General features: G+C 44.6%; 1 protein-coding gene across 1 annotated transcript; it reads left to right on the top strand.

Moving 5' to 3' along the window:
- Positions 1-12,012: 12,012 nt before the first annotated feature.
- LOC147902209 (Lipase/lipooxygenase, PLAT/LH2 family protein) lies at positions 12,013-57,087 on the top strand. Its single transcript, XM_087375291.1, has 4 exons — positions 12,013-12,168; positions 29,471-29,645; positions 41,256-41,681; positions 55,991-57,087. The coding sequence occupies exons 2-4, from the start codon at positions 29,480-29,482 to the stop codon at positions 56,791-56,793; spliced, it is 1,395 nt and encodes a 464-aa protein (XP_087231417.1). The 5' UTR covers positions 12,013-12,168; positions 29,471-29,479; the 3' UTR covers positions 56,794-57,087.
- Positions 57,088-66,215: the final 9,128 nt, after the last annotated feature.

Below are 66,215 nucleotides of genomic sequence, written 5' to 3'. Positions count from 1 at the left end.
ACAAGAAATTATGTCGGAATTCTCAGACTAACATAGAGGGGGTTTTAAAAGCTCTCGATCCAACAGCCCAGATGAAATATGGGCCAACCCATGACCTTGACGGACTCAAAGAGGCGTGTTTGGCTTTCAAAGGTTGGCTATCCTCGCGCCCAAGCTAGCTCTTGGATACGTTTTGAATTGCTTCTGAGTTCTAGGTTGCTATCGAGGCAGCCAAGCTAGCTTTTTTGGGAGGATGGATGTCCTGTTCAGACAAGACAGCCAGCAATGTTGCGAGAGATAGTCATTTGTTAATTTGCATCAACCACATCCGATACGTAATAGCTTCACGCCCACGAAAGTTTTGGCTGGTAAATATCCGATACCTAATACCCTCACAAGGATTAGTGATTTCAAGTCCCAAGCTCATTTCAAAAATACACACATGCACACACATAGATACTCTCTCTCACCTCTCTCCCCTATGTCGTGCCTATGTGTCTGTGTGTCTCTATGCAAATCAATGAAAAATGGCTCCCTTTGTGGAAAAAATATCATTTATGAGCTCAAGTGGAATAGGATGCTTATGTGGCCTTGAAATAAGCTCAATACCTTCATGGAGCAGTGCCGCCAGCTCAGGTATAGTAGGGCATTCGCCCATGTGAGCTCGCTGTTCACGTTTGAATCCTTTACGATGCCTCCTTATTGCCTGGCAACGTAGGCCATGGGAAAATGTGCCCCTACTAATTGGAGCATGGAGGTGCGAGTGGGTGGGTAAGTGAGAGGGGGGGTGCACGGGAAGCGGGAGAGTGGGGAGTAACCATTACCCATTCCATACAAATCAGAGAAGAATGGGTGCAGAAAGTGCAAAAAAACATCCTTTATTTTGAAGAAGAGGGAATTCATCGCCTTTAATGAAGCCATGCAAATTTCCATGTTGTTTCCTTGTTATTTGGAGGATTGAAACTCTTTTGTAAATTTTCGTGTGTATTTTTTAAAAGAATTTAAGTTGTGTTGCAAATTGCCAATAAATTTATGGAAATCATCCTACAAAATTTGCCTTTTAATAGATCAACTCTCTTTACAGAGCTTTCCCTTTTGCATCAAAAAGTAGGAGGCAGAGCTCACGTGCACTTATGCACTCTTGTTTTTGTTAGTAAGAACCCACTTGCACTTATGCACTCTTGTTTTTGTTAGTTCCTCTCCCCGTGACTAGGGAGCTCTTATGCACTCTTGTTTTTTTAGTTCCTCTCCCCCTTACTAGGGGACATATTCTTATGCACTCTTGTTAGTTCCTCTCCCCTTACTAGCGGTCATACTCGCCCAAGTACACTTATGCACTCTTCTTTTTGTTAGTTCCTCACCCCCTTACTAGTAGGGAAACATACTCGATGAACTTAAACTTTATCCCTATTTGTTTTGGCCCAAGGAGGCTAATTAACCTATGTTTATCCACGGGTTAATTTATTTTATACATAGGTTAATCTTTTAAGCCTATGTCTAAGAGGGATGTGAAATTCAAGAATGGATTCGAACCCGTAATCTTGTGTTTCACACACGTGAGCTCTACCACTAACTTATATAGTAGTATAACATCTCTAAAGATATATTTACTTATTTCTAAGGTGCCACATGGCATTCAAAGGGGTATGCCACATGACACCTCTTCCTTGCACTCTCCCTCCCACATCACATGCCTCTTCACTCTTGAAAAGCCGCCTCCCCCCGCATCAATCTACACACCATGATTTGCCCACCATAAAGTTACCTGCAAAGAAAATCCATGTGGCCCCCTTGCACAGCCAATTCACGAAGAGGCCACATAACCATGCACGAAAATCCCTCCTTGGAGAGTCAAGACTCCATTGCCGGCCTACCTCCTTCCTGCCCAACGGTCTAAAATAAACAAATACTTGCATTGCCATTTCAAAGTGTAGATTTTCCTGCCTTGGTTTCCACTCATTGCACTGCACACCATCCAGAGCTTTGTGCATTCTTCACGTCAATGGCAGAGATTCTGATGACCTCAACCACTCTCCCAAAAGATAGGCTATTATATAGCTTGAATAGTAGGAGAGGTACTTTTCTTGGCATTGATAGTTCCTTTTCTTCCTCGGCCCCTAGGTTTCTCAAGGTTGTTTGGTGGCCTGTTTGCTGCGAGGATTGCATTGATTTGGAAATAGAAGCTCCCTGCTAATTTTTGGTTGGAGCTTCTCAAGTACATCTTTTTATTGGTGAGTGGGAGCGGATCTAGTTTTCTTTGCATATGGTGCAGCACAATAAGCAGCACTGATGGTTCCTTTTCTTTGCTGGCTCCTCTGCTGCTTTCCCCTGTGTGTTGCTTGGGGGTTTTTTGGTGGCCTATTTGCTGCTGGGAGTGTAGCAATTTGGAAATCGAAGCTCCCGTGTAGATGTCCAGTTGGATTCATTTTCCATTGTTACAATGCAAATGACTTGCCAAGCTTGAGAAACCTTTAAATGTTCTTTTTTTAAATTTTATACAATTATGTTCTTTTAAATTTATTTTTATTTAGAAATATAGACACATACACATATGCAAACATGCATGCAATGCTATGAAAAATGTTTTCCTCAACTGCAATCTTGAGACCCTATGGAGGTGGGTCCCTAACCCGTCGTAGATGGGTCATGCTACTTGTAATATTAAAAATGGCCCCTATTCCACCTCCCCCTTGGTATGTCCCTTTCTCTTTAATGACCCCTTCATGAGTGGTCCCTCTCCCCCCTCCCCAACCTCACGTAGCTCCCTCTTTATGCTCCCTAGCCTCCATTACTCTTAAATTGAAACTCCTCCCCTCCCCTTTATCCCTTAGTTTAATCATGGCCTTTCCCTCTTTCTTTTCATCCCTCTTCTTTTCTCCTCATACAAGGTCATTGCCAAGGTGATGGCCCTAAGGATCAGAGATTTGCGGGATTGTGGTCGAGCATAATAGCTTCGTCAAAGGGAGGAATATCTACGAGAATATTCTGAACATTGCTCTCTCCCTGGATCACGTAGCGGCCACCGATCAAAAAATGTTGGTTTTTGGCCTAGATATGGACAAAGCCTACAATAGAGTCCGTTGGGAGTTCATCCTCGCAATGATGGATAGGCTGGGGGCTTTGGGCCTGGATTCTTGCAGAAGGTTCGTTGCATGTTTGGCAACGCCTCAACAGTCCTTTGCCTCAATGGAGGAGCAGTCGAAAACTTCAGGCTAAGGAGATCCATTCGCCAAGGCTGCCCATTAGCGCCCCTTTTGTATGCGATCGCCACAATTCCTCTTATGTCCTTGCTTGAAACCAAGGTGGCCCGTGGTGAGATCAAGAGCCTTCTTCTCCCCTCTAGGGATCAATTCTCTCACCAGCTCTTTACGGACGACACTGTGGCGATGATCCAAGAGGATAGAGAAAGCACGGCCGGCCTCATGGATGTTATAAAGGTCGTTTGCAGAGCCTCAGGCTCAAAGTGTAGCTGGACCAAGTCCTTCTTTCTCCGGTCAAGCCCAAACCCCGCGCCAAATTGGGTTGATGAGATTGGGGCAAAGGTGGTCCCTAAGTGTCAAATCATAAGGTACTTGGGGGGTTCGCTTGGTGTCGACCTCTCCCTCAACAAGCAATGCTTCCTCTCGTTCAAAGCAAAGATCAAAGCGAAACTTAGGAGCTGGAATGGGGTGTGTTTAAGCTAGAATGCCCAATGCTTGGTGATCTAGCATGCCCTGGCAGCGTCGGTCACCTATCTAGCCTCATGGTGGCATTTCCAAAAGACCCACTAGCTAGAAATTGAGGCCCTTTTCCAAGCGTTCCTCTGGACGGAGAACCAGGGTAGGAGGAAGATGCACTATATCCCATGGGAGCAGATGAAAGCGCCTAAGTTGAAGGGGGGGGGTAGGTCTGCCAGATGTAAGAACCAGGAACCTCGCACTGGTAGGCAAACTCCTCGCTCGAATGCTCCTTAGGCCAACTCCCTGGGTCTATTGTGGTATGACAAGCTCCTATCTGCCTTCCCAGTGGCTATCTCTAGCTCTAACATTCTGGCTGGTCTTGTCTCGGCGTGGAAGGCTTGTGTGGACCAATTGTGCTTGAAAGGGAGAGATGGCTTGAGAGGGGGGGTAGTCTGGGAGAGTCAATCTGGTGGAGCAAGGCTCCGAATAGGGAAGGAGATGCATTCGCATGGCATGATATCAGGCAGGTGTGCAACCTCTTCAAGAAAGGTATGACCATGTGGGATGATGTGTGGGACCCCACCTAGGTCGACTGGAAATCAGTTGATGCTCTACGCAAAGAGTTTCACATGACCAACATTGAAGCTGATCTGGTCAGGGGGCAGTCCTTGAAAGATGCCATCTACGCTAGCCACGAGCTGACCTTACGCAAGGGCGACAGTCCTACTGGCAATCTGGGAAGTACAAAATGGCAATGTCTTTGGGCACAAAGTGAAGTTGGGGTTTAGAACCACAGCCATAGTTGCGGTTACTAAGCGTTCCTCAAGGACTTTGGTCATATCCTTGACAATACCGACCCAGTGGTGAGCCACACACTTTTCTCCATTGAAGCCAAGGTCTAGGTTTGTCTAGCTACTATCAACGTAGGCCGTGGCGTCAGTCTCTTGAGACCAAGTTTTGTACCGGTCCTTTTTTTTTAGGGCTGACCGCCCTCCATAATATATTCGGCATATTTTTATTTTTATTTTAAAAATAAGAATTTCCTATTTTTGAATGTTAGGGGGGACATACGTTATGTTTATTCCTCATTCTTGCTATAGGCCAAGTAAAGCTAACACTTCCATGAGCCTTCGTAAAAAAAATAAAGCTTATTAGTGCTTTGCTACTCACATGATAGGCAAGGATCCTCATCCACTATGATACGAGGCCAAAATGTTGTCATTTTTTAAGTGTTGAGGTTTTGGTCACATATAAATATGTTCACTTGCACGTTCTAATAAAGTGGGGGATGAATTTTTTGAGCAAAATCTTCCAAGCATCTGAGTGAAGGGGAGGGAAAAATCTTCCAACTATGTAAAAATATGGCAAAAATGGATCAAATGAAATATAGTTTCACTTAGAAATATGCAAAGTATTATAGGAATGCCTATTTTTAACACAAATCTTTACATGAATCTTTGGGGATGGTGAATAACATAATGGGATGGCTTTTTAAGAAACCCACATGTAGAGTAGATTTCTCAACTTATGAAAGAAACTGAGAAGAGAGAAGGCTACGAGACTATGAAAATTCCCTTATGATCCTTCTTATAACTTTTACTTAATAGGGTCTCTCAATCTATCTTCACGAAAGGGTTTATCCAAAGAAACCTCATTGAAACAAGCCATCCAAGGCAATTTTCGCCAATGAAACCCCTTTGAAGTAGGTCTTCCAAGGTAGTTTTGCTGGGACAACACGTTTAAAAGTGTACATAACTTTTGCATCCAATGTCCAGATTATAGTCATTCAACCACTCAAATTGATAAATGCCATTTGATCACATGTATTGTATTGCATTTTGCAAAATCTGGCATGTACAGTCTTAAATCTTACATGCATTTTATGAGAGTAGATATATAACCCCAAGTTCATACTTATTTATAATAATTTTAACTTCTTTAGAAACATATCCATGAATGTCTTGTTATTTATGCTATAAAAACACTAGAAAACTGTTGTTATATTGATATAAATGTGTTTAATAAGTAATTATATATGTCCAATGTTACTACATTGAGAGTGATTGTGAGGGGTGTTTCTTAAAGAAATAATTTTTCAATACTCTTTTTAGGTAATAACAAGGGTGAACAAGAAAAGTTACATTATGTGAAAGGGAATGAGTGACTATTCTGTACATTTTTATGATAAAGGGACCTAGTTCTAGTTAAAATAAAAGTGTTAAAACCATGTTTCCTATGAAATACCATTTTTTAAATCTCTTGAAAAACACGCTCGGATAAACCTGCTCATTGAATTTTGCTCATACAAATGATGCATTCTCGTGAAGTGATCCACTATAGCAAAAGGACTCAAGTCGTATTCCACTTAGAGATGTAATCTCAACCGTGCAAAGCAATTTTCACATTAGCTTAGGTCAAGAATAATTGTTCCTATTCATGGAGGTTTTCACCTTCAAGAGTTTCTAGGGTGGAATACGTTATGGGATTCAAGAAAATGTTACAAGGTCCAAAAAGGGGGAAAGCGTTGAGAAAGACGTTACAGGGTGGAAGACATTATAGGATTCATGAAAAGGTTATAAGGTTCAGAAAGGGGATAGGGTTGAGAAAGGGGAGAGCTAGTCTCATGGATCAAGGATGGATAAGGGATAAGAACATTGCAAGTCTAGATCAAGAGTGGGAGAGAGGAATGTGAAAGTAGAATGAGATTTGGAGTCAATGAAAAGAATACATAGAAAGGGAGATAACGGAGTACGGGGAAGAGTGAAAGGATCGAAGGGAAGAGGGGGGTTGAAGATTGCAAGGTTTGGTGTTAAGGAAAAGAGTAGATCTTAGAAAGGGAGATAGGGGGAGAGGGGGAGAGTGAAAGGATGGAAGGGATGAGGAGGATGTGAGATTGCAAGGTGAGGGCATGCTATCACAAGTTGATAGTGTTGATAAGAAAGGTTGGTGGGAGCTTCAAGTTCCTTGAATGCATGCGTGAGTCTCTTGGGAAGGGAGGTAATGATGGCTTCGTTCCTCCGGCTAGTGGAGTGAGGGTCAAGGGACCTCAACGCATGAGGAAAGTGTTAGTTTGGCCTTTGAACCATGCTTGTTGGCAAATCGAATGCATGAAGGTATCAATAAGAAGGAACAAGGTGTTCAGGTGGTACCTGGAGACACTACCATGAAGGAGACCTATGAGGCATTCACACGCAAACATTGTTAACCACCTCTTTTGTGAATGTTCCTCTAAGGTTTCAAATGAAGAGACTTGGGTCCTATTGCATGCAAACATTTCCCCGATAGCACAAGAGGATGAATCGAAAAGGGTGGGAAGGAGAAGCACTGTTTCTATTATGAGGTTTCAATGGAGGAGATTAGAATTGGGGAAGTTAGTGAAGGGAAATGGAGGAGGAGGGAGGGGATGGGGGAGGGTGGGGGGCACTGTTGGTGTACCTATTCTTTACCAAGAGAATGCCTTCGTTTGATGAGCTCAAGAAGTTGTTGAGTTTGTATGTGAATTACCATCTAATGGTTATAAGGCTTGTTTCTTGGGTAAGGGTTTTTAATTGTTGCATTGTGTTTCAGAAGCTATTCGCAAATGAGGTTGTCCAGCTTCTCTTATGTTTGTTGGTGTGGCTATGTATAGCTTGGCATCCTTTGTTTAGTATCGACAAATTTCTCTTCCATGTGTGGATGGTCTTTCCCAATCTTCCTATGTGGCTAGGGGATGCCTTGGAATATCTTGCATGCGCAATAGAAAAGCTCCTGGTCATTCCCTAGTCTGTGAGGGCTCCTTTTGGTATTAAATGGGCTTGGATCCTGTGGAGTCTGGCTAAATAAGTGCTTTACCTTTTTCAGATATCAAGCTATAAAAGGGATTGATACGTATCTAGCAAGGTCATTCTAGAACCTTCTCGAATACTTGTTTTATGGGGTAAAGAGAGGGACCATTTCACTCGAAATCACCCCTTGAATGATTGTAAAGAGTTACAGACAACATGCATGAAGATGATGTCAATGTTAAAGCTATGCAAGAGCCTAATCTATTGCTTGCTAGAGCGGAGCAAGTCAGTATGGTGGGTTGGTTAGTTTATGTAGTCCCTAGAGGTTTGAGGAGGTGGAATCACCAATAGATGTGGAGGACATGGAGGGATGGAAGACATTTTAGAAGAGATGTAAGGTCGGTTCTAACTGGGAGGTGACTAAGGGCTCGACTAATATGAGATTGGGTGTTGAAAAACGTTTGGAGCAATAATTGGTGTTGGGCAAAAAGCAAAAGGCTAATGCGATTGAAGCTGAGCCCCCTTTGTTATCTTATTTTGATGATGGTTCAAAGTATGAAGAGCTGCCAAAAGCAACTCACACAAAGAGGATGTTCGAAGAGAATATAGAAAAGAAGCCTCTTTGTAGATTTCAAATGAGTGTATGCCTTCGAGGATGGTTCCTAAGCATATCAAAGATGCGATTTGAAGCTTTGGCAGTGGAGGAGAACCGACCTAATTTCTTTCATGATGAATTAATGCCCTTGCCCAATAATGGTGTCCTTGCAGGGAAGCGAGACGCAAATCTCTCCGGCAATCAATGGTTGTTTTGTCTCGAAAGTTGAGAGGTTGGTGTGATGAGGATAAACATAAGAGTTGCATTAGGGTGATTCAAGCCTTTGGTAGTGTTGTTATAGGAGATCAAGTACAGCGAAGGGGACTTCTTATAGCAAGCTTTTAGAAAATTAGATTTTAATGTGAATTGCCCGTGTAGAGGTAAAGGGGGCATGGTAGTGTTGTTGAAGAGTCAGGTCGTTGCTAAGGAAATTTGTACGGATGGTAGGGCCACCTTCTGGCCATAGACGACAATTCACTTTTTTGTTTTTTGCTCGACATCTTGTGTTTGTATTCTCTAAATGGGTCTAAGAAGCGAGTTGATTGTTGAAAAATTCTAAAAGAAAGGATGTTTAGGGCAAAGTGGTTGCTAGAGGGCAACTGGAATATGATGGAGAGAGCCTCATATAGGTCTCATGCTAAGAGAAATCTATCCTTTGTGATGAATAAGTTTCTAGATTTGAGCTTGTCCTGAGAGATTGGTTTGAATGCATTCTTACTTTAGTAAAAGGAAAGGGCAGTAGTTCCATACTTGTAGAATTGACCGGTTCTATGCATCGTTTGAAGGATGGTGGATGAGAGCCCCTGTGGGCGGCAAGTACATATATGCTTCTAGTTTATCTGATCATGTTCGAATAGTGGTGGTTTTCTTTTATGAGAGGTCCCATGATATTCCATTCAAGTTAGATAGGAAACAAAGAGTTTTCTGAGCTCATTTCTAGAATGTGGATAGATTGTAGTGTGCCTGTAGAGGATTTGTATAGGGATTGTAGAGTCTTGAGACCGAGGAGTGTTGGGAAGATGGACAAAGTCAAAGAGAAGCTCTAAAATTGCATCTTGAGTGTTAAGCTTTGGTTAATAGGTGACTTGGATCGGGTCACCACGACTTAGGTTGCGCTAACTCAAGTAGATACCATGTAGATGAGTAAAGATAGGATTTGGGTCTTAAACTTGAGGAGTTATCAAAAAGTTCAAAAAGGCCTCAATAAAGCACAAATACCATATGGAGAATCTAGATTACTGTAATTTATTTCATTAGGCTCGGGCTGAGTTCCATGAGGCTCATAATGAGATCACAGTGCTCACTATAACAACAGCCTATTGCGGTTATGATATATACTTCCATGTCTTCCAAGATTTTAGGGGAAGTATTTATCATACATGAATATTTAATATGCACAAGTAGGATCTATACAGGAGCCTCCTTGTTTTTCGAGTCCCAAACAACCTTAAGCCAATCAATAAACGATTAGCACTCACAAACACCAATCGACAGGCGGTAAATCCACAAGTTTCCAGGAAAGGTGAAGGGTCGGGAGCCATCATGGGCCAATCATCACGAGCAGTCCAGTAGTTCAGTGGAAACAAATTAGGAAGATGGTTTGGCTTGATTGCCTAAGTCCCAGTAGAGTGCCTTAGGATAGAAGGAATGAATACGAGTTGTAACGGGCTCTTTCCCATACTAGATCTACTCTAGTCATGATAGGCTAATAGGATCGAGTCTGAGTTACTATGATCATAGAGTCTTGTGTCTCAAGTTGAGGCAAGCAAGAGTGACTGAATCTTTGTGTTCTGGTTTTGTGGCCATGAGTAATTTGTTTTTTTTTTTCAAAAACAAAAAAAAGAAATTTCTATTAATGCTTGGAAACAAAACCATACAAGTCGACTATCCCAAAGGCGCCAATCAAGAATAGAACCTTAAGCCTGGCGAAGGCCAGCTTGCATCCAGAGAATCTAGCTCACTGCCTAGGGTATCTTCAGGGACAAGGGCTAACAACCAAAGGGGGGGGACTATACAACCAGCGAATCCTTTGTGGCTAACAAGCAAGGGGGGGACTAGACAACTAGCAAATCCCTCGCAATGTGAGAATGCAAAAAACCCCTATAGGCCAAGCCTTGGCGGTTGCTCTAGAGTCGAATATCCAGCGCTCCCAAAAGGTGCTAGAGTGTAGATGATATCCTGCTAAATAGCAACTAGAGTGGCTATCGATGGAACTCAATGACGTCCCATCACTAGGTTGCAACGCGCAACCCAAATGTTCCACATCATGATGTTGGTCTCTATCTCCCACACACCATCCTCAGGAGCCAAGGGAGAACGATGTCAAGAAGGAGGAGTCACCTCATGCAACTTGATACGATGTTGAAAAGTGTCACCTCACACAACTTGATACGATGGATGCTCTGTCTATGTATCTTGTAGGTTGGAGATCCCTCATTAATGCGAAAGGCATGACTGCCCTCGGTCAACCAGGCTACCATGCCCTAGGTAAAGTCTTGGTGGGTGGTCTGCATGCGGGCCACAATCCAAAGGGAGCCTAGCTAGATCCTCGGAGCTCTCTAGCACCTCTAGAGACAATGTGGGGTTGCCTCCAAGAATCCCTTTATGCAGCTCTGACAGCACCCATCCACCCTCCTGTGCTCTAGCCAAGGGCCGATAGGCTGTCCTCCATGAGCGATCAACTAGAAGAAATATGAAATCTTACGATTGGATATAATCTAGTCTTACAAAGGTGTGTGTACACACACACACACATACATACATACATACATACATACATACATACATACATACATACATATATATATATATATATATATATTACAAAGGTGTGTACACACACACACACATACATACATACATACATACATATATGTATATGTATATGTATATGTATATATATCATATATATATGTATAGATATGTATATACATACATACATACATATATATATATATATATGTATGTATGTATATACATACATATATATGTATGTATATACATACATATATATATATGTATGTATGTATATATGTATATATATAAAATATATATGTATATGTATATATATGTATGTATATATGTATATATGTATGTATATATGTATATATATGTATATATGTGTGTGTGTGTGTGTGTGTGTGTGTGTGTGTGTGTATACACACACACACACACATACACATACACATACACATACACATATACAAATACATATATACATATACATATACATATACATATACATACATACATATATACATACATACATATATACATACATACATACATACATATTTATATATATATATATACAGCTTGGGTATAGCTAGTGAGCCCGCACTCACCTCCCCTTCAAAATCAAATCTCAAAGCTCATGCCCTTCTCGTGATCTTTGACACCGTCAGGACGTACAGCGAAGGGAGTTTTCGATCACGTGGCACCTCCATGTGTCCGTTGTGCCATCACTACGCCTAGTCATGTCCGCAAATGAAGGTATGGGAGGTAACCCCCCAGACCCTCGTTCAGGTAGGTGGCTAGCGACGCTGCCTGGAGGTAAGGTATGGGGACCATCCCTTGAGACAACAAACTATGTGGACAGCCTATTAGAGGGCTTCCCTGCGTGGCTAGCTGGGCTGAGTGAGCACTAGCAACAAGAACATCGATCGGTCGCAGGAATCCGATCGGCTTCCTCGTCAGAAGGGCCTCCCCATGGCCAAATCCTGATCGTCAAGGTTCGCGAGAAGGTGCCACGTAGATTTCACGTTGTCGGATTTGCGATTTCGCGTCGCCAGAAAGTGACGGTGGAGATTAAATCTCCACCATCTGATCTGGAGCCTAGCATTTCAATGCCAGCCCAGAATTACAATTCTGGCTTAGTGTCATATTCTCAAGCGTTTTGTAGATTGGTAGCCAATCACCATGGAGGATACACTTCACCTTTACTTTAAGCGCGATTGCCCGGAGGGCTCCTAAATATTAAATTGTACACGTGTCCAAACTTTAGCCGCAAGGCTGGCAATGTTACGTAAGACTCTCACACTTGTGAAGCTAACGATCTTTCGTTGATTGGCTGGCGAATTTGTGGCGACAATTACGTTCTTTCGTTTGTCCGCTGGTTAACGATACTGATTCAGAAAGTACCCTGTAAACAAAACGTCGAGACAGGATTGAGGTAAGCGTGCGCTTTAACTTCAGCTTCACATGCATCTCTACAGCAGCCTGCTGATATTTACACTGTTTTGCAAGTACCAAGTTTGCCGCTTCATATAGTAATTGGTTAGAAACCCGCCTGAGTCACAACGAGCAGTAAGAGAAGTGAATATGCCTCTGCTAAAAAATCGTGAGGGTTCTTTAGGATTGTATTGTACACAGGGGCAGTGCTGATAGTTACTTCCTCAAAGAACTACAAAGCAAAACAATGTAAAAACCAATTGATCGGACTGAATGAAACGAGCCTACAATCATTCTGCTTACTCAAATACGTTACTTGCAAAACAATGGTTTTCCTAATTCCAACCGTCGACTCCCCATTAATCTATTCTAAAGACCCTTAATTATCTTATTCTCCTTACCGCAAGCAGAAAAGGCGTCAATTTTTCATTTGAGAAATTCGGTTGGTTTCTTGGTTGGAAGAGGTGGAGTAGTGTCATGGGCATCTGCGGTCCATGGCCTGCTACAGTAGTAGGTTTCAACAAGGCCAGGATGACGTCAGTCGCCATAAAACTACCGTTGACTCAGCAGCACATGCTAGGCTGCACAGTGCAGGTCGGCAGTATAGTACTGCATCTTGTATAGGGCTGCCACATGGATGGTACAGCAGGTACCTGACTGCCACGTGGCAGGTTGGGACTGGTCAGAACTCCACAGTAGTAGTCGAGTGCCAAGTCGACTGTTTCGCAGTCGGCAGCACCAGTTGGGTCAGTCTGTGGCAGCCTGCAGGCCCCAGACTAGATTGGCCCTTCTCCAGGCCTACTATATAAAGAGGCATTTCCCCCTCTCTAGGACAACAAAAGCCTCCCTAGAACGAGTGGAAGGACCTCCAGCTGCAGCAGCAATAGACACAACATCTCCAGCAATTCCAGTCGTTGCAGCAGTACCATGCAGCACCACAGCAGTTCCAGGAGCAGCAACTCCAGTTGATGCAACAGTAGACGCAGCAACTCCAGTCAATGCAGTCTGCTCTCTACCTTCTTTTTCTCTCTTATCCTGATTGCTGGAAGCCTCTTGCACCCTGGGGGAAGCCTGGACAGAGGATAGGTGCGAGGAAGGAGCTCGCCCCTCTACCACAGACAACGGGAATTGGTTTCTCGTTCTGTTTTTCTTTGTTTCTTCTTGCTTTGCAGCTTTTTGCAGTGCATGCGTGTTGTTTGCAGTCCTTTCAGGACTCCTACAGGTTCTAGCAAGCACCCAGAGGCAAGGGTGTTCCTGTGGTAGGCCTAAGGACAGCGTGGATGCATGTGATAGCCTTGAGGCTGCCTTGAGCTTAGTTTGTCAGTGGTATGGATGCCTGAATGCCTCTCAGTTGGGTCAGATCAGAAGTGGATGCCTGAGTATGCCTTGCCAATTGGAATTCTAGTGGTGCATTTGGAGTAGATGCCCTGAAGACAAGTAGAGGATTTGCAAAGAGGAACAGTGCAGGGGTGAACTCCTATTGTAAAGCATTTCCATTCAAAAGCATCAAATAAATACCGTAAGGGGCGCCAAGGCATTTAGGGCCATTGGGTGCACAGTGTATTGTTTTCATTGAGCAAGGGCAATTTAGCCTCCCCTTTGTTGTTGTTGAAGTTTGTTTCTAAGTTTTGCTAAGTAATTGAAGCTTGCATTGTGGCTATTTATGAAGTTTATGACTGAGTAGAAGAAGATTACTACCCTTTTGTTTATTCAAGGCCGGTTTCAGCGTCCCCTTATCTCATAATAGGCTGGGCAAATACAAAGAAAATGCTCCTCTGTCTCAACCACCCCCAACGTACATAGCATGTAAATCCTCTGCTCTCTGGGTATACAACGTCCCCTGATCTCATAATAGGCTGGGCAAATACAAAGAAAATGCTCCTCTGTCTCAACCACCCCCAACGTACATAGCATGTAAATCCTCTGCTCTCTGGGTATACCTGTAGCTCTCCCCGCGTCAATCCTCAGCTGATGGGACAGAACCCGCATTTGTCTAATGGCAATCCTCAGTGCATGTGAGACTCCTCTGTCCTCGAGGTATTGGGGTCTAATGATGAGGAAGTGGTTGCGATAGAACTGGATCTTGGTGGGGAACTCTTGGTCCCCCCCCCCCATGTCCGAGATCTGTGGAGCTGGAGGAGATCTAACCGTATGATATGGTTGACTCATCTCATGGGATCGACTCAGGAGACGCGTCCATGTTGTACTGAGAGAGAGAGATGTATTAACGTCCTCATGGGCCTATGGGACAAAGTACACAATACAGCAAAAAGGAAAACTCATACAAGCCTCAATGGGCTAGAGCAAAGGGCGCACGTGCTAGGACCTTTGCTAAGTACTATGTTGATCTAAAGAGCTCAATAGCTCGAGCAAAAATCAAATACAAACTAAAGCAGGCTAAGAGCTGGGACTCAGAAATTGAAGCCTGGCACCGTTGGTGGCTCATCTGTGAGCGGTGAAAATATCTTATTTCTGCGACTATTGGGCTATCTCACGTTGTGGTTGGAGGGGGGGGGGGGGGGAACGTGGTCTCCTTGATCTCTAAACCCACTAGGAGTGACCCCTCGTCTCGGGTGGTCTCCCCTGAGGAAAGCTGTGATAGGCCAGACCTCAATAGAATGTGCTCTAGTCACTCTCCTTATCATGGGTGGCCTCTACGTCTCTCTCTCAACGACACCGTGTTGGCTCTCTCTGTTGATCCAAACTGCCCGCATATAGCTGAGCTACCTCCTCCTCCTCCTCCACCCCACTGTGCCCTGGAGCTGACTCAAATGCATAAAAATCAGTAACGCGTCGCTGTGCACGGGTGTGGGGGGAAGAGAGAGAGAGAGAGAGATGTGTTTTTGTCTTCAAGGAGGCCTCGCGGGCCTACAAGACAGAGTATAATAAAAAAGAGTAACCCATACAAACCATTGTCGGCCAAGGCAAAGGTTGCTAGGGCCCTTGCTGATGAGTACCATGCTAAGCTAAAAGCTCAAAATCTCAAACTCACTGCTCAAAACTAGTACTCAAAATACAAAACCAAGTGTTGTGGCGGCTCTCCAATGAGTTGCGAAGATATCTCGTATCTGTGTTTGTCAAGTCATCTCTTGCTGTGGTGGGGGGCGTCCGGTGTGCCATATCAAGAGTGGCACCTCAGCTCCTCTGAGAAGGGCTGAGATAGGCTGGACCTCCATCGTGTGTGCTCTGGTCAGCCTCTGTATCATGCATGGTCTTTGCACCTCTGCCTCCACCTTGTCTCTTTCAGGTGATCCACTGTGTCCTAATGTTGGCTAGCTGCTCCTCCTCCACCCCACAATATCTTGGAGCTAACTCAAATTTGTAGAGGTTCCTGACATATTGCTGTCCTCGGTCTATCCCATTTCTTGTGGCACTATCATCTCCTTCTTTGTGCCATCGCATCTCAATCAAGTAGAGGCCAACGTAGACCTAGTCATGGAAGTGGATGAGCCAAGAGAGTGGTCCAAAGCCGAGTCCCTCCTAAAAGAGGCAACGGTATCGTGCCCAGATCTCATAATAGACTGTACATAGGAAACATGCTCTATCTCCACCTCCTCTAGTGTGCATGGTCTATAGATCCGCTACTCTCTGGGTGTGCTTGCAGCTCTCCGTGCCTCTATCCTCAGCTCATAGAGAGAGAGAGAGAGAGAGAGAGAGAGAGAGAGAGAGAGAACTGAACAAGAAAGAGCTGTAGAGGAAAGATGGTCCACAGATCTGTCCCAAAATGACTGCCTCAAGATCTGTGCTTGAGTCCTAAGAGAGCATGCCAAAAGCAGCAGATAAAGTTCCTCCTGCAGCCTGCACTGGTCCAAAACAGCTCCGGAAGCCACCACGCAGCTAGAAACATGTGCAGAAAGGTCCTAAACAGCAAAAAACAACCTCGGCACCTGCTAGAAGCGGCTCCGTACACGCCCACACGAATTCCATATGGGTGTCCGGACAGCCCGTACAAAAATTTTCAGAAAGTTGAAAAATGACTTCTGACACTTTCTAGAAGTGCGTACTAGCTTTGGAACAGCTGAAATAGGCTTAAAAAGGCTGAAAATAGGCTTGAAACAGCTCAAAAACTGCACAAGAAGAATTGAAAACGTCTAGCACCTCTGGGAGAGAAAATTACGGTGAAAGTAAAGTAATGCAAATAGGCAGAAATAGCCCATACCAGAATATACATCATCTGAAAGATACAACCTACAATGACAATATGGGCTAGGAGAGCTCAAGAGTCCATCCATACATCAATGCATCCTCTATGTCGAGTGCCATGAACACCCATGAAATATTGTCAGCAAGCAGCATCTCGGGTGAGACAATCGATGCCACCAAGCGATCTCCAGATACATGAGCAGTCTGAATCAAGGAAGGGGAGGTGTGACCCTCCTCTCAAGCACCAGGCAATGCTCCAGATCTCTGCTCTGCTGAACCTGTAGGAGCATGTACCGTAGTGGGCGCAAGCTGAAACGCGTCCATGTAGAGCTGCAAAATCTGAGGTGACTATGCCAGGTCACCCTCCTCCATCCACCTCTCAGGATAATTCCCAAACTTCACCAGGTAGCGACAGGAAACTCTACCTTTCACTTTTCTTTCCATATGTGCCAAAATCTGTTCCAAAACCAAGATTTCATCCAACTCTTCCACCTCGGGCTGATCCTCATGAAGGAGGTCAGCAGGCACATCACCTTGGAAAGGCCTTAATAAACTCACATGAAAGGCATTGTGTATGGTCCAAGTGGCAGGTAGCTTCAACCTGTAAGCTACATCATTAATACGTTCAAAAACCTGAAAAGGACCATAATACCTCATCTTCAGCTTTGTGTACACTTTGGTCTTGCCTTTCATCTTCCTGAGTCGTGCTTTCTGAAAACGCAGCAGCACCCAATCGCCCTCTTTCAAGAATAGCTCACGGCGATGCTTATCTGCTGCCCATTTGTGCTTCTCTTGGCTTTTCTGGAGGGGTGTTTTGACCTTTTGGTAAGCAACATCCAAACTTTCCACAAATCTGTCCGCTTCAAAAATCTTCTCTTTCGTATGTAGAATGGGAGGTACCATCCATTCTCCTGCCACAATTTCAAAAGGAGCTTTCCTTGTGGATGAGTGTACAGTGTTGTAAGCGAACTCAACAAGTGGCAGAAATTGCTCCCATTGCGATTGCTGATCTGAAACATAACACTTGAGAAGATCAAGGGCATTGGAGTTGGCTTCTTCAGACTGCCCATCAGATTCAGGATGAAAATAGGATGAGAAATTCAGCACGGTATCCATAAGAGTCTCGCCATCTAATCTGCTGTAGTCTTCTTCCTTATGGGGATAAAGTGGGCTTGCTTGCTGAATCTGCAAATAATGGTCCATATCCCATCATGTCCCGATGGTGTACGAGGAAGATCAAATATAAAATCCATGGCAATGCTTTGCCAGGGTCAATCGGGAATAGGTAGAGGCTGCAGCAGTCCAGGCGGCTTCTGCCTGTCATATTTCACCTTCTAGCAGGTGATGCATGTCCTGACATATGCCTCGACATCCTTCCTCAATGATGGACAAAAGAAATAGTGCTCCACAGCTTTGATGGTGGCATCAATGCCTCTATGTCCTGCATAGGGTGGAGCATGACTCTCTGTCAACACTTTGGGCTTCAACTGTTTTGTGACCAACAGTATGTCATGCATCATCAGAAATCCGTCTTTGAGTGTATAGTGCTCATGCCTCTGACCATCAACCATTTGGATCATAAATCCGTGAAAAACCAGCATCATTGGCATATTGGTCCTTCATGGCATCAAGCTCATCATGATATGCAATGGTCATTGCTGAAACTTGTGGCTTACAGACACTGCATCAGGAGTGGGCTTTCGTGAGAGTGCATCTGCAACAACATTCTTCTGCCCAGGCACATGCACAATCTAAAAATGAAACATAGAAAGAAAATTTGCCCACCTCATATGCTTCTCAGACAACTTTCTCTGAGTGAGAAAGTACCGCAATGATTGATGATCGGTCTGAACATGAAAATCAGCACCAAAAGATAATGTTTCTAGGTGAAAAGAGCATGTATGACAGCCAACATCTCTTTCTCATAGATGCCAAAATTCATTTCAGCGTCCTGGAGGACTCTACTCTTGTATGCCATGACCCTACTTTTGGACCAAGAGCACGGGTGAAGAGCTGGGCTGAATCAGCCCCTTCTCCAACACGTCCTTTACTTGGTTCATAATTTCCTCTTGTTGGGCTGCATTGACCCTGTAAGGAGGTCGGTTAGGAGGGCTGCTACCAGGGATTATATCTATCGTATGGTCTTCTGGCCTTTCAGGGGGCAACTCCTATGGAAGTGAGTCAAAAAAACATTCCCTAAACTGAAAAAGAAAATCTGTCCGCTGTTTTTCCAGCTTAGAAAAACGAGATTCCTCTTCTACTGACTTCTTTTTTAGATGCAAACACTAAGTACGCTGAAAGGTGTTTTCATTACGTTGCCAATGGTAGAAGCAGATACAACAGGGATGAATTTACCCTTCAATTTAGCATCAAGAACGTGGGTTTTGCCATGGTGAGTGATTGTGATTGTTTTATTCTTTGTATCCAAAACAGCCCCAACACGAAAGTGCCAAGGTATCTCCAGTAACACATCACAACCATTCAACGGCATAATATAGAACTCTTATGTGTCCACATAGCTCTGAATATGCATCCGCAGCTTGCCTATCACCGGAGTAACTGACTGGCTGAGTCGTCTTGGACAAGCCATATCTTCTGCAACCGCTCGAGAGAGATTGATAGCGTTCACGAGGGCCTGGGATTATTCCTTATTTTTTCATGTTAATGCACTTGGGATAATGTGGCATTATAGACCACCCACATTCTTGTTTACTCATATTGTGGAGGCCATGGTTTAATTTGTTTTGAATGGAATAAATTACTTATTATTGTTTAAAACAAAATATTGGAGAGCAACCTTTTTTATTATGGAATTGCGGTTGATGTTGATGGAATCATGGTTGGATGTAATCAGAGGATTTGTTTTTCACATGATGCTAGCTTGTGGGGTTGTCCCAGCCCATTTTGATGTTATAGAGGGTTGTTTGGATTCACCAGGAGACAATGAATGATTTAGTGCCAGGGGAAACTATTGTAAGCCTTGTGGAGAATGGAGTAAGAGACACCTTCGTGGAGGTTGAGAAGCAGCATGCCATGTGGCATAGAGAGGAGATATCCTACATATGATAGGGGAGTGGCTATGCATTTTGTTTAAGGAGGACCTTTCTTTTGGAATAGGGATCAGAACTCGTTGGAGTCTTCTATTCATTTTCATTGTCCTGCTTTAATGGTTTCATGCTTTTTAAGGCTGCCTCACCCTAGGGCTTAGGATAGGGGCACAGATAGCTTGGCCCAAAACATTTGGCTATAGAAGGAATTGGTCATCTCGATCTCTTGGGACTCGGAATGCCTTTGTCCCTCCTTGTCGCAAAGGGAGTAGAGCACTATGCATGCTGGTCTAGGTCCAATTGTATGGAAGAACTAGTGCGTCATCTGATTTCCCTATTGTATCCACCTGGTTAGGGAGGAGTGGTAAGAAATCTCCACTTGTTTAGTCTCACCTGTATGCAATTCTAGTCTAGCACACTCATAATGGAAGAACTAGTGCATCATCTGATTTCCCTATTGTATCCACCTGGTTAGGGAGGAGTGGTAAGAAATCTCCACCTGTTTGGTCTCACCTGCATGCAATTCTAGTCTAGCAAACTCATAATGGTTTGCTACCTGTGATGAGTGATGTTGTTGCTCCCTCAATCCTCTCAAAAGAAGCCAATGACAAGCCTTCTCTAAATCTATCCAAGAGAATGATTGGGCACCAATGACGAATGCCGGTCTGATCGCCATTGAGGGATGTGGGCCCACACCTCCTCCCTGGCTGCCCTCATATGTGGACTCTCCTTTTCTGCCTAGAAGAGCTGGTGATAGAAGCTAGTGGACATCTCTAGCACCTCCCAAGGATCAGAGAGGGGAGGATTCCACCCTCATCTTTCAACCTTTAAAGCTATGCTCTGGCTGACTGTGGATCCATAGCCTTAAAAAATGCCTTGTCACACTATGCAAAGGATTGGTACGAGTACTCTACCTGTTTGGCCTTTGTCTCCTCCTCGACGGCGGTCAAGTGAGCACACTCGTATTTGTCAACAAGCCAAACGGAGTCCGCCGGCTCCCTTCTCTCTTGGCCCCTCATGGATGCTAAATCTAATTCCGAGGGCCCTCTCTCTCATCTTGTGAGCCTGTGTGGGCCTGGGGCTTGCAACTTTGGATGCCCCCCCCCCCCCCCCCCCTCTTTCTCTCTCCCCCTCAGCCCCTCAGCCCCATCCCTCAGCCTCTCACCCTCACCCTCACCCTCACCCTCATCCTCACCCTCACCCCCGCCCCACAGCCCCACCCCTCAGCCCCTGAGCCTCACACCTCAGTCTCGCCCCTCAGCCCTGCATCAGCCTTCCCAAACCCCCAACACCCCCCCCCCCCGGTCTCTACCACCCTGCTGCTCCCGTCTCGCGGCAATTTGCCCTGTCGCGAAGCCACCTCGATCCCCCTCGAGCCTTCGTCTAGCCTCCAGGCCCCCGTTTGGGGCTGTCCTCTGCCCCGCTATCTGTGTGCCAGCCCACATAGAGGCTGTAGCCTGTGGTGTGGGTGTACAAGGCCGCCATAGGGGGGCTGCTACATGCGTGACCACCCTTGGCGGGTGCAGCACGCCACTAACCTCGCCAAGGAGAGACTGCAGGCTGCCTCCCTCCCTCAGGCTGTGAAGTGACAGTGTGAGTCATCCAAGCTCACTCCTAGCTCTCTCCAGCCATCCTTGGACCTGCAGGAAGGACAAAGACATCAAGAAAATCAAGAAAAGTCAGGACAGAAATCAAGAAAGTGCAGAACCAGCAGTATTTCTTTGCAATGCACGCTTGAAGATCATCCTCGGACACAAACACACGCACAAATGTGAGGAACTTCTCCATTACTTTGCATTCAAACAGGGATTTACAGAAGTATTTGCTGAAATGCCTACATGAGGTTGTATGGAAGAAAGCAAGCTTTGGACGCTGCTATAAATGTGCCTACACAGCAGGAGTGCCCAAGGGTGGGATGTCTGATGTGATCTCTCACCTTTACAAGATTTTCCTTGTGTTGGTCGAGAAGGTGGAGGGTTTGGAAGCCACCAATGTGGCGTTACTAAATGAAAAAGCGCATGTAGATATAAGGCATTGGCTGAGTTTAAGAAACAAAGTGGACATATGTAGGAGGAGTGGCGGAAGGAGAAGAACAAGAAGAGGAGTGGGAGAAGGAAAGAGCACTATGGGAATTAGAAAAGACCAGCATCAAGGACCCGGAGCTACAACAATTGGGAGATGCACAAGGAGCTCCGGAAAGAGTACACAAAGCAATGAAAGAGCTGAAATCAGAGAACGACAAACTCAGAAAAGACTTGGCATCCTTGTAGGACACCATGCAAGATAAGCACGCTGAATCACACAAAAGATCACGAAAGGAGAGGCTGCAATCCTAGAATGGAGAGATGTGGTCACGAAAGGCACAGCTGCTCCCAAGAAAGAGATTATTTCAGATGCTTTGGTGGAGGAGGATAAAAGGAGGAATAACAAGGCTCTTAATGTTTTGGTTTGAGGTCTCATAGTGGGAGACACTCCTATGGCGGATGTAAATGTTCACCAAAATGGGTGTGAACCTTACGGGCGAGAGCTTGGAGAGTGGGCAAGCTTGAGGCACCTACAAGGCCACTAGTAATGAAGCTCTGGACAGCTATGGACAGGAAGACCCTCATGAGCAAGAGGGCGACCTTGAGAGAAACCCAAATCTACTTGGATGAGGACCTCACTCTCCTATAGTAGGAACACCGGAAGAGGGTATGGTATGCATAATGGCAGCAAAAGAAGCAATACAATGGGCTGCATACAAGGATCGTAAGGTGATCATTCGAGAGAAAGGAGACAGGGAGGAAAAGGAAGATGGGGAGTTATCACAATGTTGAGACCATGAGGTGAGTGCACACAGTGGACAGAAAATGGCAGTGTGGAACTTTAATGGCACACTCTGGTCCGATCTGAGAGGATTCTTGGAGACATACACTGACAGAGATATGATCTTCTATACCGAGACACATGAGAGCCCAGAGAGAGGGCTGCCCACACTGACAAGGATACACATGGGAGTTAGCTCATAGGAGTGAATTGAGGAGAGATAGTGGAGTACGAGGCTCTAGGGGAGTGGCTATTCTATTTAGATCACACCTGAGCCCATATCTATGATATGGAGAGAGGAGCGTGCATGACATATGTGGATATGAGTCCAGCTGCTAGATGCCTGACCGATCTTCATTGCGGTGTGCTACTTTTCCCCAGGCATCCTATGCACGTGAGGTCACTACAAAGGGGCACAACCCATATGAGACGATACATGACGACATCACAGAGTTCTCTAGGCATGGAGACACCCTCCTAGGGGATTCCAATGCACGGATAGGAGATAGACAAGTGGGCATGCTAGCCGTTGCATATGAGAGAGATCCCCACATAGTTCCGGAGCTAGATGCAGCTGAGCTCGGGATACTGAGACACTCCGCAGATGCCCCGCATGTGATAGGGTATGGGCGACATCTACTTGAGTTTGGGGACCTGATCATCTACAATGGTTGTCAGAGATGGCCATTATCTAGGAGACTCACTTGTTTCCCGCATGGCAGTGGGACAAGCACGTTGGACTACCTACTGGGCCCATTAGCCTTTGCCACGCGGATACACGACTTCACTGTACCTCCTCTCCCACTTAGGGCTGATTACTCATACCTAGCCTTCCGTATCTCTACTTTTATGCCAGCACAGGGAAAGCTCCTTCCATGCCTGCAGATCCACTTTGACCGTGCCCTCGACCTAGTATATGTGAGTCACTTAGCCAGAAAGCTTCTGGCCCTACTTGAAGATGATGTAGACCTTGCCTGTGCCTCAAACACCCTTGTCCCAATGGTACAAGATGCTGCCACAAGATCGTTCCCCATGACCTGATCCACATGGGCCCGAGACGGGAAGATGCCTTAAAACCCTTGGTTCGATGACGAGTGCAGAGAGGCGAGAGCCCGCCCCACACGGGAGCGAGTCCTAGGCCATTTTACGTCATCTAAGGCACAACAGATCTTGACACACCATAAGACACGCCTTCTCACACAGGATGGATGAGATTATTAGATCACCTCGAGGAGGGGATCCGACCACTGGATGGGGGCTTCTATTGGAGCGGAGCCACGTATACCCATCACCAATCTAGATGTGTGGCACACTTATATATGCTCTCTCCATGATGCCCCGATGCAGGCACCACTAGATATGTCCTCTATGCCCAGGCCCACTACCTAACACACTTGTTCACTGCATATAATGTACGCTGCACTCCAATGGCTATACAATCGGAAAGCACATGATCATGAGGGCCTAAGGACTAAGCATTTTGCACATGGGTAGGAAGTCTTAGCTCCAGTTATAGCACAGATGATCAACCATGCTGTATGCCACGGTTTCCTACCTGCTTGGACCACTACCGCTATTGTACCGATACACTAAAAGCAAGGGACCACATGGACACTGGGAACTACCACACCCTCATGATTGGCACACATTGGCCAAGATTTATGGATCGGTACTAGAGAGGGAGATCAGCAGTCATACAGAGGCTCGAGGACAACAGGCACTAGGACAAGCAAGATTCCGGAGGCAACATTCCACTCTAGATCACATTTTCACTCTAAGAGCTATCATTGAGGGGGTGAGGTCTAGACACCAGAAAGTCTACACTTGCTTTGTAGACTTTCGGAAGGCCTTCGACATTGTCCCGTAATCCCGCATGATCAGGAGACTATAGGAGATGCAGATTCAAGAGACTTGTTTGGCGAGAGCATGATAGGAGTGAGGCAGGTTTGCCCCCTCTCACCAACCCTTTTCGGACTCTACATTGATGAGATTACACCCTTCATAAGCCGCCTAGGGGTTGAGGGATTATTACTGACTGACCTCATGATACATATATTGCTATACGCTGATGACATAGTCCTCATATCATCTTCAACGGAGGGGAAGTAGAGACATCTGGAGGCCCTAGAGGTGTTCTGCAGAGAGAGAGACTTGATAGTCAATCTTGGGAAGACTAAGGTTATGGTCTTCAACACCTCACGAGTAGTGCTACACTGACATAGCTTAACTCACCGAGGTGACCTAGTGGAGATACTGCAGTCCTACACATACTTGGGAGTAGTCTTCACAGGATCTATCTTCACGATGACTTAGGTAGCTAGGGCACGACTCACACGAGGCCAGAGTGTTTTGGCCCAACTAGAGAGACAATGCTTCCAGGAACACTTACCTACGAAGGGTTGGCTTTTTGACACTTTAGTGCGGTTGACCGCCATGTATGCAGCACCCTTATAGGGGAGTGATCTCCCGATGACAGAGTGGAGGAGATTTGAGTGGCTACAGGTGACCATGGGGTCTAGCTTGATTCAGAGTAAGCCCTTAGTTCCACATGAGATAGTACAGGCAAAGTTCGCGATGACACCTCTTCAAGTTGATGTCATCTTTCAGATAGTGACATTCCTTTACAGAGTTTGAGACTTACCTCACTAGAAACTATCGATTCTGGCATTAGAGTCATCTAGACAACTAGCAGAGAGTGGGACAGGCACATGGTATGCACGTATATCCACATGGTTTGCCAGGCACAGTATTCAGATGGACAAGCCTCCCCCCTTTTAGTACACCATGGACGCACCTCTTGAGTCGACCCCACGAGATGAGGTTAAGCGTATGATACGGTTGGATCTCCTCCAGCTCCATACAACTTGGACTTGGAGGGGGGACCAGGTGTTCCTGACCAAGACCTAGTTCTATGGCGACCAATTCTTGAGAGTTTTGGAGGAGGGATTCATCATCTGACCCCTGGGGGTTTCGTCTCATCAACTGAGAATTGAGGCAGAGAGAGCAGCAGGTATACCTACAGAGGAGCGGATCTGTATGTTATGCACATCGGGGATGGTTGAGACAGAGGAGCATTTTGTTTATGCCTGCTCAGCCTATTATCTGGGGATGATACCACTGTCTCTACTAGGAGGCGAGCGGCTTCTAGCAACTCTCAGAACTGATCCACTTCCATGACCAGGTCTACATTAGGCTCTATCTGGTTGAGATGCAGTGACACAGGGAGACACTACTACTACAAATTAGAGAGGAGCAGGAGGCGAGCAGACCACAGGATATAGAGGCTGATCGAGCATAGTGGCCCGTCACAAAATTCTATGCATTTGAGTCAGCTCCAAGGTACAGCGGAGTGGAGGAGGAGGAGTAGCTAGCCGATATGAGGGCAGCCCAGATCAACAGAGAGAGACAACACGGGGTCGTCGAGAGAGAGATGAAGAGACCGCTCGCGACATAGAGCCACACTCTATTGAGGTCTAGCCTATCACATTTTTCATAAGTAGAGACCGCTAGAGATGAGGGGTCACTATGGACATAGCTCAGCAGGTTAAGAGATTGAAGAGACCACGCCCCCCACCACAACATGAGATAGCCTGACAGACACTGATTTGATATATTTTCACAGCTCACAGGCAAGCCACCACGATACCGGTTTCGGCGTATGAATCTTAGATCTTAGTTTGCTTCAGTTTGTATTTGATTTTGATTTCGTTCAATCTCTTGAGCTCATTAGATCAGCATATCGTCCAGAGCACCCTTTGCTCTAGCCCATTGAGGCTTGTGTGAGTTTTCTTTTTGGTGTACCTTGTCCCATAGGCCCATGAGGCCTCCCACGGACAATAATACATCTTTCTTTCTTTCTTTCCACTGACCAAAGGGACCACCTATCTTACGATCAAGCATCCTTTGCGAGCCAAATCCGGCATATGGCATGCTTGACCTCCTTCTGTTGAGAGAGCATGTTCGGAATCCTCACTCCTCGCTGGGGGAGTCCTTGGTGTGGCTGCTCCAACTGTAGCATAATGGGGGGGGGGGGGGGGGGGGGTGATTAGACATCATCATGCCTGTCAATATGTGTTTGAACCCCTCCCTCTGTGCAGAGTCCAATCCCCGACATAGAACTTGTTGGGTCTCTCCAAGAGACAAGAGACCATCACAACATTGCTGACCAAAGGACAAAGAAAGGCTACCTAGAAGCCTGGTAAACTTGGGCTCTTGCTAAGCATCACGACCGTGCATGATGAAAATAAACTACTAGCAAGTGCCTTGCTCTACTGGTTGCGTGACTGAGAAAGAAGTACCTGCTTGCTTGTCCTCCTCAAACTCAAGATTGTTGAAATCACCTCCTGACAATCCAAGAGTCCACATCAGGGAGATAGTCCATGAGTTGTTGCCAAAAGGGCCCCCAAAACTAGTGGAAATACAAACTCCCCTGCTACTACGGCCTACCACCATGGTCAAGATCTTGGGACCTCAACGTGGGAGCAAACGTCTACGTTGTTGAATACATATGTTCTGAAGCATCAAAACACCCATCAAATAACCAACAAGGGCATCTCATAATTAGTTGTTGTGGCTACTGATACACACGGTTGTGAAAGCTCTTTGTCCAACTCATAAGGAGGGTCGGGGGTGGAGAACAGAGTCTTGGAGCCAAAATCCTATACCAAAAGCTCTAAGTGGTCCACCTTGCAGAGGGTTAATAATCCCAATCCATCCACCGCCTCAAATGCCATGCCAAACCTGTGGGCCTAAGTCAATAGATCCATGTATGTGATTCCAAGGCGAGGAGCCACCACTTGAAGGTGCCTTTTTTTTGTCTTCTCGCTTGTAGCGTATCACTACAACGCGTGGTGTTGACCAATGCTTTGTTGTTTGCAGCTTTTTCAATGCCCTTTCCATGTCCTCCCAATGATGAACATATCATCTTCCTTGATCAAGATGACATCATATCTCCTCTCTTTCCTCTTCCATGCTAAGATTTTTTGCATGGCACTCTTGTAAAAGCTCTTGGGATTCTTCTTGATCTTTTAACTCGATTTCTTTCTTCTTGAAAATTAGTCACACTTTGTTTAATATAGGTTTCTTTGCCTTTGTCGTAAATTGTAATTCAGTTTTTTGTTGCACAAGCAATTGCATGACATCTTTACTTCTGCTCGTGCATTTGAGACTGTTTGTTTCTATCAAGAACATCGACCATTGGTTGCTATGTGCACAACAGCCTCCACCTCCCCAATCACATGAGCTGATAGCTCTTTGTAGTTGTTGGTGTATGTCTAGGATTCGCTATGATTCATCCTTAAACATATGTGTGTGCATGCGCATGTTGGGGGGGGGTGAGAGATGCGAACGGTGTAGGAGGTTCCAAGGGGGTGTGTGCATGCATGTGTGCACGCGCTCGCGAGAGAGAGAGAGAGAGAGAGAGAGATGTATTACGGTCCGTGGGAGGCCTCATGGGCCTATGGGACAAAGCGCATAGAAAAAGAAAAACTCACACAAGCCTCGAGGGGATGGAGCAAAGGGTGCGCTAGGGCCCTTGCTGAGCACTAATCTATGCTAGCAAAATCATAATCAGTCAACTACAAACTGAATCAAGTCAGGTCAATCTATCAAGTACAAACTGAATCAAGTCGGTCTTAGAGCTGGGACTCAGAAACCGAAGCCTGACTAGTGATGACTCTGTGGTGAGCTGTGAAGATATCTCGTATCTGCATCTCTCGAGCTGTCTCGCGCTGCGGTAGGGGACCCAGTCTCCTCGATCTCTGAACTATCTGGGCTATGTCCAGAGTGATCCCTTGTCCCCCCCTAAGGAATGCTGTGATAGGTCAAACCTCAATAGAATGTGCTATGGGCACTCTCTTTCTTGCGCATGGTCTTCGCATCCCTCTCTCGGCGGCATCGTGTCGTCTCTCTCTGCTGATCCAGATTTTTCTCAACCACTCTCAGCACTCTTCTTGCCCAGCCTCTTTCCATTAACTGCCCTCTCAACCTCTTCTTGCCAAGTCTTCATCTCAATCCTTTCACACCAAACTCCCTTCACATTCCCTGTTCGTGTTTCTATCCTCATAGCCTCTCCATGCCTCTTCCCCTTTCACACTATACCTTCTAGAGGAGGCCCCGGTCTCTCATCTTGTGTCGTTCTCTTTGGCATCTATGGATTCTCTATAGAGAGTGTGTTGTAAGGCTTGCCCAAGCCAAGAGTAACATTTGAGTTGTAGCACATAAGCCCTTGGAACCACATGGAGATTCCAAAGGACTAGCTACACCTATTCGAGGTTGGAGGGTTTAGGGTTTACAAAAAAATTATAGTTGTGGATAATTCATTAAAGGCAATGATTAGACTCTCATAGATTAACTCAAGGCAGCATTATGCAAATAGTTTCTTAGTATTGTTGATGCATGATGATGCAATCTCTAAGAATGGAGTTAGACTCTTACAACTATTTTGCATTTTTTGGGGGTGGATGTTGGGCTATGCCCATAATGGATTGGATTATGGATATTTCCCTCATGGGTTGTAATATCAAGTCTTCATTAAGTTACGACATGTGTGATCCTAGGTATAGGTCCTAGATAATTTGTAGAGCCTAGATCTAGCATTTTGCTTCACTTCAAATAGAGTGTAGGGTCTCTATAGGTTGGTACAATAATAAATTTTTGTACCATACCTATGGCACTATGCCACATGTTGCTCTAGGACTTAATCTTAGTCTAGGGTTTAGGGTTTAGGGTTTTCTATACAACCTACACTTCCATTGTAATTCAAAGTGTGTGCAATTCCTCACCTTTTTGGAGCTTTCTTCAAGGTTATGTGCTCACTCCCCCTCACAAACTACTTACTCCTATGCTTAATATGATATGGTAACTGAAGTGAGGGCCAAGTGTAACCATATAGGTATTGAAAAGTGTTGGGGTCATCTAGGTCAGTTATGAAAAATTTCTATCTCATCTATACCTACCGTGATGAATCCTTGCTAGTTGGAGATCTAAGATAGATTGGACATGAAATTATCAAGTAATATTCAAGAGTAAGGAGCTGATTCTTGGGAAAAAAAAAGGAAAAAGTTAGGAGCTAAAAGCTTTGTTTTAGAAGATTTTAAAATAACGTATTTTATAAAATTTCAAGTAGGAATCTATATTAAAATGTTCGATTTGAATGTAAAAGAGTGCGTGCATATTTGCACACATGCATGCTTCTATATGTGTCATCACACGTGCAAATGTTTTTATGGATGTGCACATATATGATGTGTAGCTTTACTAACACTATATGAATTCCCTTGTTGTGATGCTTTTGTTCTTTTAATGTAGGTGATCTGGATGATGGGTAGATGGAGCCTCTTCACTATCAAGCCACAAACAATATTATGCTGCAGAGAAACTTTACATCAGTCTCAGATGCAAGTTATAAGCTTTCACAATAAGGCTAGAAGCAACAAAAAAATTGCTTCAATGCAAGTTTGTAATGCAATTGTACGGCCATCAGGTGAATTCTTGCACACGTTCCTATGATCATTAAGAAAAAAAGTTATTTTTTAGTTGTGACTTTGAGCTATTGCTTCTTGGCATTTAAGGTTGTTGCTTAAAGCCACCAACAAATATTATGTTAGATTCGAGGGGCGAGCACATATAGACATGGATTTAACCTATCACTTCTGTAGAAAAGAGCATCAGTTGGTTGAGTTGAAGATCAATCCCTTGGAGGCCCATCCATTCTTCCATCATACAAAACATATGCTCTTTCATCATATAATCAAATAGAAAGGGTGTATACTTCTCCTCTCCTATGGAGCAAAAGTTGAAGCCCCCAAAAAGTTGAAGCTCCCAAAAAGCTAGAACTAATCCATCAATGATAGCATGGCTAAGTCAAACTCAATGTGTGTTGTTACTCCCCACCCACCCAAAAAAAAAAAAAAAAACATAGCGTGTCTAAAGGTGTCTTAAGGTAAGACACGTGTCTTAAGTGTCTTATCATAAGACACGAGTGTCTTAACAACCATGTTGACACAGAGAGCATCATTATACTTTACCTATAAAAGTGAAAAATATGTTATGCCTCAAAAAACAAAAACAAAGGTATGTGCAATCCTCAAAGAGCTTGTTCGAAACCAGTAATACATCATTGCGGATTCGGCGGACCTATAAAAGTGAAAAATATCTTATGCCTCAAAAAGCAAAAAAGAAAGTATGTGCAAGCCTCAAAGAGCTTGTTCAAAATCAGTAATACATCATTGGGTGTTTACAATTCAACCGTATCATGACAAACTAATATATGACAGCAACATTATGATAGTCCCTCAGCAGAATATGGAAGTCTAATGAACTCATTCCCATCTTTCACCAAATTTGTGCACAAAGAGAGAACTGAAATCTACAGTAAAATGTAACTCTATTTTTCTCACTTAAACACTCTTGACCCCTAAAAGCTCTCTTATCGAGTAAGAACACAAATAGATGTCCCTTCAGGAGATGCTAAGTTAATTCGAGATGAAACGAACCCTATGGCAAGCGATGTGATAGGTAATTGTATGATATAATCTCAAGGAACAATACCCCCTCGCATGCATTGGACAATGACTGAGGATAACTTAACTGACAGGTTTCTCTTTCCTCGACAATGCAAAGAGACCAAAGGAGCCTAGTTTTATTCATTTTCTGCTAATAGGCATGAAGCTTTGACGTCTGGCGGAGTCAGTCTCTTGTGCAATGGGAGAAGTCTACAAGGGAAAACATCAGACAGAGGTGGAAACAACTGCAAATGGAAGGAAAGGGCGAACATTTGATGAACTCATGCCCAAGGCTAGATGCTGGTTCTGGCGCAACACCAAAGCGGGATAGGGGTCTTGCAAGAGGAAAAGTCCATTTCGGACCAGTGGTAATTCTAATGGAGAAGATGGAGAGAATCTACCAAGTGTTTGGTATCCGGAGTCTATAAAGGATTTGAGAAGCGGGTCAGGGTCCTTAGCAGAACTCAATATTTTTTGAAAGCTATTAGGAAGAGAGCAGTTGCTGCCAAGAGAAAGAGGAGCAAGACTTGGAGGAAAATTGGACAATGACAGTTTAGAGAAGAGACAGAAACAACTAAAGGAAGTTCAAGTCATATTGAGGGAGGAAGAATCATTCAAATGCAAACAAGAAGTTATATACAAAAGAGAATGGTGGGTAGGTAGGAGTGATAAGGTAAATGAAGATATGTTTGGGAGTTTGTGGAAAAAAGCAGCTCAGGAACATATTCATAAGCTGATCTGACGTGATAGGGAGGCAATAACAAATGAAGGTATATTAAAATAGGTTCACACATATTTCAGTAAAATTTCAGGTAAAGAGGAAACCATAACCACAGAAATTGATTGCAAGATCTAGTGAGGTTAGAGCAAAGGTAAAGAGAAATTGATTGCAAGATCTAGTGAGGTTAGAGCAAAGGTGAAGAGAAATTGATTGCAAGATCTAGTGAGGTTAGAGCAAAGGTAATCTCAAGTTTTGATATTGCATACTTGGATAGACAAGTTACTCCAAAAGAGTTAAAAGAGGCTACTGAAATGATGGCCAAAAGAAAGACACCTAGTGAGGATGGGCTCCCGGTCGAGTTTTCTCTTTTATTTTGGGTCATTTTGGGAGACAATTGGGCCTAGGTTGTGAGTCTCTGCTTCAAGGCTCTTTGGATAAGAGGGTCAACACAAGGATGATTAAACTTATTCCCAAAGGTGGACCCAAAGAAACCATCTCTAATTGGAGACCCCTTACTATGCTCAACAAGAGCAGCTACAAAGTCATAGCTAAGGCCCTTGCTCTTTGGCTCAAGATGAAGACGCTAGATTGGATAAGGGAAGATAAAAAAAGGCTTCATCAAGGGTAGAAATATCCTAGAAGCAATAATTACTCGGTGGGAAGGCTTAGAGATGGCCAAAGAGGACGGTCAAGACATCTGCTTTCTGAAGGTTGATTTTGACAAGGCCTATGATTAGATGGAGTGGGGGTGCATTTTGCAGGCTTTAGAGGACATGGAAGTGGGACCAAGATTCAGAAGGTTTCTTTTCTCTAACTCTGTGGCTAAGGTTGAAGTCAATGGTTTGACTTCCAAACCCTATTGCTGTGAAACGATCTTACAAGGTTGCCCTATTTCCCCCCTTCTTTTATAGTGGTTGTAGATGCCTTCAGCTGTCTAATCAAGACAAGGCTGATAGAGGTGATGTTATGGGTATCCAGGCTAGAAATGATACTCAGGTTTTATGTCAGAAATTTGCTAATGACACTAACCTCCCCTTGTAATGATGAGGGCTTTGTTGGAGCTATTTTGGAGTGCCTAGATACATTTTGTCAGGCTTCAGGTTCCCAAATTAGTCATAGCAAATGTTACAAAAGGACCAGCACCATAGAGCAAGGATGTAAGGAGATCCTTGAAGGTGTCCCCTTTAGATTGTTAGAATCCCAATGGGATTTCATTGCTCTATGAAAGACTGGTGGAAATGTGTCATTCAGAGGATAAAAAGAAACTCCTAAGATGGCAAGGACTCCAACCCTCCCTTGCAAGGTGGAAGTTTGTGCTGAATCACTTCCTATATCCATCTGTGATTTATTTTCTATCATGCTGGTCACCATCTAAGTCAGGGCTGAATAAGTTAAACTCCATGTTTACAACATTTCTATGGGGAGGGGATGAGGTCAACAGAAAGATAGCCAAGGTTAGATGGGAAGTGTGCACCTTGCCCAAATCTGAAGGAGGATTGGCGATTTTTAATTTGGAATGGTATGCTGCCCATTTTATGGGTAAGTGGATCATCAAGGCTCTACAAAACAAAGACACTTGCTGGTCCAAGTTAATTAGGAGGCACCTTAAACAAACCAGAGCTACTCGTTACAAGATTTGGAAGGATTACACGGAGATTTCTGCACTATTCAGCATTGAGCCATGCATCACTGAGGAGTATGGGTTGTGGAGAGCCAGGAGGAAAGGATGTGAGATGTTAAATAGAACCCCTAGCTCTAAAGGTGCCAGTCTTTCTAGAGATCCCAAACAATCCTTACAATTGAATAAGAAAGGGAGTCACCTATGGGATGACATGTAGAACAAGAAGCAGCAGTGTTGGCTGTAGGATAGGGAACTCATTCAAAGGTACATAATTAATAGATTTGATCCTCTTTTCATTTGCAGATCTTCCCCCCCCCCCTAGAAAGGAACCTTCTATTAATGCTTCAAAGATTTCATACAAGATAGCAGCCCCGAAGGTGCTGACTATGGAAAAAACCGGAAAGGCTGAAAGAAAGAACCGGCCTGTTCCAAAGAAACCCAACTCACTGCCTAGGGGATCTCTGGTACTAGGAGACCGTTGGAGCAACAGTGGTAGTGCCCCTCCACTCGCATCTGCTCCAACCACAGTCCAATGGGCAAGCCTCTATGGGCAGCCAGCCAGAAGAAGTAGGATATCTTCCTCGGCCGCAAACTGGACCATAACCGCGTCCAAAACCTGGAATGAACATTTGCAAATCTGGGAAAGGGCTTCCTCGGGGATGGATGGGGTCATATAGACAGAATAGTTTCTCAATGAATTCCATTGGAAAGATCAAAAGGGGTTAACTTCGGTGCCTATTATCTACATGCAATGTGGGATTTTCAACTACCCAAACAGAAAATCGGTAAGGAGAGATTCTAGTAAGGTTTGGAAGCTGAGGTTTAGGAGAATATGGGACAAAAATCTACTAGAGAAGCAGTCCTGTTCAATGTGGCTTATTTTGCACAAGGCTGTGTGGATAGGGTGCAGTTTAGCTGCATTGGCAAGGGTCCTTCTTAATGCTAATGTTGCCTCAGAGCTCCTATAGACATCGCCCATCTTTTCCTTAACTGCAGGTTCTCCAAAGCTTTTTGGCATGGAGTATGTCAGTTATATAGGTGGTCGCCTTTCAGTTACACGATGGTATTATTAGGGGATGCTCCACCTAGTTGGCAGGGGACTGGCTGATTGTGAGGAATCAAGTATTATGGTTCATATGGCTTCAAAGAAATGCAATGGTTTATGACAACACTTTCCTTGATGCTGTGCGTCTAACCTCACATTGGTGGATGTATACAGGAGTGAGGAAAATTATCAAAGAATGTGATGGATGCATGGATAAGATTACTGAAAATCTCAAGCTGGACATGGCCTTGCGCTCATTTTTTGGTCACTGTTTGAACCATGGGGTTGGGTGCAAGGCACCTTGCCATTAAAAGCTAAGAAGTCATCCAAAAAGACTTTGAGGGACTCCTTATGTTATCAGCTAGGTGATCGAGTGTTGATAGGTCTTAGTGTGTTGCAGAGTCCAAAAGGCATCATCTTGTATGTATATGTTCCCCATTGAGTCACAAGGTGGTCTTGAACTGATCTTTCTCCTTGACCATCACTTGCTTGTTCCCACTCTAACCATCCATGAAGGAGTAAGGGCATGTCAAGCAGCCAGTCATAGTTTCTAGTATCCCTCTCCATGGATAGAAGAAAGAAAAAAAGCAGCCAGTCATAGTTTCTAGTATCCCTCTCCATGGATAGAAGAAAGAAAAAAAGCTTTATTGATTTCCACAGAAGGCCGGAACAAGTGTGAGACCAAAATCTGAAGAAGTTATGAAAGTAACAATAAGTGAATAAATGTTATAACTGACAAAAATGACATGACATAGGTGGGATAACTGCAAGTAACCATAAGTGAATAAATGTTCTAACAGATAGAAAATGACATGACATAGGTGGCATAACTTTGAGGTGCAAATGCTAGAGATGTTGGAATAACACTAGGACTCTGCTCATGATCAATGTCGGGGATTTGGTAGACCACGGTGTCCCTGACAAATGCATGAAATCTGCACTATCACTCCCTAATCTTCTCCGTGCTTCCTGTGCGGGAGCAATGTGCTGATATTTGTTGAGAGTTGGTTTGGTGATGGGTGTAGAAATACACCCACCCGCTATGGGGACTGAAGCTGCTTAACCTGGTGGAGATCCCATTTGGAGTCTCAATGCCTCTGAAGCATGTTTGAGATCTGTATTTGCCGCCCTCTTGCCTGCTCTGTGGGCCTGACACACTGTCATGACTCATCATGAGGTCCCTTGTCTCTGTGATGGTGACAGGAGGGTGCCCTGAATGGTGTCTCTGCTCTTTGTGCCCATGGTGGCTGTCCTTATGGGAGCCACCTCAAGGTCCTGTGCTTGGCAGTGGCCAGTACAGTGGTCTCATCTCTTGTGAAGAAGAAGTCACTGATCTGTTGCTGCCTATGATCCCAACTGTGTGCAGGTCACGTAAGTGTGTGTCTAAATTGTTAGGAAAACCTAGACCCTTGGCTAGTTTCTCCATGTAGCGGAAATAGAAAACGGATAAACTATGTGCAATGGAGAATCTAGAGAGGAGAAGGGAATGCTTTAATTCAAAACTTAGACTTTTAGTGTCCACAAGACAGATCCTAAAACATACAGCAATCCACTGCCCTGGATGCTCTATGGTGAGCACAAATGCTGCTCCTACTATCCTTGCACTCCTCAGGTTGCATGCTCTTTAGTGAGCTTCAATGACCATCTGTAGTGTGAGTTCCTTAGACAGTACCCTCCTGCATATATGTGCTCTCCTATTGGCTGTAGGTATGCATGAAGCGATGCCCGTGAGTTCGGAGCTTAATAGGATTGTACCGATCCACAATGGGGGAGATAGCAAGTACTTCAGCAAAACAGGACTGACAATACTCACCCAGCAGGTCAGTTACATCACCTGCCCATTCCAGAGGGCAAGTGGACTCATATTGGCATGGATTTTATTACTGGTTTGGAATTGTACCGTGGTGGTTGTGGATGGGCTGACAAAGACAGCCCATTTTGTGCAAACTAAACCATGTCTTCTTAGGTAACCAGTCAATTTATAGAATATATATTTAGGCTGCATGGCCTCTGTCAAGAGATAGTTAGTGACAAGATGCTAAATTTACAGCTTACCATCCCCAATCTGATGGTCAAATTAAGAGGGTAAATAAGCACCTGGAAGAATATCTGAGGCATATCTGTTTTGACACAGAAGTCATGGGACAAGTGCTTATGTTTGGCAAAACTCTGCCGTAATTCTAATTCTTAAGAGGGTAGGTGATTTGGCAAAACTGTGCCGTAATTCTAATTCTTAAGAGGGTAGGTGATTTGCTATCAGTTGGGTCTGCCTTCCTCTATAAAGATCCACAATGTATTCCATGTATTCTTGCTTCGAAAGCATGTGGGAGCAGATGTTCCAGTAGCTGCAGAATCGCCTCCCATGGATGAATCAGGGCAGATAAGAGTATCTACCAAAAACGATTTTGGGATACAGAGACAAAATCCTCAGGAATAAATTCTTGAGAGAGTACTACATTAATTGGAAGGGGTTACAAGGAGGGGACTCATTATGGCAGCCTGAGAGTATAGTGTAGGAATTCCCCTATGTGTTCAGCTGAGTTGGACTTCCATCCGCATCTGGTTACAGTACACATATATTACTCATATCCATTTTGAGGATAAAATTCTTATAAGTAGGAGGGGACTGAAACAATGGTAAATTTTAGTTTAGCAATCAGTTAGCTGTCAGTTAAATAATGGGCCCTTTTATTCTCACAATAATTGTAACCTCTTCACTATTTCTATACATATGGTAGTGTTATTGGATTCATGAGGGAATTCTACGTGGCACCCCTGTTTCATAATCCCACATACCATTAGGTGCTAGCCCACTTCCCTAGACCTATCAAGTTTAATACAATTATTGGTACCTCAGCATCCTGGACAGGATCTAACCTATCTTGGCTAGCTAGCAACATGGGAGTTGTCTACATCCCATGTCCTCTTTCTAGTAAGAGAGATCTTTCTCTATCTTTCCCTTCTCTCCCTGCTATATAGTTCCTATGGTTTCTTCCCATGCTAGTAGATAGTAGTAGAAGTATTACAAGTGCCTCCTTGCTGGTTTGCTGCAGTCCTGCCCCTTTTGTGGCTACTGGTAGCTGGCCTGTGCCTAGGTGCTGCCCATGGAGCCCCCGATCACCTTGGAAGTAGTGCCTCTCACTAGGCGCTTTTGCTGTGTAAGCAGCCCGAGCTGCCCTTGGTACCCGTCGAAGGAGCTGGTTGCGCCAGTCCTTTCTTTTCTCAATTGGGGTTCCTGGAGAGCCTCCTTCAGCCTACTCGTGGCAGTTTTTCAGAGCCCCTCTGGGCATTGGGGCACTGCTTGTTTGGGTTCTATACCTCTAAGGTCTCCAGTTTTACTATGACTCTAGAGAAGCCACCCCAAAGAGTCAGCACAGCTCTAGCAAAAAGAAGAGGAGATATTGGGCAGCCCTGTCTGATGGATCTTTTAAAAGCAAAGGATTGACTCATATCTCCATTTACACCTGAAGTATTAGTAAGCAGAAGCTTTATGAAAGAAATAAATGCTGGCCAAGACCCATGTCTTTTAGAGCTTGAATAACAAAGTCCCATTCCAGTCTATCATAGGCCTTGTCAAAGTCAACCTTGAGGAAACAAATATCCTGTTTGGTCTCCTTTGTATACTCACAGCCCTCCCAGATGTTGATTATAGCCTCTAACAGGTGTCTCCCTTTGCTGAAGCCTTTTTGCACTTGAAGGATCCAAGTATCCATTCTTTTTTGAATTCTGAGTGCAGCCTCTAACATTCAGAGACATAAAAGAGATCTGTTTATTTACCTTTCTTTCTTTGCCCCTTTTTGGCCCTTGGGTTTGGCCTGTTCACCTGAGGTGAGGACACCTTGGCATGAGACATTCTTCTCTTGTTTTGCACAAGAGCGAAAGCTTTCCCTTGGCATGCTGTATCTTTTTCTCATGCATTTAGGATCTCCCAATAATCTTCCGACTCTTCCTCACTTAACCTTGTGCTGGTCATCTCATCATCTCTGTTAATGTCATCTTCAAAATCCTTGGACCAACCAGCTTCAAACTGAATGTCCATGTCATCATTCTAGTTTTCCTTGATGCAATATTCAGTTTCTTTGTCCACAAGAGCATCAAATACATTTTTGAGAGGAAGGGAGGGGGCATCTTCTCCTTACCTTTATCAACAGATCGTTTAGGACTAAAGGAATTTCCCACTTGAGGACTAGCCTTAGCTGAAGCTCTAGGAGGCTTGGGTATCCACTTTTCTGTGGCTCTTGGTTCTTCAGAAGTAGGGGGAGCACTAGGTTTAGCTTTAGTCCTCTTATGAGGGCAGTTTTTAACAGCATGACTAGCCAACCCACAGAGGAAACAAGAATTTGGGAGATTCTTGTACAACAGTTGTTGCTCTCTGAAGACACTCCCATTCCTATTGAGAATTACAATAGTGCCAGGTAAGTCCTCTGCAATATCCATCCTAATGCAAATCTGAGGATTACCTCTTGGGTTAACAAAATTTTTCTTCTCAATATCTACAACCTCCCCTAGTCCACTGCACAAGGAAGATAACTCATTGCATAGAGAGAGATGGATCACCATTCAAGATACAAGGGTTGATGTCTGATAGTCGACAGGCCATACTGCAGAGCACTAGCAGCCATGCCAGGTTTCTCAAAAAGGAAATCAAAGAATCCCTTTCTAAGGCAGGTAACCATGAGACCTTTCCTGACCCAGTTTGCCCTTACACAGCTCTCAATAACAGCTAAAGGAGGTCTAGCTCCAGGCAGGTGCCCAATTAGTGCATGCGTACTTAGCCACTCAATTGAGTCTGAAAGAAGGTTATCATCAATAACCGCAGTTACGAGTTTACCTGCAGGAGGGCTGTTGCTCTCTCCTGAGAACCCTATGTTCCTCCTGGATTCTCTCCTGCTTTCGACGTCGTTCCAACAGTGACGGCCTGTGGATTCCCATTTTTTGCCAAAGCTTCAACATCACTTTGGTCGCCTGCTTTTGCAACTCCTCTCTCTCTTCTAGTCGACATCGCATGTCTTCTTCCTTGGTGAGCGTGTTCAACGGGCCCAGTTCTTGTTTTGGTTCCTTAATCGAGCTACGCGGGAACTACTCTGGCAGTTGTTCCATCTCCTTCTTGATCTCCAAAGGTAGCACCTCCTTCTTTACCTCCGCTACTGCATGCACTTCCTCTACTTCCTTTTTCACCTTGACTTCCGTCATCGCCCTCTGAGCTTGCTCCTAGAGAAGCTCTTGAGTATGAAGGTTCTGAGTAGGGACCTCCACGCTGCTGTGAATAGGCAAAGCAAGTAGGAGTATGCGATCGCGAGGGAAGGGAGAAAAACCTGCCTCCAGCCTTCTGTGCAGCCGCCGCGTAAGAGGGACATGAGCTTCCTCCTCTCCTCCCGCGGATTCCTGAGGTGGTGAGTCCAATCCTGAGGCTAGACAGAAAAAAGTCTTGAAAGTGCTCTGGAGACATCACTTTGTCGTTTTCCGTCAGTTTTTGTCCGACAAGAGCAGGCAAGGTCAGCTTTTGTCCATCAAGGGCAGGAGAGTTCTCTTCCTTGTTAAGTTCACTGATGTGCCAGTCAAAAGGAGCCTGAGGGAGCTCTAGTGCTCCGTACTCAGGACGCAGAGGTGACAGCTGAAAGGGCCTTGACAGAGCACCACTGTCTCCGTCATCAGTCTCCATTATCTAGCTCCTTTCCCAGATTGTATAGTTTCTCCTATAAGCTTCTCTACTTCTCCGAAAATTGGTCTTGTCATGGAAGGAGTGGTTGTGGAAGCAACAACACCCGAAGGAACGGAAGTAGGAATGGAAGTGGGAGTGGATGTAGATATTGCTTCTGAAAATCACAGAGAAATCAAACGAAACTTTCTGTAGCAACCAAACGGGCTCAGCACACACCTTTCTTTGAAGCTGGGTCGCCTTCGAAACACGGAGGGACTCCTTCCTTTAGAGTGAAAACAGGAGTTCTGATGTTGGCTCTGATACCATGTCAGAAAACAGAGGTAGGAATCACTCAAACCTCATGCAAACAGAGTGATCTCAGAAACACTTTCCAACCACTCTAGATACATTCACATAGAGAGGTCTCACTGCAGAAAATAGACAGCCGATAGAAGAGAAGAAAAGAGGGAGAGAACTCAGAATTTATTCATCCACTGAAGTGGGAAAACAGCTCACAAAAGAGCACAAGGCTTCCAGCAAAGGTGCTGGGCACGAAACAGCACAAATGATTGCACTGCTTGAGAACTCTCCAAAATATGACTCCACACACTCTCCAGTCCACGCTACCAGCAAGAACAACTCACTGAATGTTCTACCAAACGTGGATAAGTGAGGGGGTTTATATAGGCTGGAAACTCCCCTGGAACAGCCGACTGAATCTGCTGCTATAACCAACTAGAACAGTCTCTTCCACCAACCAGAACTGCCCTAATCGCACTCTGTAAAACCTGTCCGTTTGTTGCAGACTGCCACACCTACTGCCAGGGCTACAAATAAGCCGTGGCAGTGGCCAATCCATTCTGTCCATCTGTCCAACTGCCACACGGACAGCTCCTGTCCATCGTGGCAGCTCCTGGGCGTTCTCTCCATGCAGCTACTGCTCCAAACCTGATTAGGCTGCTGTGCAAACCTAGGCTCCAGACGACCCCTAACCCCCTACACTCTACTGACCCCTTGTCCTCATTTGTGGGCTCACAGGTGGGTCAGTGACTTCTAACAGAGAGCTATCAATACTTTTCTGCTCTTTGCATGTCATCCACAAGAATGCCACTACAAGACCAACCTTGCATGTTGATTTGTCTGTATAGACCCTCTCATAATATAACAATTTTTTTTGCAAAAAATAAAAATAAAAATTTGAAAACTCCCTGCGGCAATGATAATAGGCCCTCTCATAATATAACAAATTGAAAACTCACAAAGAATCGATGCATATGCACCATGATAGTTATTAGGCTTGTCACGCAGCAAGAGTCCTTTTAAAGGGGTGCTGGAAGGCCTTTAAATTTATAAAGAAGTTGTTTTTCTTTAAGTAGCATTGCTCTCTGTGTTTTTGGGGTGTGCTTATTATCCTTTGTAGATCATGGCAATGCTCATTTCCAATTTTCTCTTGTTACTCAATCTTGCTTTCTAATAAGTGAAATTCTGTTGTATTTTTATAATAATCTAAGTCTATGATAAATACCATCACCTTATTCTCTGTCGTCCTCTTTGTGTTCAGGGCAAGTTTTGGCAGCACTTTCAATAAAAGGTTTTACACAACCACAGTGGCTGTTGCCTGTCAATGAAGAATGCACATATACCCAGGAAATTGGTGTAGGCAGAGACTTGAATGACTATCTCTGCCGAGATTCATGCAAATTACTGTACAGGGTCGTCCTTAAAACCAGCAATGACTTCAATTCAGGCATATCTTATTCCAATGCTGGCATTCTTTTGGCTGTCATTGGCGAGCATGGCACGTGCTTTGTCTGCAGAATATCCCCTTTGAACAATGGTGATGTAGCCTTTATTGGATTTCAAAGGGAATATCTACCCTCCAATATACCATCTAGACCTCGATTTCAGAGAGGCTCCAAAGACGTGGTTACATTTTGTGGGCCGGATTTGGGGAGGCTAGATGCTGTCTGGGTTGCACCTGAAGCAGGCCAGTAGTCCTTCAACCCCAGGACCTTGTGCAAAAGACTCTTTCTTAATAAACTATAGTAAGAGCTCTTAGCTATGAGAACAGCAAACATTCAGCATTTCCCAGATGGTAGCTGCATCTGTCTGCTTGTCTTGCTTCTTTGGCACTCTAGGAATGATTTCCCCCCCCCCATAAAATTACACCAAAATACAGATCTCTTCTAGATCCTTACATGTGAGTACAGTTATCAAATTCCTTAAATTATATGGAGAAACCCCTGCCAGGACAACGTAATCTATTGTACTTTGTTTCAGAGATCTATCTGACCCTGTACAAATGTTCGTAGAAGGTGTAAGTTTTTTGGTGCTAGTCCTGTAGATTTGTTCTGAGGAGCAATAGAAATGAAGCATTGCATTTACTAATGCTTATTCACGTAAAGTTACTCTGAAGCATATTCCATATGAATGATGAGGCAGGGAGTAATAGCTCTCACAAGTTGTGCCGGAGGAAAATGTATTGGGAACCAAAATTCCAACTTTTTTTTCCAATTGTAGCTGTACACATTAACAAGCCTGCATATTGGTTTGCTTATATTGTTGTACTGATGATACTTTGGAAGCTGAAGAATTAAACCAGTTGAAAAATAGATGGTAGGTTGTTATTGAGAAAGAAAGAAGTCTATCACTGTCTAGGGGATACCAACAGGTCTATGAGGCAGCAAAAAAACCAGCTAGTACCTTCTCTTAGGGTGGATACAGGGCAGCTCCCAGAGGGAGTACAAAAGAGCACCTCTGAATTATTTAGGACACCTACATTGTAGTCTGAAAATTACAAACGTAATTGCCATACGTCAATTTAAGACTCAAGTGTTTTGATTTGGATTTATACTCTTTGATGAGGGCTACACCCTCACAGTATACTGCCCGTTTTCCATCCTTTCTAGCAGCCTTTACCTTGGCTAATTTCATTGCCTTTTGCCTCCGTTGAGCTCGTGTGAGTTCCTCAGCTCTCGTTATCTTGGTCCCTTTCATCTTGTAAGATTAGCGAAGAAGCTTGATTTGAAGATCCCGTGAGTTAAGTGTAATGATATCGTGTCCTATACAGTGTCGGATACTAATTGCTCTGGAGTCTTCGTCATCATCTCCCGACCATTCAATGCTAGGAGTGGCTGCTTTAATCTACTTAATGAGTTCTCTTTGAACCAGCAATCAGGGAGCCCCCCCTTTTTCTAATCTTCCGTGCATTATCACGTTTGGCTTCATGCTCCTTAATTTCTTCTTGAATATCAGTTTTACTTGCCATTGTATCCACCTCCACACTCACTTTCTTCTTGATTGTTTGCACTTCAGTATGAACAATATCCTTGACTGTAGTTGAGGGGTAGGAGGGGAAGCTTTGCATGTTTGCATTACCTTATCCCTCATTGCCCACTTACCCTATACTTCAAGAACCTGGAGTGTGGTTGGCACAGTTGCCAACTGCAGCTTTAGCTCCCATACCTCTTGCTATAGGTCAAAGTCTGTTCTCGCGAGCCAACGATGTATGGAGACAAACAAATTTTCAATTCTGTATAGATGCCAAAGATAACTGGTAAAATCACATACTATTGTCCCCTATAAAAGGGATTCAACAATTCCCTATCCTCTTAATTTTTTTAGATAACACACCAGTCGCAAATTTTTTTGGCAATGTATGTGTCCATGAGGAAATGTGAAATGGAAGGTTCCTTTCTTTGCAAAAAAAAGTGAAATGGAATCAGCTATAGACGTGTGAGACACAAACAATGTCAACTTCTGATAAATGTTTCCATTCAATTAGATCTTGCAGTAACTGACCATAGTTTTACAAGTCATTGGAAACCTGAATTTGAAATAAACCACTCGACCTTGAATTAGAATCTCGGAATCAATATGAGCTTATTTTATCGAAGTTATCCCGTTATTTCTTTTAGTGATATATGACATTTTTTTGTGGGTTAATCTTTAGGTTTTCTTGATCTATGGTACCTAGAGAAATTAGACTTTACGTGTTGTGAATGGTTTAAAAAAGACCAATGTAACTATGTTTATTTGCAAGGAGTGCAATATGAAGTGGCATACATAATACAGAATTAGACGGCTAGGGACCCATGGTTGAGGGTGGCAAGCGCTTGTACTCGTGTAAGTCGTGCCCTGGCTATGTGGGCCATCGTGAAGAGTGCAAAGGCTACCCCTAGAGAGGTGTGTGACTATACAATCTCCATTTGGCTACCCTAGGTAAAATGAAGCTGTGTCGGTGAAGTACTGCCCGAGGTGTTGAAAATTATAGCCTTGGTGTTGCCAAGGTTGATTGTCAGATCTCTTTCTCTACACCTTTGCTAATGAGGAGGATAAAAGGAGTGATAGTGGCACTTGCTAGACAATGAGCCTCCTCTTGAAGGCTACTGAAGGGGAGGGAGGGACCTGGACATGTTGATCATCAGCAAGCGGTCCATCATGGATTTCCTTTCTCAATGACATCATCCTTCACCGAATGTGTCAAACACACTGGTATCAGTGATTCATGATGCTGCCACCAGATCATTCATGATGCTGCCACCAGATCATTCCCCATGACTCGATCTACAATACCCCCTTCAGCTAGGAAGATGCCACAAAATCCATGGTTTGATAATGAGTGCCAGGAGATGAGATCTCACCTCATACGGGAGCAAGCCTTGGGACACTTGACGAGGTCTAAGGCGTAGCAAATTTCATGACGTCTAATGCAACGTAAGAGGCAGGCATTCCTCTCACATAGGACCGATGAGGTGATTCGATTTTTTCGGATAGGTGACCCCACTGTTGGACTCCTATCTAAGGGGAAGCTACCTATTCCCTTCACAAGCCGGCACACCTATGCGACATCTGTCTACGACGTCTCAGCTCAGGCACCACCTGATACGTCTGCCCTCTCCCAACCATTTGCATTTTATTCGCACAGAATGTGCGAGCTGTGCTACGCCGGCTCCACAACCTGAGAGCTACAGACCATGAGGGGCTATGGACTGAGCAGTTCGCACATGGACAAGAGGTCTTGAACCTGATCCTATCACAAATGTTGCTCAATCACGCTATATGCCACGGCTTCCCTCTTGGTTGGAGTACCACCACCATTGTGCCAATACACAAAGCAAGGGATCCCATGGATACTAGTAACTGTGCACTCTCATGATTGGTCATACACTAGCCAAGATTTATGGTCACTACTAGAGGGAGAGAGATCAGCTTCCAAACAGAGACACACGGGCAATGGGCATGGCATTGGGGACAACATTCCACTCTTGGCCATATCTTTACCTTACAAGCAATCATCGAGGAGGCGAGATCGAAATCCCAAAAATTCTAGGCTTGCTTTGTAGAATTTCGGAAGGCCTTTGACACAGTCCCACAATCTCGCATGATTTCGCAACTTCACGAGATGCAAACCCCAGTTGGGAGGTGATGAGTCTATACAAGTTAGTACATGCCTGTGGAGGCCTGCCAGATTGGGTCGAGAGCGTGATAGGACTGAAGCAGGGATGCCCCTCTCACCGACACTATTTGGGCTCTTTATTGATGAGATCATGACTTTCATCGACTACCTAGGAGGTGAGGGATCATTGCTGGCCGATCTAATGATACAACTACTGTTAGTGATAGATCATTGTTGGCGCTCGGCCTATCCAAGTCCATCTCTCCTCTTCTATAGTCTCTGTGCCATGGCCCGATGTCTAACTAGTGCTATCATCACTACAGGGGTCTGTCTCCCCACGTCAAAGAGAGAGGATATGTTTGCAGTCCTCATGTGAGTGTCCACAGGGTCAGGTCTATCGAGTTGTGCCTTTGACTATGGTCCCCGGGTGTCCCTTAATGTCCACAGGAGACCAATAGGTCTATGAGACAGCAAAAGACCAGCTAATACATCCGTTTAGGGAGGGCACAAGGCAGCTCCCCAAGGAGTGCGTAAAGCAACTCCAAATTATTATTAGGTACCTACATTTTAGGTACCTACATTGTAGTCTGAAAGTTAAGACAACAAGATACACCAATTTAATACTGAGGGTATTTTGGTTTGGATTTAAACTTCTTGATCATGCCCTCACGATAAACTGCCCATTTTCCATCCTTCCTAGCAGCCTTGACTTTGGCTAATTCTGTTACCTTTTGGTTTAATTCATCTCCCGTGAGTTCCTTGGCTATCCATACCTTGGTCCCTTTCATCTTGTAAGATTGGCAAAGCTTGATTCGTATATCCCATGTGGTAAGTGTAATTACGGCATGCCCTCTAGCCTGGTGAATATCAGTTGTGGAATATTTCTCGCTTTCATCTTTTTCCGGGCATTCAATGCTAGGGGTGGCTGCTTTGATGTGTGCTAAAGTCTCATTGTATGTATCCTCGTCGTTGAACCAGCCTTCAAGAAGGCCTCCTATCCTGATCTCTAGTGCATTGTTGTGTTTGGCTTCGTACTCCTTAATCTCAGCTTGAATGTTAGTTTATTTGCCTTTGTATCCACCTCTACAATACCTCCTTGATTCTTTGTGCTTTAGTGTGAACAAGATCCTTGACTGTAGAAACTAATTGTGGCAAGCAAATTTTGGGTGGCATAAGCTTGAAGAATGTAATGATGAGGTCTCCCTACTCAATCCTTACTGCTGCCTTCCTTCCCCCCCACCGTAGTTCACCTTCAGCCACCCCACTCCCACTGCCTCTACCTCTATTCTCCTCTCTTATGTGCGTTTTAGTTCTATTTTTTTGACTGTTTTCTCCCTACCATTGGTTGCTACAGGTTCATCCCCTAGTTGGAGTTTCTCAGTCGAGTTGTTGCTATATATGTGGGAGCTACCCATCATAGTTCTCAGTCGAGCTGTTGCTATATTTGTGGGAGCCACCCATCATAGTTCTCAGGCTATGGGTGTATTGTTGCCAGAAATTGAGAGGCCATGGTGGCTCTTTGATAGGATGCAAAGATATCATGTATCTGCGTCTATCGAGCCGTCTTTCACTGTGGAGGGAGGTGTGGTCTCCATGATTTTTGTATTTGTTGGGCCATATCAAGAGTGACACACGGTCCTCTTTGAGAAGAGCAGTGATGGGCTGGACCTCTCTCGTGCGTGCTCTGTGAGACCTGCTTCAAGATGAGAACCACTTCTGTCTGATGGCAATCCTCAGTGTGTGTGAGACTCGTCTGTCTTCCAAATACTAGGGCATGTGTATGGATGAGTAGGTCGATGGAGCAGCACACAGGCTGACATATGGTGATGGGCAGAGCTGTATGGACAACGTCGAGTAGGATGAGCTGCTTGTACGGTTGGACTGATCTGCTTGTACGGCTGGAGCTGGAAAGAGAGCAGAAGCAGGTCTGGGAGCTAGGCTCTGATACCAAATGAAGGAAGGAAGAAAGCAAGTTTGCAAGAGAGCAGGAAGAGTGCAAACATAGAATAGATAAGATAAAGAAAGATATAAAAGGGAAAAGGTTTTGTTTAAGTGACAAAACCTTATCCTATCCACTAACCATAGTTAGCGATCTAACTGTGGTTAGGGGAATAAACCTCTAATGAGAGAAAGGTGCCCCTAACACACTTATTGGTCATACATTGGTCACTGCCATGAATTGTGGCGATAATTCCAACACATTTTGGAGATCCAGATGGACAAAGGCACTTGATGGTTCCCACGTCCACCCATCTCACACAATGGCCAATATTTTTTTTTTTCAAAAAGATTACTTCATTAAGTATGAATAAAAGCCGCAAGAGCAAGCTCAAATGCGGGAGTACATCATGTCATGCATGAGAGAAAAAACAGCTCAAAAGGAGCTCAAAAGGTGGAGGCTGAAAATGCCACCTCAACCCTGAAGAAGACTCAGAGAAGAACGGAGATCCTCTCCAAACTCTGAAAAAAATCTCTCTTTTGGCTGTAGCTGCTCTGGAGGATCCCTGCATGCTCTCCCAGATGGCCATCAGTGTGTGTATAGTATCAGTCCACATACTCGCCATAGACTGGGAAGGGTGAACCTGTGAACCCTCCATCGCCTCCATACATTTGGCCCTCCAAATATGCCAAGCTACAATGCTAGCCAGAATCTCCCAAGATGTGTCTACCGAGGCATGAGCAGCTCTGAAAGGAGTGAAAGGAACATTTTGGAGAGAGCATGACTCCACAGAGTGTGTCGTCGTATAATGAAGGATGAGTCTGAGTCGTGTTCCTAAAAAAACACTTGAGGGCCAGTAAGAGAGAACCATGCTACTGATCCCTAGTTCATGAAGACGGGTATTCTATGAAATATGCAAAGAAACTTGGCAACACCCTTCCAGATCGTCCTTGCCTGTTTGCACTCCCAAAGGCAATGCTGAACTAACTCAACTGTTGCGTGGCATCCTACGACAAGTAGGGTCAGCCCCGCACCTGGATCTCCAAAGATTCATTGCAATCCCTCCATGAATAGAAAGCCAAAAGAAGAGAGTGATCTTTCTATTTCTAAGGGATTTCTAGAGCCTCCTCCAAAAGTTTATTTGCACCTCTATAGAAATATGCAAACTATCCCAATGAAGAGCTTTGAAAGAAAAATATAATCAATGTGATTTTAAATTCATCTGTTATTTCTATGTATTAAAGACACAATGTGCCCCATTACCACCCCATGTGTTATCATAAGTCGAATCAAAATATTTCTCATAAGCATTTGAGGTGAGCTTCCCATGGGGCACATTGTGCCTTCTAAGTTAATCCTTAAAGACACTGCACATGAATCTTTGGAAAGTCACAAGAGCTTTGGTGAGACCACAAGACATCACCTTGTAGGCAAATATCCACAAACCTTGTCTTGTGCCTATCCTTGGAGTCTATGAGTTCTTGCATGTACCGAAAGAATCCATCTAAGATGCTATAGACTTCCTTTCCACTTACCGTTCTAGCACATATTCGAGGAAGAGGAAGGGATAATGATTACGAAGTGTGGCTACATAGACCATCTTCATATTATCAAAGACTATGATCTTCCCATTCTTTTTTAGAACAATGACAATTGGTGACACCCAATCTATGTGGTAAATTTCATAGATAAAGTTTTCTTCAATCAACATTTGCAACTCTTGTTTCACAATGTTGGCATAATTTGGATTCATTGGGTATGATCTTTATTGTGCTAGCTTAGCATCTCCCTTCATGGATGTTGCGTGGGATTCCACTTCAAGTCCTTTCCTATCTTTGTATGACCAAGCAAAGCAACCCCTATACTCTATCAGAAGTTGCGAAAGGGATGATAGCCTAGTGGTTCAAGGCTTTCATGGAAAAGTGCAAAGTCATAGGTTCAAGTCTCATAGCTATGCTGTGGTGGTGCCAATTGCGCACATGTTGTGGGGCTTGATTAGACTGCGCATTTATTGTGGTTCATGAGTTGTCTGTGCTCCTGGATGGTGCCACTCAAGAAATTCGGGAGGTACCTGCACTTGCGCTCTGCCAACTAGGGGAGTTTCCTCTATCAATAATTCCCTCAAGGGTATCAGCTTCTCTTCAACATACTAAATAGAATTTATATTTTTTTGGGGGGAAAGAATCATATAGATCTAGAAGAAGTACACTCAAGTTATGCTCCACATAGGACAGATTTCAATACAGACTTGCATCAAGGCACTGTTGTAATCTGGTGCCAAAATCAAGGCCTGATGCTGCTCCTACTGATGTCTCCCCTTCTCCATCTCCAAAATATCACATTCGGTAGCAAAGAAAGCTGCCCCTTGCTCTCTAGTCCATCCCCGATCCATTCCAAGCTTGGGAGCTCAATTTTGCACACTTTTAGCGAAGAACTAGGCATCAATTTGTGGAACTGCCACCTCCTACAATAGTTTTGGATGTAGGGGACCAATTTTGGAGAATTACTTGTAAAAGTTGCTATTGTTTGGAGCCTTTTCTGCAACACACTATTGTTTTTGCACATTTTGACTTGTTTTGCATTGTTGAAGCAGTCTCCTCACTCTTGGAGGAGTTTTGCTATCAGGAGATTATCAGGGCTGTCATGGCACTTTACGAGAGGGTATCAGGCAGAGTTCGGACAGATCTAGATAGACAGATGAGATTTTTAGTATGATCGGGGTCAAAAAAGGGTGTCCTCTATCACCCACCTTTTGTGGCCTCTACATCGATGAGCTGGATTCAATCATGCAGACACTAGAGGGTCTGGATGCTCTCTTGCTAGCACTCTGATTCAGCTATTGCTATACGCAGATGATGTGGTACTCCCATCGTCCTCAACAAAGGGCCTCCAAAGGCACTTAGATGCACTACAATCTTTCTGTGAGTCGCATGACTTGAAGGTCAACCTTGGTAAAACCAAGGTCATGATCTTCTCAATACACTCGGGTCGCGATGCATCGGGATAAATTTACTTTTGATAGGTCACCGGTCGATATTGTCTCATCATACACATACTTGGGGTTATCTTTTTCGGGCCTTTTTTTACCATGAGATCAGCTATGCAGGTGCGCCTGAGCAAAGGATATGTCTCGTTGGCCAGATTAGGGAGGCAGAGTTTCCGCTCACATTTTCAGGGCCCTAGGACCAAATGTCTACTCTTTGACTCCCCGGTTTGACCTGCGGGGATGCATGGCAGCCCTTGTTGGGGGCTGGATCTGGATCTATCAGATACTGCATGGGCTTGTGTGGAGCGACTATAGGTTCTTATGCTATCATGGATGATTCGCAGTAAGCCATCAGTTCCTCACCAGATCATCCAGACTGAGTTTGGATCTTCACCATTGCAGCTCGATGCAACATTAGAGGTCACTACCTACTTATATCGAGTCAAGGCATAAGGAAATCACACGTCTGGGTGTGAGAAGTGCAGTGGAATTGAATGGGAGAGAGAGAGAGAGAAAGAGCACGCCTCACACACACACCACACTGAGAACGAGAGAAAGGGGAGAGAGGCACAAGAGAACTGCAAGTGATCTTTGGAGAAAACCCCGCTACAACTGGGGGGAAACCTCGAAACCAATAAGCTCAAAACAAACAGCTTTACAACCAAGTGGAAGGGAGCACAAGGGAGTGGATAAACTGCTCCACTACCCTGCTCCTCAAGTGCTAACTGGGTTAGCTCTGCACCTCTGCCCGGCAATGATGAGATATGAACTGCACAAATGAGGGGAGGGGGAGGCATATATATAGCCCAGCCCCCCCCCCCCCCTAGTCGGCCAGCATAGGAGGGCCTACTCATGAGGCGGCCCTAGGGGATGACCCCTATAGCCTTCCATATAGGGCTGTCCAAGCCCTAAGAGAGGGCACACACCTCCCCAAAACAGGGGCTATAGCTAGCCAAGGTGGCCGTCGTCCCACCCAGTGCTCTACAGCCCACCAAAAGGGGCCCATAGGAGGCGCCTAAGGGCAGCAAGGTGAGACATGCTTGCTCACACAACCTTGCACCCTACCTGGGAACCTTTGTGGCCTACATGGCATCACATACGGCACTGGAAACCACACCTACGCTTATGGGGGGCAGGCACACCCACAACATAGGCCCTCACTCTCTACCCTAGCCTAACTCACTGGGCGGGCACACCCACAATCAAGGCCCTCTCTCTATAGGTGACATCAGGAGATGTTGACCTCTAACACTGGGCATGACAGATTACCATGGTTAGCATTCTCCTCTTCTATAGCGCTATCAGCGGTGGTAGGGGACCAAAGGTGTTGGTTTGCACACACAATGAGATGCGATTGAGGCTACACATGGACAGACTTCCTCCCTTCCAGAACAGCATTGATGCGCCGTTTTCCCCACCCTAGTATCATGAGGTCAACCAGGTCATACGTGAATTCATGGGACGTATGCTACTACTAAAGGTTTATCCAGGATTTTTCCACCTTGGAAAAGGTCAAGAGTCTCCTCACTTCTTGGAGAATATGGAAGACCACATTGATTGAGGATAGGGGCCACAGCAACATCGCTAGATCCAACATTGCTAGAGGCATGGGAAGAGCAGGATGGAGATGAAGATGCAAGACATGGAATGGAAAGGAAAAGCAAGACTAGGAAAGCATAATGGAAATGAAATAATGCGAGAAATAAATATACAACTAAGCAAAGTACTTACATGATCAAGGAAGGCATGAGGCATGATAAAAATGACAATGAGAGTACAATGCCTTTATAGGATAGGCACACAGCCTCTTAAGTGTCAAAGGTATATGGGATAAGTCCCATAGTGACACATGGCACTCTAGGATATAAAGTAGTATAGTACTACTCTAGAACATACTAAAAGTCACTCAAATTGACTCCCTTTCCTAACACCCCCCCATGGAGGAAAGGTGAGGGACTATTGGAATGGAACCAAGAACAGAACATGACAATAATGGTCATCAAAACTGTCCATGACGGTCTAGAACTAGACATGGCTCCCACACATCTAGCATGGCTCAGAGGCTCATCATGCATGGATGCATGATCAACTCAAAGGTCTAGGAGACCAATGCACCAACAAATAGACCTATCAAAGCCAAAAACACATGGCTTCCACAGTACATCCCCACCTAGCTCCAAAGACTAATGAGGAACATGGAGCCACACACCAAAAATATAAAAGAAATACATCATTTTAGGAGGACTATCCAAGGCAGAGGATCTTTATTGACTCAACACACATGATTTATTGCATTCATTTTTTGGAAACACCCCTAGGGCAGAGTACCCAAATATATTATGCTTTAGAAAGCAAAATCATGATCTCCATCATCCTCTAGATGCGGGAGACAGACTGTAAGAGCATGATCCTGTGTCGGCGGGTCATCTTCGTTTGCATCATCACTAGTGGCAGATGCCACCCAACTGGCATGATCCTTCGATTGTTGTTGAGCAAGCTTCTATTAACACCTGTCCTCCGTATGACCGAGCTTATTGCAGTAAGTGCACTTGAATGGCTTGAATGTCTTTCCTTGTGCTGGTGGAGTCGATGGCCTAGGTCTCCATTTGCTGGTGGAGGCAAGTGCCTGTGTAGTATCCGCTGAATAGGATTGAGATTCTTTGTTACGGTGATCCTTTTCAAGCAAAAGAGACACCATATCTTCAAATGTAGTTGATGCAATGCGAAGTACTTTAAGGGCATTCTCAAAGTGAGATATCCCTTCCATGCTTGTCATCAGGACAGCCATTTTGTCCTCGTCATCCGAGCAACACTTCAAATTGGAGAGTTGTTGAACTAAAGATTGAATTTTTGCTATATGCGCACTCAAAGTATCAGACTCTTCCATTTTCAGCTTATAAAATTGCATTTTCAGAAATACCTTGGAGTTGGTGATCTTGTTACCAAATATATTCTCGAGGCATGCCCAAATCTCCTTTGCCTTGGACTTGAAGTCGATGTGATGAATCAATGAATCATCTAGGCAAAGCCCGATGATTGCGATGGCCCTCGAATTGTGTTGCTTCCAATTTTTTCGTGTTTGAGGCTCCGTTGATGCCTCAAGTGCTTCATCATCTTCGATGGCATCCCAAACATTCTCCTTCATGAGAAGGAGTTGCACTTTTGTTTGCCATGTGGGAAATCCGTCCCCCTTGAATTTGTCCACAAGGAGAGAGTTGGTGGAAAGCGAACCCATAAAGCTGGCAGCTAGGAGAGAGAAGAGTGATGGATAGAATGAAGGGCACAAACGAGCAGAGGGAGAAATGGAGGGCTGAGGAAGAAATGGAGGGCACAATGGAGATGTAGGAGAGGAAGAAATGGCGGGCAGAACAGCAGCGAGTAGAGAAGAGGAGCGGGCAGGTTGTACAAGCAGACTGTACAGCGCAACAATCCGTACTGTTGTACGGCTGTTCGTACGGCTGGTACGGGGGCACTAGGCTAAGAGAATGGCGCCTAGGAGCGGAGCATGGGGCTGCCACGAATCATTGGAGCTGAGCTGCCTCTCACCATTGGAGTTGCCACGAGCCTTGAGTTGAGTTGCCATTGTTGGTGAGACTCAGGGTGGAGAGAGAGTAGAGCTCAAGATGGAATTGGAGAAGCCATTCCTCCAAGGGGAATGAGGGAGAGAGGCTTCAATGTCCTCAATCTCTTACCTCAACCTCTTGGAAGATAGTCTAGTCTAGTTCTGATACCAAATGAAGATGCAAGACATGGAATGGAAAGGAAAAGCAAGACTAGGAAAGCATAATGGAAATGAAATAATGCGAGAAAGAAATATACAACCAAGCAAAGTACTTACATGATCAAGGAAGGCATGAGGCTTGATAAAAATGACAATGAAAGTACAATGCCTTTATAGGATAGGCGCACACACTCTTAAGTGTCAAATGTATATTGGATAAGTGCCATAGTGACACATGGTACTCTAGGATATAAAGTAGTATAGTACTACTCTAGAACACACTAAAAGTCACTCAAATTGACTCCATTTCCTAACAAGAGATGCATTCTTGGTCTTAATCCAAAGCACTGTTGGATAGCGCTCATGAAGTATGGAAAACATGAAGGGTCAATACAATTCTAAATCTCAAGAACCACTGCTATGCACTGAAGCTTGCAAAGAATGAGGAAACCAAGTTGTTCCTCAATAAGATCAAGGGGATCCGAGGTCAGTCAACATCGGTGGTAATTGGAGACCAAGAATTTGGCAAGGTTGGGAGTATTTATGTCATGTCCTAACATGTATTTGTATCGTGAATCAAGTGTTAGTCATGAGTAATCCGAGCTCCATGTTGGCTTGACTAGGGTCCTATTGAGAGTCATGTGTCTTTGGAGCAGTTCTTGACTCCTCTCTGAAGGGTGTTCTTGAGGATGGCATGAGGCTGCGTGTTGCCTATGTTGTAATGACGGTCTCCCTAATGGGATGGGTGCTCACGGGGCCTATATCGATGCTGTGGTACAAGTGCATAAAAGGGATGCAAGGATATGGGAAATGTCGTGGTGCGAGTGTACTAGGAGTGTTGCAGTACAAATGTGCAAGGCGTACCATGGAACATTCATAGAGGAAAACACACCCCAATCTACAAGCGGGTATAGAGATCTAGTACATTTGGATGGCATATTTCAGTTACTCTCAATTTCTATGCACTAGTACAACTATACACATTTTCCAATATACCACTATACGAGGAGCTCATGCTTAAGCCTCTCTCCTCTGCTCTACTGGATGCTCCTCCCCTCAATGTCCACCTTCACCTTCATCCTAGCTGATCGCAACCATGGGCAATGACTTGTGACTTCTCCCATTTGTGGAATCTCCCCTCCCCACTTCATCCTAGCTGGTCGCAACCATTGGCGATGACTTGTGACTTCTCCCATTGGTGGAATCTCCCCTCCCCACTCTCATTGGTGCTTCTCCTATCTCCCTCCTCCATTTTGCTGCCGCTGGGTCTTTTAATGACTTAGGTTATTCCACTGCCAAAGTCCCATAATTCTCTAGCTCTTCGGCAGCTCCATGCGCACTTCTTGGTGGCTTTGGCTGGTACTGAGCTGGACCTTTCAGTCACGCAGTATGCATCTTCATGTGCACCAATCTGATGCTGGCGCTGGTAGTCAGACCAAATGGTCCCACCCCTGGGTTTCAACAACCTTGTCCGTTGTCACCTCTACCTGTCCTGGTGATTGCCGCTGCTGTCTACACATCAGACTCTTTCTCTGACTGACAGAGGGCTCAATCTCGATGCCTAGGGCATCCATGCACCTCCTATGCTATTGATCATGGTTTCTCATTTGGGGCCATGTAGTGAACATCTACACTAGATGGATCCATAGGGTGAAGCATTGATTTTCTAACACTTCCCCACCAAAGGAGGTGAGTTTGAGTATGTATCTTGTTATTATGATGCTAGCTTGGGAGCTTGTCCCAAAACTTAGAACTGTTATGTTGAAGGGGGGCATGTGGTCTGCAATCATTCAATTCTTATGTGCAGGAAAATCTGAGATGCTAAATCCCTAGGAGGCAATAGCATATAGTGTTATAGCATAGGCAGATCGTATTTGAGTGCGAAATATCCCTCCTGATACAGGCCCTATACAGGCACACTCATAAACCACTACATTAGTTTCATCCTACCATTAGTTCTTGTTCTATTTCAGATTAAATCACTCTCCAATATTTTTGTCTCTATTCCTTCTTCCCTCTCCCCTCCTTTATCCTTCCTCATGCTCTCTCCCTCCTGAAGCCTAGCAATCTTCCCTTCTACAGGCACACTCATAAACCACTCCAGCTTCAATTGAACTCAGATAGCCACCCTTCCATCACTTGGATTTGAACTACCTTTCTTTGCTGAGAAGATCCAAGCACTCGGAAGGAGCATATAAGATTTATTGTGGAGGTGTGACTAATGTGTTACTAACTCTGTTTCCTCTTTGCAGGTACTTGGAAGATGGAAGAGATGAGTATAACGGTGTTTCCCCCAAAGATGATTGTAGATAGACCTGATAATACGGAGAATGCTGATGACTTCAGTGCTTATGTGTACAAATTTTCAGACAAGGACATTCTCATTGGTGATGGTAGTAGCATACCAGCTGTAGAGCTAAAGGCGTCTTTGCTGCATCAGTTTTCTGACAGAAATGATCTTTTGCAAGTTTTAACTACGAACGACTCTGGACTGCAGACAGCAATGGGGGATATCAGAGAGCAAGGGATGAAAGAATATGAAATATTAAAATTTTCTTTGCTGAGTTATACTGCGATTCTTGTGACATTTGGCACAGCTGTCTTACTTGCTGCAGGTTTGAGTGAGATTGCAAAAGGTTTTTCTGTAGGTGGGTTTGTGGGCTTCTTTTACTTGTTCTTGTTGCAGAGAGCAGTTGACGAACTCCCAGCCACACCACTGGCCAATCCTAGGCCTGAGGCCTCGAAATCATTTGTTAAAGAAGTCAACTCTCAATCAGTAAGTCACAGAGATGGAGTTGAACAAGAAAGCATGGAAAACGATGTTGGACATGGTGTGCATGAAATCCAGGGGCAGGGTTTCCTTCCAGGAAATCTTTCTGGCTTCAGGGCACCCTTGACGAGGTTTTCCGGGGTAATGGCATTTTCTGCTCTGATTCTAAACTTGGCACCAAACATAAAAATCAGTTCATTATCCAAGGAAATGCTCTTGGCAGGTGCAGCAGGCTTCTTAATGTCTAAAATCGCACTGGTGTTAGCGTCCAACAAACCCTTCTAAACTAGGATCAGCGAAAAGTTTCTTTCCCATTTAGATGTATAAATTCGAGAAGAGCCATGGGCACACTGTAAAGATATCCCTTTTCCTTTGCTCAACCATTTGAAATGGCCGCACAAGTGTCTTGACATGTTTTGGTGTGCAACAACTGCTTATCTTTGCATATAATCTCCTGTAGCTTCCAGGCAAAAGTTGTGCCATCACTACATTTTTCATAGCTTCAATAAAAAATAATAGCTAAGATGCATACTACTATTATTTAGTCCTCAAGATCCAGTTAGTTCCTTTTATAAATTGGACACATCTAATATTCCATGATGCAAAACCATTGACATCAACACTAAAATCATTTATCAAACAGCAGACTTCTCGTTGCATATTTATTCATTTGGTCATAATTTTGACATAGTGCTCTCAACCTTGGGCATCTTAATCAAACATTAGTCTTCTCTTTATTTATTTGAGCGCAAATTTTGACATAGTGCTCTCAAGCTTGCAATGCCAAAAGTGACCAAGCAGATTTTTGTACAGTCTCCTTGATGTTTACGATGTCCAACAAGTGCGTGAGCTGAAATCAATATTTACAGCTCTTCCATAAGTTTTTCCTCAACAGATAATTTAAGGTTCCCTTGTACATTTTGTGATAACAAAGACACAGCATGGACCGGCTGTCTTTCCCATGTGAGGGAAGAAAAAAACAACTTTTAAAATTTTAAAGAAGATCTGCATTTGCATGTGATTACACATGGAATTCATACAGGAGTACTTGTGGCAGCCTCTAGGATGTGCTTGAGGCAATGCCAATATCAATGACTTCATCCCCTTGGTATGCTAAATCCGTTGCATGAAAATGGGGGTTCACGCTTGTATGTCTATCATTATATTTATATTTTGGAAAAAATGCGGGTTTTTTATTTATTTATAAGGATACCATCACAAAAATTAAAATAGCTTTGTGAGCTAGTCTCTGAATAACAAAAGACGCAATGTGGTTTTCAGTAATTTGGAAAGACAAAGAGATCCAAGATGCAACTCTAAAGCAGGCCCTTGAGCTTAAAAAGAAGGGAGTGAGAGTGTGAAGAGATGTCTGGAACTGGGATGCAAGATCAAGTGTTGAGGGACAAGTTCAGACTATAGTTAGGTTTGATCTGCTAGCTATTCAGAATAGAATTCATATAGTCTCTTTAGGTAGATGTGCTACATCAGAGAATTCCTTTGCTTAGGGCAAAGGAGATTAACACCGATCCTCATTTTCTTTTCTCAATGTGGGGTGGCAGAGGTTCTCAATAGGAAATGGTGGAGAGGGATTCCCCTAGAATCTGCAAGGTAAGATTTGCTAGGAACTTTCCTGAAAAACCGTCTTGTCTCCTTTGGTTAATTCTGCACGAAGTAGTATGGACAGGTTGCAAAGTTTCTGCCATTTGTAAAGGCATGCAAATATGCCAAGGTTATAACAGAGCTCTGTAGGATATAGCACATCTGTTTCTGAACTACAAGGTTTTCTAAGTATGTGTGGGAAGTATTCGTCAGTTGGGAACAATCTTCCCACCATCGACTTCATAACGATTTTATTCGGGATTGTTCCACCAAGGTCCAAGGGAAACTCGAATAATGTTCTGTGATTTATATCGCTGCAAAGGATTCTATGGTGTTTAACAAATCATTCTTAGATGCAATGCTACTCACCACACAATGGTTGCTGTCTACAGGAAAGAGAGCAGATCATTAAAGAGGTTGTCTAGCATTTGCAGAAGATCATGGAGGGACTTAAAAAGGAATTGCTCTAGCCAAAGAGCATTTCATTGCTACCAAAGATGTGTGTGAAATCTTCTATGTGATGTGTTGAAAGCCCTCCAGTAGTAGAGGGTTTGATATTGGTTAACTACTCTTCGAAGGCTGTCCTAGAGTTTGTACTCATGTCATGGTGAAGGTCCATGTGACTTTTAAGAATCTCCCAAGCTTTCCACATCCAAACCCCTTCGTTAGGCAAGGTTCCTTGCCACACAATGCTGTTACCTCTAGATAGTCTTTCCACATTTTGCACCTAGCAAGACGAGTGTGTTGCAAGTGTCTTCTCAGGAGGACAGACTAGCAAGTGCCCCTGTTTTGAATTGCACTAGTAATCCACTTGCCCATGAATCTTGCAGCTGATGCTCAATGTTTACAATGCTCAGCCCTCCCTCCTGTTTTGGTAAGGTGCAAAATTCCCATCTAACTTGGCTATCTTTGGGTGATCTTCATCCCCCCCAGAAAAAAGTCTTGAACATTGTGTTCACTTTTCAATCCCCGCTTTGGATGGGGAACTGAATCACTAAGAACAAATTTCCTCCTTGCCAAGGATGGCTGGAGACCATGCCAAGTTTGTATCTTTTTTAAAAACCCATTCCCACTTAATCTTCCATGGGGCAATGGAAGTCCATGGAGATTTCTAGGAGCCTAAATGGTACCCCTTCTCATATTTCTTTACATCCACTCTCCTTCAACCTCCTAGGGACCGGTCCTTTAGTTCCATGCACCCCCATTTTGCTATGGCTAATCTTGGAACCTGAGGCTTTACAAAAGGTGTCTAAACAATCTAGCATAGAACATTATGTTATGAGGTGTAAGATTAGAATCAATTGCAAACTGCTGACAAAGAACGTGGGTCCCATTGCCCGATTGAACCCTCACCTTTATCAGATTTGTCTTGGATACGCCATTCCAAGGCATCTGCAGCCACTACAAAAAGGAGTGGGACAAAGGGCTGCCTTGTTTGATTGATCTTTTCAATGTGAAGGGCTGTGAATCCAACCTGCTTACCTCAACCTCTTCCCTCAATTTTGTGAGAAGTTTCTCAAGAAACATGCAGAATCTTGGGCTAACCCCCATGTCTTGTAAAGCCTATATTATGAAACCCTAGTCCATCCTTTGTCAAAGCCCACTTTCATGAAGCATATGTGTTGACAGTCCCTCCCAAAGCGTGATGATGGCCTCCTATATGTTCCTTTAACGAATCCATTTTCTTATTCACGTATCCGCACCTGCACCTTTGATCTGAGCGTCCCAGCCTAGTGCCTTGGATGTAATCTTGTAGCTTGTATTGAGCATGGTTAAGGATCCCAGTTGTTATTGTTGATACTATCCTTGGGACCTCCTTTAGGTATGAGTTTGATCATTTCTGTGTTGATGTACTGATCAAGGGTCCCTTGATCCACAGATTCCTCCCAGAATTCAAGTAGTTCAGGTCCTATTATTTTCATGTAGAACTCTAATGGCAATCCATCCTGTCTTCCCCTTTTTCATGTGTAGAGCAGCATCTTTGAGCTCATCACACGTTAAGTCCCTATCCAAAAACTTGGAGGGTCCACTTTGGGTCTCTTTGCATTGCATATACCCCTTGCTCTCATCTGCTCTATGCCAACACCTCTTGTACCCCTAGAATCCTAGGGAAGTGTGGCTACATAACTCCTATAGAATTTCTTTGTCTATTGTTGCTAATATATCATCCCATACCAACTTTTCTTGAGCATATTTTCTCCATAGTGACCTAAACAAGTCCTCAGTGGCCTTGTCACTTTTTCTAGCCCATCACTCTCTTTGGTAAATAGTCTCTATATATATATATATATATAATTTTTTTTTTCAAAAAAGAGACTTCATTAAGTATTAAAGAAAACCGTTAGAGCAAGCTCCATACCGGAATACGGGATACACCATGCAATGCATGAAAAGCTCAAGAGCCAAAAAGAAAGGATTGGGGCTGATAATGCCATCTCAATCCGGTAGCAACCTTCGAGAAAAAGGGAGAACCCCTCTAAACTCGAAGAAATACAGTCCTCCTAGAAGAGGTTGCCCGTGAAGGGTTTTGCATGCTAGCCCATATTGCTATCAAAGTGTGAACCGTGTCACTCCAAATACCCGTGAACACCTATGATGGGTGTATCTGGGTGTCATCCAAGGCCTCTGTGCATCTGGCTCTCCAAATGTGCCAAGAGGAAATGCTAGCCAAAATCTCCCAAGAGGTGTCCACTGAAACATGTGAAGCTCTGAAAGGAATATGTAATACATCCTGAAGAGAGCAAGGCTCTATCACCTGTCGGCAGATTGAGAGTGCCCAAGAAGAAGGCTCGCCCTCATAAAACACATGGGGCCCAGTAAGGGATAACCATGCGATCGAGCCCCAGGTCATGTGAAAGGGGAAGTATGAAAAATGTTGAGTATGCGAGCAACTCCTTTCCAAACAGTCCTCGCTTGATTGCAGTCCCAAAGGCAATGTTGCACTGACTCCTTTGCAGAATGATAGCGAGGGCAAGTGGGATTAGCCCCAAATCGTGATCTCCACAGGTTCACTACAATCCCTCCATGAATAGAAAGATGAGAAAAGAGTGATCTTTCTATTTCTGAGGGATTTCCAGAGCCTCCTCTAAAAATTCCTACGCAAATCTGCGGTGATGAAGAAGCTATCCCAATGGGGGACTCTGGAGGGAATCCAACCTCTATTGCTCAGCTGAAATCTCCTGGCATTACCAACTGTTAAATGAAAGAAGGGAATCCTTCTCTCTTGGTGCCCATGATCTATCCACTCCCACTCTCCTGGGTCCCACTGCAAGCACCTAATAGGTGCACCTCCATATAACCACAACCTCCAGGATCCCAGGGCCAAGAGCAGAGGGTCGGGGTCTAAGTACCACTGCAAGCCCGCTCCATGGTCCACAAAACTAGCAATCCTGACAGCCTGAAAGGCAACCTCTAGAAGAATATCACCCGTGGATCTAGAGAGTATACCTCCATCCCCAACGTCAAAGACCAGAGCATCTTCCCCGAGACCTCGAAGAGAGATCACCTGTAGAGGAACTGCTATCCTCGAAGAAGCTCCCATCCAAGTGGTGGAAGTAATAGGCATCTCAACTGTCCATTCCATCGGGATGGCTTCATCTATCTGTTGAATCCTGCGTGCTACTCCTCTGAGGTGACTCACGGACTGTAGCCTCTGATCCTCAGGTAGCCTGATAAAAGCCTTCCAAGTGCCTACTGTGTAGGCGGGGCCTCTCTCCCATCTAGACCACTGCATATAATGGGAAGTGCCCAGTGGTCAGCCATGCTCATCAAGTATATTATCATTCCAAAGGTTCAGCTGCCTATCAATCTCTTCAAGGGTAGAGGGCAAAACCCTTCGAAGAGTGTTTCTGAAGCTCCCCCAAGCTTTGAGGATGGCAATCATGAGAAGAGAGGCAAGAGACCTGAGAGAGGCGGAAGTAAAAATCCAGCGAGGTCTGTCCACCCAATCATCTCCCAAGGTAGGTGTGCAAGCCTGAATGCGTCCAAAAAAGAAATCCTTCCAAGGTTCCTGCCCAGGCATGAGTCCCCTCACCACCACCTTACAAAGCAATGCCTTGCACTACAAGTCCGGGTCAATGATTTTAAGGCCCCCTTCCCATGTAGGGAGAATAATGGTCTCCCAAGCCACCCTTGCTGCAACATTTGCCGTGCCATCAAGTCCACTCCATAAAAAATTTTTGACTGGTCTAATGAGTTGAGTGATGCAATCCCTAGACCGGCACCAGCAAGAACACACAAACTAGGCGGTGGCCAAGAGAACCTGGTTCACTACCACAACTCTAGAGGCAAGGTCGAGTTTGGTTGAGCTCCAAAAAAGGAGCTTTTTCCTTATACTTTCTAGTACTGGGGAAAACTGCTGTGTTGGAGAGATGCCCAATCCTACCTGGCATCCCAAATATCTGACAGGAACACCCCTCTGAATCTAGAAAAAGCCAAAGTCAACTCCCCAGCCTGGAGTGTCCTCATCACTGATCCAAAAGCCAAAGGATTTATGCCAGTTGATGTGTGCCCTTGCAGCTGAGTAAAAAATATCCAAGGCTGTTCGGAAAGAATCAACTGACTGTGAAGAGGCCTCAATAAAAATAGCAGTGTCATCAGCCAACTCACAGTCAAGAAGCTCCTGCTCCTGTCTCAAGGGCAATCTCAACCCATAAAGCTCAGCCTGAGATCTAAGGAAGATACTCATAGCTTTTGCCACAAAAAGAAAGAGGAAGGGGGCTAAAGGGCATCCTTGACGCACTGATCTGGAAATCTGAAACCAGTCACCCCTTATCCCTCCAGTCAAAACCTGGCTATGGGTTGATCTATAAAGGGAGGCCACCCCTCTAATCCATGCATCTGAAAATCCAAATCATAGAAGAGTGCCCTCAAGAAAACCCTAATCTACTCTGTCATAGGCTTATAAATATGGCACCATGGTTTATGATGAGCTGGAAAAACTCCTAGATGTCAGATTCATCTATGAGATAGAGCACACTGATTAGGTTTCACCCATTGTCATTGTACCTAAACGCAACAAGAAGCTCAGAATATGCGTAAACTTAAAGAATGTGAATGCTGCCACAATTAGGGATCACTATCCCCTACCCTTAACAGAAACAGTGTTAGAAAAGGAAAAGATATTATCAAATATGCTCTTGCCATGCACAAAGCCTGTCTGAGTATCATGGATGAGATTTGGAAGAAGGGGCTGCAATCAGATGCTTATCACCTTGGCAAGGATTTTGTATAGAGTGCCCAAAAGAGTGATGGGTCTCCAATGGAATACAAAATTCCTGTTACCACCTTTCGGGATAAGGTGAATGAGCCCCTCGGTCAGTGAGTCAGGCATCTCACCGAGTCCCAAATGCCTTGCAGGGCTGAAGTAATATGATCACCTATCATATCCCAAAAGGCTGTAAAAAAAGGAGTAAGACCATCGGAACCAGGGCATTTGCCCTTATGAAGGGCGGAGAGAGCAGTCTTGAACTCTGTGTTGGTAAAGTGTGCATCAAGTGAGCATATCATCTCTGGTGTGACCAACACAGGTAAAGTCTGCCAAATACATCTCTAGCCACATCTCTGGCCTATGTGTCAGGATCTGCAGAAAGAAGGGAGACATAGAAAGCTGTCGCTAAGTGCATGATGGTATTCGGATGAGACTGCAAAATGCCGTTAGGGTCAATAAGATGCCTGACACTCTCTCTACTATGTCTGGGACCAAGTGTAGAGAAAAAGTGTTTATTGACTCTCCCTCCCATCTGTATCCAAAAGGACTCCCGTGCATGGAAGGCATACTCTGCTCTCTGATCAAGCAATGTCTGCAAGTGAGCCCTTGCCGCAGCAAGGCACTCCTGTATCCAAGCATCTGATGGTCGTCTGTGCTCCTCCCTCTGCAAGGCTGCCAATTGTCGACGAATACCAATCTCCTGCCTGAGTACCTCACCTCGCCGAGCACTAGCAACAGAGTGATGAAAGTCGATGATACTGGCAAGTGCTGTGGCCACATGTGAAGGACTGGCCACCCCCCCTTGCATGTGAGAAACCCAGATCTCCAAGACTACCTCTGTGAGAGTCTCATCCATGTATAAGGCATCGGGGATCCTGATACTATGAGACCATCCTCTCAGATGGGGCTCTGAGATGGACAAAACTACCAGAAAATGGTCGGAAGTGGAAACACTAGGTGCAATGCAAACTGTCCCTCCTCTATCAAGAGCCTAGTCATCCACATAGAATCTGTCAACATGGATAGGCATCTGCACCCTATGGTTCTCGACCATGAAAACAAAAGTGACTCAGGCTAAATATGAAATGCATCATCTGACCAAACATCTCTGCCACTGAACCTGAACAAGAAGGCATCCCAAGTTGCTCTCTCGAGGGAATAAATACCACCTCTGCCCCCTCGCTTATTAGAAGGTGCCTCAACCATGTTGAAGTCACCTCCAATAATCCACGAATCTGCAATGTTAGCCCACGAGAGCAACTGTTTCCAAAACAAAACACTGTCCCCTCTGTTGTTCGGAGCATAAAGGTTGAGGAAACCAACCTTACGTCCATCAATCAGAAGTAAAACCCACTAGGCCTTGGAGGGGTTTATGGTACCATGTCCAACGATCAGAGGGAAAAAAGAATCTGAAACTGATATGCATGTACCTCCTCTAGTTCCCAAGGTAGGAAGCCAAAAAGTCAGGCCTAAAAGTAGCTTACTTGACTTGGAGCAATCTCTGACATCCAGTTTGTGTTCCTGAAGAAAAAGAATGTTTAGGGAACCACCTGAAACACTTGGATGGAGCCGCAGCTATCTGCAACGGCGATGAGGGATGCTGCCCAATCCCTGTATATTCCAACTGGCTATCCTCATCGGCGGGAGGAAGCGGGTTGGAATACCTTACCCGACCTGGTAGCGAAAAAAGAACCCTCCACCGGAGCTGAGCTCCTGCCATAGACACGAGGTCCAAGGGGAGGAAAGTCCACAAGTGAGAGAGAGAAAGATCTCTCAAAAGGGATGCCGATAACTGGCTCTCCAAAAGTGGAAGGTACAAAATCATCATATGGGAGGTCAGAGAGGTCCTCCAGAGCAGAAAAGGAGTTCCGCTGAGCCAGTCCTGGGGAGGGGTAACGAAGGATTCCTACCGAAGCAGGGAGAGAATGTAAGACCCCCTTCCCTCTATCCACAAAAGGAGGCACCTGTACTGGGTCATGATCAAGAAGTGCTGCGGATGAGGTGCCAACAACCTGGGCTACTGAGGAAGGTACAGCCTAATCTTGGGGTGGAGTGGAACAAGGCTCATGAACACTAGTCTCCTCCCGAGGCTCCAAGGGGGTAGCCTCCGAAGCAGTGGAGGTGTGATCTAAAGTAGAGGCCTAACCGCGATCGGAACCCACCATGGGCCAAAGGTGGTACGGGGTGCAGGAGGGACTTGAGTAGCTCAAGGAGGGGGGGGAGCCCATGTCTCAGGTGGTGCCTGTGGAGCGGTATGTCTTGCTCCTACTTTCTGTCATAAGCTAGTACGAGCTGGTTGCTTTCTGGGCCTCTTTTTCTTCTTTGGGCAATCTCTAGCAAAGTGCCCTGAGGATCTGCAAATCTTGCACTGGTCCTGCCGACCTGCAACCTCAAATCTTAGGCAGAAGAAAGACCCATCGGGTGTGTATGGAGATTTCTTGGTGAGAGCTCCCTGTGACCTTTGTGAGAGGTGTACTTGTGTACTTTGGCCGACTTGATTACCCTCTTTTCATGTCTATTCCTCTAGCATGTGCATTTGGTTATGTTTCTTGTGTGTGTTCATTCCCTTTTTCTATTTTCATGGTGTTCCATCCTCTATTTCACCATCATTGACACCATCATCCAGGCCATCACCATTATATAGTTGCATGCTCACTGTACGATCCTTTGCACCATAGTGTACGATGCCACCACACACTCCTTTCCCTCATACTAGTGTCCTTTGGCTGTCGGTAACACCTCCAGATGTGATATGACCTCCCCTTAGACAGTTTATGGTGATCAAGGTGGGAAACTATTATTGTTGAGTAGCCAAGGTGAATTGGTATCCTAGGGTCCTAGAGGAGAGAGATCTTATGCAAAGTAGTTCTATCACCCTTGTAACCACTACTTCAGCACT

This window comes from Dipteris shenzhenensis, chromosome 5 (genome assembly GCF_047967505.1).
Source record: "Dipteris shenzhenensis isolate YYH24624 ecotype China chromosome 5, Dip_SZ_1.0, whole genome shotgun sequence".
In the NCBI taxonomy this organism is placed as follows: domain Eukaryota; kingdom Viridiplantae; phylum Streptophyta; class Polypodiopsida; order Gleicheniales; family Dipteridaceae; genus Dipteris; species Dipteris shenzhenensis.
The sequence above is the reverse complement of the archived record's forward strand: the minus strand, read 5'-3'. Positions and strand labels throughout refer to the sequence as shown.

Excerpts from the sequence above, each read along its gene's own strand:
- LOC147902209 (XM_087375291.1), top strand. The coding sequence starts at position 29,480 with ATGATGGGTAGATGGAGCCTCTTCACTATCAAGCCACAAACAATATTA. Across the intron at positions 29,646-41,255 it reads TGCAATTGTACGGCCATCAG|GGCAAGTTTTGGCAGCACTT; the intron begins GTGAATTCTTGC and ends CTTTGTGTTCAG. Across the intron at positions 41,682-55,990 it reads CTGGGTTGCACCTGAAGCAG|GTACTTGGAAGATGGAAGAG; the intron begins GCCAGTAGTCCT and ends TCCTCTTTGCAG.